The sequence below is a fragment of the Macaca nemestrina genome, chromosome X, assembly GCF_043159975.1.
Source record: "Macaca nemestrina isolate mMacNem1 chromosome X, mMacNem.hap1, whole genome shotgun sequence".
Taxonomy (NCBI): Eukaryota; Metazoa; Chordata; class Mammalia; order Primates; family Cercopithecidae; genus Macaca; species Macaca nemestrina.
In genome coordinates this window covers 111,296,433-111,364,237 of record NC_092145.1, presented here as the reverse complement: position 1 = coordinate 111,364,237, position 67,805 = coordinate 111,296,433, and the positions used below count along the sequence as shown (strand labels likewise).

General features: G+C 52.7%; 4 protein-coding genes and 1 pseudogene across 16 annotated transcripts; 1 reads left to right on the top strand and 4 right to left on the bottom strand.

The window, feature by feature from the left end:
- Positions 1–13,774: 13,774 nt before the first annotated feature.
- LOC105493918 (transcription factor binding to IGHM enhancer 3) lies at positions 13,775–28,667 on the bottom strand. Of its 2 annotated transcripts, none has more exons than XM_011761911.2 (10): positions 28,394–28,667; positions 25,700–25,813; positions 24,353–24,656; positions 23,442–23,687; positions 23,255–23,359; positions 20,360–20,477; positions 19,946–20,002; positions 19,685–19,760; positions 16,435–16,582; positions 13,775–15,650 (listed from the first exon to the last, which is right to left on the bottom strand). In XM_011761911.2, the coding sequence occupies exons 1-10, from the start codon at positions 28,507–28,509 to the stop codon at positions 15,207–15,209; spliced, it is 1,728 nt and encodes a 575-aa protein (XP_011760213.1). In that variant the 5' UTR covers positions 28,510–28,667; the 3' UTR covers positions 13,775–15,206. The 2 variants fall into 2 exon arrangements, with proteins under 2 accessions (XP_011760213.1, XP_011760214.1); XM_011761912.2 differs by having other exon boundaries at positions 24,353–24,591; positions 28,394–28,666.
- A 1,501-nt stretch (positions 28,668–30,168) lies between these two features.
- LOC105493921 (small ribosomal subunit protein uS5 pseudogene) lies at positions 30,169–31,041 on the bottom strand (annotated as a pseudogene).
- A 9,470-nt stretch (positions 31,042–40,511) lies between these two features.
- Positions 40,512–56,978, top strand: LOC105493920 (coiled-coil domain containing 120). Of its 8 annotated transcripts, none has more exons than XM_011761917.3 (11): positions 40,512–40,812; positions 48,848–48,890; positions 49,130–49,220; positions 49,363–49,496; positions 50,786–50,926; positions 51,334–51,628; positions 52,000–52,062; positions 52,425–52,599; positions 52,718–52,816; positions 54,207–55,121; positions 55,573–56,978. In XM_011761917.3, exons 3-11 carry the CDS (start codon positions 49,172–49,174, stop codon positions 55,685–55,687), a joined length of 1,986 nt encoding a protein of 661 aa, XP_011760219.1. In that variant the 5' UTR covers positions 40,512–40,812; positions 48,848–48,890; positions 49,130–49,171; the 3' UTR covers positions 55,688–56,978. The 8 variants fall into 8 exon arrangements, with proteins under 8 accessions (XP_011760219.1, XP_011760223.1, XP_011760218.1 ...); XM_011761916.3 differs by having other exon boundaries at positions 40,674–40,812; positions 48,848–49,012; XM_011761918.3 differs by lacking the exon at positions 40,512–40,812 and adding an exon at positions 44,836–45,994.
- Positions 56,979–58,273: 1,295 nt separating this feature from the next.
- On the bottom strand, positions 58,274–61,647 carry LOC105493922 (PRA1 domain family member 2). The gene is made up of 3 exons (XM_011761923.2): positions 60,960–61,647; positions 59,551–59,768; positions 58,274–59,124 (listed from the first exon to the last, which is right to left on the bottom strand). The coding sequence occupies exons 1-3, from the start codon at positions 61,136–61,138 to the stop codon at positions 58,985–58,987; spliced, it is 537 nt and encodes a 178-aa protein (XP_011760225.1). The 5' UTR covers positions 61,139–61,647; the 3' UTR covers positions 58,274–58,984.
- Positions 61,648–61,788: 141 nt separating this feature from the next.
- LOC105493923 (WD repeat domain 45) lies at positions 61,789–67,411 on the bottom strand. Of its 5 annotated transcripts, none has more exons than XM_011761925.3 (11): positions 67,106–67,411; positions 65,195–65,266; positions 64,991–65,065; positions 64,797–64,901; positions 63,800–63,908; positions 63,585–63,679; positions 63,022–63,101; positions 62,700–62,908; positions 62,519–62,620; positions 62,287–62,432; positions 61,789–62,063 (listed from the first exon to the last, which is right to left on the bottom strand). In XM_011761925.3, the coding sequence occupies exons 2-11, from the start codon at positions 65,247–65,249 to the stop codon at positions 61,954–61,956; spliced, it is 1,086 nt and encodes a 361-aa protein (XP_011760227.1). In that variant the 5' UTR covers positions 65,250–65,266; positions 67,106–67,411; the 3' UTR covers positions 61,789–61,953. The 5 variants fall into 5 exon arrangements, with proteins under 5 accessions (XP_011760227.1, XP_011760231.1, XP_011760226.1 ...); XM_011761929.2 differs by lacking the exon at positions 67,106–67,411 and adding an exon at positions 66,918–67,076 and having other exon boundaries at positions 62,700–62,818; XM_011761924.2 differs by lacking the exon at positions 67,106–67,411 and adding an exon at positions 66,918–67,075.
- Positions 67,412–67,805: the final 394 nt, after the last annotated feature.

The following is a 67,805-nucleotide window of genomic DNA, read 5'->3' as shown; positions in this document are numbered from 1 at the left end:
GCCGGGCGTGGTGGTGCATGCCTGTAATCCCAGCTACTCGGGAGGCTGAGGCAGAAGAATTGCTTGAACCTGGGAGGCAGAGGTTGCGGTGAGTCGAGATCGCACCATTGTACTCCAGCCTGGGCAACAAGAGCGAAACTCTGTCTCAAAAAAAAAAAGAAAAAAGAATCAGGTTGTCAATTCTACAAAAACATCTGCTGGGATTTGACTGGGATTACATTGATTCTATAGACCAGTCTCAGGAGAACTGGTATCTTAATAATATTGAGTCTCCTGCTTCATAAGCATGGTGTATCTCTTCATTCATTTAGGAATTATTTAATTTTTTTCTTTCTTTCTTTTCTTTTCTTTTTTTTTCTTTTATTTTTTGAGACAGAGTCTCACTCTCTCACCCAGGCTGGAGTACAGTGGCACCATCTCGGCTCACTACAGCCTCCGCCTCCCGTATTCAAGGGATTCTCCTGCCTCAGCCTCCTGAGTGGCTGGGACCACAGGCACATGCCCCCACGCCCGGCTAATTTTTGGTTTGTTTGTTTGTTTTTTGAGATGGAGTCTCCCTCTATTGCCCAGGCTGGAGTGCAATGGCATAATCTCGGCTCACTGCAACCTCTGCCTCCCAGGTTCAAGAGATTCTCTCACCTCTGCCTCCTGAGTAGCTGGGACTACAGGCGTACACCACCATACCAGGCTAGTTATTTTTTATTTTTAGTAGAGACAGGGTTTCACCATATTGGCCAGGCTGGTCTCAAACTCCTGATCTCGTGATCCTCCCACCTCAGCCTCCCAAAGTGCTGGGATTACAGGCAGGAGCCGCCGCGCTTGGCCTTTTTTTTTTTTTTTTTTTTTGAGATGGAGTTTTGTTCTGTTGCCCTGGCTGGAGTGCAGTGACGCCATCTTGGCTTACTGCAACCTCTGCCTCCGGGGTTCAAGCGAGATGGGGTTTCACCATGTTGGCCTGGCAGGTCTCTGGTGATCCACCCGCCTTGGCCTCCCAAAGTGTTAGGATTACAGGCGTGAGCCACCGCTCCTGGCCTAATTTTTGCATTTTTAGTGGAGATGGGGGGGTTTCACTATGTTGGCCAGGCTGGTCTCGAACTCCTGACCTCAAGTGATCCATCTGCCTGGGCCTCCCAAAATACTGGGATTACAGACGTGAGCCACCATGCCCAGCCCATAAATGTTATTTTAAGGTTTCAATTTCCTATGGGTCATTGCTAGTTGATAGAAATACAATTAGCCGGGCACAGTGGCTCGCGTCAGTAATCCCAGCACTGTGGGAGGCTGAGGCAGGTGGATCACTTGAGGCCAGGAGTTAGAAACCAGCCTGGGCAACATGGTGAAACCCCATCTCTATAAAATAAACAAAAATTAGCAAGGCATGGTTGCGTGCACCTGTAAGTCCCAGCTACTCAGGATATTTAGGTGGGAGGAATGCTTGAGCCCGGAAGATGGAGGTTGCAGTGAGCCAAGAGCCAGACCCTGTCTCAAAAATAAAAAAAAAAAAGAGCCGGGCACAGTGGCTCATGCCTGTTATCCCAGCACTTTGGGAGGCTGAGATGGGTGGATCACCTGAGGTCAGGAGTTTGAGACCAGCCTGGCCAACATGGTGAAACCTTGTCTCTACTAAAAAAATACAAAAATTAGTCGGGCATGCTGACGGGCGCCTGTAATCCCAGCTATTTGGGAGGCTGAGGCAGGAGAATCACTTGAACCTGGGAGGCAGAGGTTGCAGTGAGCTGTGAGCTGAGATCGCGCCATTGCACTCCAGTCTGGGCCACAGAGTGAGACTCCGTCTCAAAAAAAAAAAGAGGACATGTTGGCCTGTTTGTAATGTTAGGTTAGGAGGAAAGGCAGTCTTTCGCCATTGAGTTTGACGTTACTACAGGTTATTTGTAGCTGCTCTTTATCATATGAAGGAGATATTACCTTCTTTCATTTCTAGTTTTCTGAGAGTTTTTTCTGTTTTTTGTTTTTTTGTTTTTCTGAGACAGAGTTTTGCTCTTCTTGCCCAGGCTGGAGTGCAGTGGTGCAATCTCGGCTTCCTGCAACCTCCGCCTCCCGGGTTCAAGTGATCCTCCTGCCTCAGCCTCCCAAACAGCTGGGATTACAGGTGCACGCCACCACATCCAGCTAATTTTTTGTATTTTTAGTCGAGATGGGGTTTCATCATGTTGGCCAGGCTGGTCTCAAACTCCTAACCTCAGGTGATCCACCCGCCTTGGCCTCCCAAAGTGCAGGGATTACAGGCGTGAGCCACTGCGCCCGGCGGAGTTTTTTTTTTAATCAGGAATGGATGGTGGATATTGTCAAATGCTTTTCTTTGCATCTCTTGAAATGGTTTTTCTTGCATTCTTGGAATAAATTCAAATTCATCTTGATGTATTTTCTTTTGTGTATATATTGTTGGATTTGATTTACTAAAATGGGCAGGGCGCAGTGACTCATGCCTGTAATCCCAGCACTTTGGGAGGTAGAGGTGGGTGGATCACCTGAGGTCAGGAGTTCAAGACCAGCCTGGCCAACATGGTGAAACCCTGTCTCTACTAAAAATACAAAAAATTAGCTGGGCATGGTGGCATGTGCCTGCAATCCCAGCTACTCGGGAGGCTGAGGCAGAATAATCGCTCGAACCCAGGAGGCAGAGGTTGCAGTGAGCCAAATTCGCTCCACTGCACTTCAGCCTGGGCAACAGAGTGAGTCTCTGTCTCCAAAACAAAACAAAACAAAAAAAAGCAAAAAACAAGATTTACTAAAATGTTAAGAACTTTCGCATCTGTGCTGATGAAGGATAGTTACATATAGTTTTATTTTCTTGTAATGACTTTCTGTGCTTTTGTATCAGAGTAATGCTAGTTTCATAGAATGAGTTGGAAAGTATCCCCTCCTCTTAAATTTTCTGGAAGAGTTTGTGCAGAATTCATATTATTTCTGCCATATATATATGGTACAGTTCCCCAAGGAAGCCATCTGGGCCTGGAATTTCCTTCATGGGAATATGTTTTACTACAAGTTCAATTTATTTAATATAAATCAAGTTATCTATTTCTTCCTGAGTGGGCATTGGTGTTTTGTGTCTTGCAAGGAATTTGTTGAGAAGTATTGGCATAAATTTGTTTGTAATATTCTCCTTTACCCTTTTTTAAAAATTGCAGTAAAATGTGCCTGACATAAAATTTACTGTTTTAACCATCTGTAAGTGTACAATTCAGGAGCATTAAGTACATTCACAATGTTGTGTAACCAATGCCACTATTTCCAGAACGTTTTCATCATCCCAAACAGAAACTTTGTACCCATTAAGCAATAACTCCCCCATTTTCCCCATCCCCAAGGCCCTGGTAACCTCTATTCTACTTTCTTTCTCTAGTAATTTGCCTATCCTAAATACCACATATAAGTGGAATCAATATTTGTCCTATGTCTGGCAAATTTCACTTAGCATATTTTCAAGGTTCATCCTGAATTGGCCCTCTCCATCTCCAGGCGGTAAGCTGGGCAACTATCATGCTTACCTTGTTTGTTTCCCATCTCTCAGGGATCACTTTCCTTCATCGTCTAATGTCCAATATCTTTTTTGTTGTTGTTGTTTTGTTTTTGAGACAGGGTCTCACTCTCGCCTAGGCTGGAGTGCAGTGGCGCAATCACAGGTCACTGCAGCCTTGATCTCCTGGGCTTAAACAATCCTACCGCCTCAGCCTTCCAAATAGCTGAGGCCTCCAGATTAACCACCACACCCAGCTAATCTGATGTCCACTATCGTGAGATTTGTTTTTCCATTTTATTTGTCTCAATTTTTATTTGTTTCAGGCAGGAGGGCAAATTCCGTCCCCATTATTCCATCTTGGTTGAAAATTGGGCTGGGCGCAGTGGCTCACTCCTGTAATCCCAGCACTTTGGGAGGCCAAGGCAGGTGGATCACCTGGGGTCAGGAGTTCGAGACCAGCCTGCCCAACATGGTGAAACCCCGTCTCTACAAAAATACAAAAAATTAGCCGGGCATGATGATGGGTGCCTGTAATCTCCACTACTCAGGAGGCTGAGGTGGGAGAATCGCTTGAACCCAGGAGGTGGAGGTTGCAGTGAGCCAAGAACAAGCCATTGCACTCCAGCCTGGGTGACAGAGTAAGACTCTGTCTCAAAAAAAAAAAAAAAAAAAAGAGAAAGAAAGAAAATCAATAATTACAAACAGCAGAAAATCATGCAGCAGGTTTCCAGACAAATTTGGTGAAAGATAAGTAGAACAAAATAGTTTTTTTAATAAAAGATGTAATAACAGTGAACTATTTATCAGTTTTTTGTTTGTTTGTTTGTCTCAAAGAGCTCCCGGCCGGGCGCAGTGGCTCATGCCTGTAATCCCAGCACTTTGGGAGGCCGAGGCGGGCGGATTACCTGAGGTCAGGAGTTCAAGACTACCATGGCGAACATGGTGAAACCCCGTCTCTACTAAAAATACAAAAATTAGCTGGGCATGGTTGCACATGCCTGTAATCCCAGCCACTCGGGAGACTGAGACAGGAGAATTGCTTGAGCACAGGAGATGGAGGTTGCAGTGAGCCAAGATTGTGCCACTGCACTCCAGCCTGGCCAAAAGAGCGAGACTGTCTCAAAACAAAAAAAAAAGAAAAAAGAAAAAAGAAAGAAAGAAAAAGAAAGAAGGAAGGAAAGAAGGAAGGAAGGAAGGAAAGAAAAAAAAAGAAAGAAAGAAAGAAAGAAATAAAGAAAGAGGCCGGGCGCGGTGGCTCAAGCCTGTAATCCCAGCACTTTGGGAGGCCGAGACGGGCGGATCACGAGGTCAGGAGTTCGAGACCATCCTGGCTAACACGGTGAAACCCCGTCTCTACTAAAAAATACAAAAAACTAGCCGGGCGAGGTGGCGGGCGCCTGTAGTCCCGGCTACTCGGGAGGCTGAGGCAGGAGAATGGCGTAAAAACCCGGGAGGCAGAGCTTGCAGTGAGCTGAGATCCGGCCACTGCACTCCAGCCTGGGCGACACAGCGAGACTCCGTCTCAAAAAAAAAAAAAAAAAAAAAAGAAAGAAAGAAAGAAAGAAAGATTGATTCAGTATCAGGCACGGTGGCTCACGCCTGTAATTCTAGCACTTTGGGAGGCTGAGGTGGGTGGATCACCTGAGGTAAGGAGGTCAAGACCAGCCTGGCCAACATGGTGAAAACCCATCTTTACTAAAAACACAAAAATTAGCTGGGCGGCCTGGCGCAATGGCTCAATCCCATAATCCCAGCACTTTGGGAGGCCCAAGCCGGTGGATCACGAAGTCAGGAGATCAAGACCATCCTGGCTCGATTCTCCTGCTTCAGCCTCCCAAGTAGCTGGGACTACAGGCGCACGCCACTACACCCAGCTAATTTTTGTATTTTTCTTAGAGACATGGTTTTACCATGTTGGCCAGGATGGTCTCGATCTCTTGACCTTGTGATCTGCCTGCCTTGGCCTCCCAAAGTGCTGGGATTACAGGTGTGAGCCACTGCACCCAGCCGTTTTTTTTTTTTTTTTTTTTTTAGACAGAGTCTTGCTCTGTCACCAAGGCTAGAGTGCAGTGGTGCGATCTTGGCTCACTGCAACCTCCACCTCCCAGGTTCAAGCAATTCTCCTGTCTCAGCCTCCCAAGTAGATGGGACTACAGGCATGTGCCACCACGCTCAGCTAACTTTTGTGTTTTCAGTAGAGACGGGGTTTCGCCATGTTGGCCAGGCGAAACTGATCTGCCCTCCTCGGCCTCCCAAAGTGCTGGGATTATAAGCGTAAGCCACTGCGCTTGGCCTATACTCTTCATTAGAAGCAAGTCTCTAAGTCCAACTCACATTCAAGAGGAGGAGGGGAATTAGGCTCTACCTCTTGAGGGGATGAGAATAAGATATCTAATACATATTTTGGAGGTGATACTTTTTTTTTTTTTTTTTTGAGACGGAGTCTCGCTCTGTCACCCAGGCTGGAGTGCAGTGGCGCTATATCGACTCACTGAAAGCTCCACCTCCCGGGTTCACACCATTGTTCTGCCTCAGCCTCCTGAGTAGCTGGGACTACAGGCGCCCGCCACCATGCCCGGCTAATTTTTTGTATTTTTTTTTTTAGTAGAGACGGAGTTTCACCATGTTAGCCAGGATGTTCTCGATCCCCTGACCTTGTGATCTGCCCTCCTCGGCCTCCCAAAGTGCTAGGAATACAGGCATGCGCCACCGCGCCTGGCCTATACTTTTTAAAAATAATATATTTTTTGGTTGAGCACAGTGGCTCATGCCTGTAATCCCAGCACTTTGGAAGGCTGAGGCAGGTGGATCACTTGAGGCCAGGAGTTCAAGACCAGCCTGGCCAATATGGTGAAATCCCATGCTGGGTGTGGTGGCGCATGCCTGTAATTCCAGCTACTTGAAGGCTGAGGTAGAATCACTTGAACCCAGGAGGTGGAGGTTGCATTGAGCTGAGATTGCATCACTGCACTCCAGCCTGGGCAACAGAGCAAGACTCTGTCTCAAAATAAAGATAAAAATAAAAATATATATATTTTTTGACATGCGGTTTCACCATGTTGCTTAGGCTGGTCTTTTTTTTTTTTTTTTTTTTTTTTTGAGACGGAGTCTTGCTCTGTGCCCCAGGCTGGAGTGCAGTGGCGCGATCTCAGCTCACTGCAAGCTCCGCCTCCCCGGGTTCACGCCATTCTCCTGCCTCAGCCTCCCGAGTAGCTGGGACTACAGGCGCCCGCCACCTCGCCCAGCTAATTTTCTTGTATTTTTAGTAGAGACGGGGTTTCACCGTGTTAGCCAGGATGGTCTCGATCTCCTGACCTCGTGATCCGCCCGTCTCGGCCTCCCAAAGTGCTGGGATTACAGGCTTGAGCCACCGCGCCCGGCCAACTTAGGCTGGTCTTGAACTCCTGAGCTTAAGTGATTCTCCCACCTCAGCCTTTCAATGTGTTGGGATTACAGGTGTGAGCTGCTGCTCCCAGCCTGAAGGTGATACTTTAAGGATGTGCAACTGTGTTTCACCTTAAAGTTTTGCCCACTAGTTTTAGCATTTAGTGGATTTTGTCTGCAGCGATTATTACTGTGGTATTCTAATGGGAATTTTCTACTTCCCTCATTCCTTCTATATTTATTACTTGGAATTCTTGTATAAGAAAGAGTTGACCCTTCTCCACCATTCATATATTTATTAGAGACAGGATCTCACTGTGTCTTCCAGGCTAGAGTGCAGGGGCTATTCACAGGAGTGATCATGGTGCATTACAGCCTCAAACGCTTGAGCTTAAGCCATTCTCCCACCTCAGCCTCCCAAGTAGCTGGGACTACAGGCACAGCACCTCGCCTCGCTCTCAGCATTTATTTATTCAATCATATCACTTATATAAATAAGTATGGAATCATGGATGTTCATTTTTTGAACTATAATCTAATATTCTCCTTTTTGTTATTCTTGCTCAAATTGTTCCAGCTTTGGCCACTGGGAGTTGCTTTTCTTTTTTTTCTTTTGTTTTGAGACAAGAGTCTCGCTCTGTTGCCAGGCTGGAGTGCAGTGGTGAGATCTCGGCTCACTGCAACCTCTGCCTCCCAGGTTGAAGCGATTCTCCTGCCTCAGCCTCCAGAGTAGCTGGGACTACAGGTGCGTGCCACCACGCCCAACTAATTTGTGTATATTTAGTAGAGACGGGATTTCACCATGTTGGCCAGGATGGTCTCAATCTCTTGACCTCGTGATCCACCCAAAGTGCTGGATTACAGACGTGAGCCACCGTGCCTGGCCAGGAACTCTTTCAGGTTGCCTTCTGTATCTTATGACACGCTGCAATCATGACTTTTTTTTTTTTGAGACAGAGTTTTGCTCTTGTTGCCCAGGCTGGAGTGCAATGGCATGATCTCGGCTCACTGCAACCTCTGCCTCCCAGGTTCAATCGATTCTCCTGCCTTAGCCTCCTGAGTAGCTGGGATTACAGGTGCCCGCCACCACGCCCGGCTAATTTTTTGTATTTTTAGTAGAGACGGGGTTTCACCATGTTGGCCAGGCTGGTCTCAAACTCCTGACCCCAGGTGATCCACCCACCTTGGCCTCCCAAAGTGCTGGGATTACAGGCATGAACCACCGCGCCCAGCCATTGTTTTTAGGCATTTCCTTACTTTCTGTCACTACAAGATGCTCCAGGCTCATCTTGTATTTCTCTCCACCCCAGAATGAAAATCAGCCATTTTTCCAGGAGTCCTGGTTTCTTTTTTCTTTTTTTTTTTTTTTTGAGACGGAGTCTGGCTCTGTCGCCCGGGCTGGAGTGCAGTGGCCGGATCTCAGCTCACTGCAAGCTCCGCCCCCCGGGTTTACGCCATTCTCCTGCCTCAGCCTCCCGAGTAGCTGGGACTACAGGCGCCCGCCGCCTCGCCCGGCTAGTTTTTTGTATTTTTTAGTAGAGACGGGGTTTCACCGTGTTCGCCAGGATGGTCTCGATCTCCTGACCTAGTGATCCGCCCGTCTCGGCCTCCCAAAGTGCTGGGATTACAGGCTTGAGCCACCGCGCCCGGCCAGTCCTGGTTTCTTTTACTGGAGAATGGCATTTAGAAACCAAGGTCAGGCCGGGTGCGGTGGCTCACGCCTGTAATCCCAGCACTTTGGGAGGCGGAGGTGGGCGGATCACGAGGTCAGGAGATCAAGACCATCCTGGTGAACACGGTGAAACCCTGTCTCTACTGAAAATACAAAAAAATTAGCTGGGCGTGGTGGCAGGTGCCTGTAATCCCAGCTTCTAGGGAAGCTGAGGCAGGAGAATCTTGTTAACCTGGGAGGCGGTGGAGCTTGCAGTGAGCGGAGATCACGCCACTGCACTCCAGCCTGGGCGACAGAGCCAGACTCTGTCTCAAAAAAAAAAAAAAAAGAAACCAAGGTCCAGGCTGGGTGCGGTGGCTCAGGTCTGTAATCCCAGCACTTTGGGAGGCCAAGGTGGGCGATCACCTGAGGACAGGAGTTCAAGATCAGCCTGGCCAACACGGCGAAACCTTCTCTCTACTAAAAATACAAAAAGTAGTCAGGCGTGGTGGCCAGCGCCTGCAGTCTCAGCTACTCGGAGGCAGGAGAATCGCTTGAACCCAGGAGGCGGAGGTTGCAGTGAGCCAAGATTGCACCATTGCACTCCAGCCTGAGCGACAAGAGTGAAACTCCGTCTCAACAACAACAACAAAAAAGAAACCAAGATCTGGCCACTAGATGTGCTCATTGTTTCTGGAATAGCACGATTTGTAGGACTTCTCAGTGGACAGACTGAGAAACTGTCTGCAAAAACCAAGAAGATAAGACCACTTAGTACAACATAGTATCTGCGGTAAGTGCCTTCTGAGATACACTCAACCAGTGCTCCCTGCCTGCTATATTCTTGGTCTTGTGTAATCCCCTCCCCGTTCAGTTAACTTGTTTCCAAGCAACAGAATGCCTCAACCTTGAGGGGTATCACTTCCATAATTAGATCACAAGAGATGTGACCTCTGTTTTGCTAGCCAACTCTTTCTCTTGCTGGCTTGGCTGAAGCAAACTACCATGCTGTGAGCCACCGCGTGGAAAGGTGTGGATGGTGGGCACCTCTGGCTGACAGCCAGCAAGGAACTGGGGCCCTCTGTCCAACAAGCTGCAGAGAACCGGATCCTGCCAACAAATACGGGAGCACAGAGCAGATCCTTCCCCAGTCGCATGTTCAGAGAAGTCCTCAATCCTGCCCTACTCTTTCTTTGATTGTGCCTTAGAGAGGCTGAAGCTGAGGACCCAGCTGAGCCCAGCCTGGATTCCTGACTTGCAAAACCTGAGAGATAATTCATGTGTATTGTTTGGAGCCACTAAGATTGTGGCCATTTGTTTCACAGGAATAAGTAGTACGGCATCCTTACTTGGATCCTAGCACAGAAAAAACGTTAGTGGAAAAATTTCACCAGTGAAATCCAAATAAAGTCTGAAGTTGAGTCAATAGCACTCTACCAATGTTTTCTTTTTTTTTTTTTTGAGACAGAGTCTCACTCTGTCGCCAAGGCTGGAGTGCAGTGGCGCGATCTCGGCTCACTGTCAGCCTCCTGGGTTCACGCCATTCTCCCGCCTCAGCCTCCCGAGTAGCTGGGACTACAGGTGCCTGCCACCACGACCGGCTAATTTTTTGTATTTTTAGTAGAGACAGGGTTTCACCGTGTTAGCCAGGATGGTTTCGATCTCCTGACCTCGTGATCTGTCCGTCTCGGCCTCCCAAAGTGCTGGGATTACAGGCGTGAGCCACTGTGCCCGGCCCAATGTTATTTTCTTAGCACTGGTAAATGTGCCATGGTTATGTAGGATGTTAACATTAAGGGGAGGTGGGTGACAGGTATGAAAGCTCACTAATGGTGATGCAACTCTTCTGTAAATCTTTTTTTTTTTTTTTTTTTTTTTTTTTGAGACGGAGTCTCGCTCTGTCGCCCAGGCTGGAGTGCAGTGGCCGGATCTCAGCTCACTGCAAGCTCCGCCTCCTGGGTTCACGCCATTCTCCGGCCTCAGCCTCCCGAGTAGCTGGGACTACAGGCGCCCGCCACCTCGCCCGGCTATTTTTTGTATTTCTTAGTAGAGACGGGGTTTCACCGTGTTAGCCAGGATGGTCTCGATCTCCTGACCTCGTGATCCGCCCATCTCGGCCTCCCAAAGTGCTGGGATTACAGACTTGAGCCACCGCGCCCGGCCAACTCTTCTGTAAATCTAAAATTATTTCAGAAAAACTTTTAAAAAACTCTGGGAGGCCAGGTGCGGTGGCTCACGCCTGTAATCCCAGCACTCTGGGAGGCTGAGGCGGGTGGATCACAAGGTCAGGAGATCAAGACCATCCTGGCTAACACGGTGAAACCCTGTCTCTACTAAAAATACAAAAAATTAGCCAGGCGTGGTGGCGTGCGCCTGTAGTCCCAGCCACCCGGGAGGCTGGGGCAGGAGAATGGCTTGAACCTGGAAGCCAGAGGTTGCAGTGAGCCAAGATCGTACCACTGCACTCCAGCCTGGGCGACAGAGTGAGACTTCATCTAAAAAAAAAAAACAAAAAAACAAACAAACAAACAAACAAACAAAAAACTCTGTAATCCCAGCACTTTGGGAGGCCGAGGCAGTTGGATCATTTGAGGTCAGGAGTTCAAGACCAGCCCGGCCAACATGGTGAAAACCCATCTCTACTAAAAATACAAAAATTAGCCAGGCAGTAGTGGCATGTGTCTGTAATCCCAGCTACTCAGGAGGCTGAGGCAGGAGAATCGCTTGAACCTGGAAGGTGGAGGTTGTGGTGAGCCAAGATCATTCCACTGCACTCCAGTCTGGGTGACAGAATGAGACCCTGTCCCCACCTCCCCCCCAAAAAAACCCTCTGGGCATTACATGTTACGTTTAAAAAATAAAGAAGAGGCCAGGCGTGGTGGCTCACGCCCGTAATCCCAACAATTTGGGAGGCCGAGGTGGGCGAATCATCTGAGGTCAGGAGTGCATGACCAACCTGACAACATGGTGAAACCCAGTCTCTACTAAAAGTTCAAAAAAATTGGGCCAGGGGCTGTGGCTCATGTCTGTAATCCCAGCAATTTGTGAGGCCGAGGCGGGCGGATCATTTGAGGTCAGGAGTTCAAGACCAGCCTGGCCAACATGGTGTAACCCCATCTCTACTAAAAATACAAAAATTAGCCGGGCGGTAGTGGCACGTGTCTGTAATCCCAGCTACTCGAGAGGCTGAGGCAGGAGAATCACTTGAACCTGGGAGGCAGAGGGTGCAGTGAGCCGAGATCGCGCCATTGCACTCCAGTCTGGGCGACAGAACAAGACTCTGTCTTAAAAAAAAAAAAAAAAAGACCAGGCGCAGTGGCTCACCCCTGTACTTTCAGCACTTTGGGAGGCCGAAGCGGGTGGATCACGAGGTCAGGAGTTTGAGACCAGCCTGACCAACATGGTGAAATCTTGTCTGTAATAAAATTACAAAAATTAGCCAGGCGTGGTGGCAGGTGCCTGTAATCCCAGCTACTCAGGAGGCTGAGGCAGGAGAATTGCTTGAGCCTGGGAGGTGGAAGTTGCAGTGAGCTGAGACCGTGCCACTGCACTCCAGCCTGAGCAAAAGAGCGAGACTCCGTATAAAAAAAAAAAAGTACCCAAATTTGCCAGGCGTGGTGGCACATGCCTGTAATCCCAGCTACTCAGGAGCCTGAGGCAGGAGAATCACTTGAACCTGGGAGGCGGAGGTTCCAGTGAGCTGAGATCACGCCACTGCACCCCAGCCTGGGTGACAGGGAAACCCCATCTCAAATAAATAAATTAATTAAATTAAATTAAATTAAGAGGAGAGTATAGAGCCAGGTATGGTGGCTTATGCCTGTAATCCCACTTTGGGGGGCCGTGACAGGTGTATCACTTGAGGCCAGGAGTCTGAGACCAGCCTGGGCAACATGGTGAGACCCTGTCTCTGCTAAAAATACAAAAATTAGCTGGGCGTGGTTGTGCGCCTGTAATCCCAGGTACTTGGGAGGCTGAGGCATGTGAGTCGCTTGAACCTGGGAGGCAGAGGTTGCAGTTAGCAGAGATTGTGCCACTGTACTTCAGCCTGGGCAACAGAGCGAGATTCCACTTCAAAAAAAAAAAAAAAGAGAGAGTATAGCAAAGTTGAGGAGAAAAATAAAGGTTATTAGGGAGCCATCAGTCTGGTTACAGAGATTCAGCAACCAAGCTTGGAGGGGTAGCAATGTGACAGGTTAGAAAGAGCCAGCTTTCTAGGCTGACGCCTGTAATCCTACCACTTTGGGAGGCTAAGGCAGGAGGATCACTTGAGGTCAGGAGTTCGAAACCAGCCTGGCCATCATGGTGAAACCCCATCTCTACTAAAAACACAAAAAATTAGCTGGGTGTGGTGGCAGGTGCCTGTAATCCCAGCTACTTGAGAGGCTGAGACAGGATAATTACCTGAACCTGGGAGGCAGAGGTTGCAGTGAGCCGAGATCATGCCACTGCACTCCAGCCTGGGTGACAGGGTGAGACTGTCTCAAAAAAAAAAAAAAAAGAGAGAGAGAGAGGAGTCACAGTGACCAAGCCCAGTTCCAGCCCTCAGAGGTCACAGTCTGGTGGGGGAAATGGAGGGAACAGGCTTGATGCTTGTTCTAGGAGTCAGTGTCTGGTTGAGAAATTGCGGGAAAAATACTTTTTCCCAGCCTTCAAGAAGATACTTGTGTTCATTTAAATTCTCCCAAAATCTCAACATCTGTTCCAAAATTCATTTGGTTGCCTGTTTCTCTGCCTTTCAGATATTTGTCTTTGCCCTTTCCACCATCTTGAATACCTCTGTTGTCTGCCAGGAAATATCCTCATAGACTTCCTTATCAGTTTCAAAAGTGGATTTGCAAGAAAAGCTTCTTTCCCCCTCTGCCCTCAGCGGCATTTTTCAATCGAGCCCTCACTCACCTGACTTTACTGTTTTACCGCCTCACCCATTTACAGGCTTGCGTATCTTCAGAACAGTTCAATTCTATTCCTCAGCTTCTTCAAAGACCAAATGGAAGTAAGAAGCAGCATGTTCTGACTAACATTCCTTTGGAGAAATAAATTAGATAAAACACTTGCAGCAGTTAAAATTGTGCCTGGTGATTGGTCTTTAAAAGGACTAATGTCTTTTGTTTGCATAGTCTTCCTCCATGCCCTCTTCCTTTCTAAATTATTTTATCCATTCTTCTGGAATCTGTTTCTCCCAAGGACTTTTATCCCTCTTGGCCTGCATGGGCCATGTTCACTGCACAGTGAAAAACAAGGACAGGAGACTCTTTGCCAAAGTTAAAAGCGCATCAAACACGCCTAGCTTTTATTATTTTAATCACAAACCTATAGACCCCTCAGTATACCTTCCCTGGGGCCTGGCCCCAGCAATCCAAAGCTGACAACCTTGGGTGTAGGTATGAAGGGTGGGAATGGAGGGGGGAGTGTCTCTTGATAACTCTGAAATGGGGTGATTCCTCCAAATGAAGAACTGGGTGGGGGACAGAGGTTGGGGTGGCCTAGATTCTCAGTATGTGGAGCAATAAAAAATTCAGATAAACAAATGAGGGGTACAATATGCTTTTACAACCCTCCTCCAAGCCTCTGCCTTGCTGGGGGAAGGCTTCCAGTTTTTCCTGGGCTGGGGAGCTCCCAGGATAGCCCCTTCCTTCATCCTGTTGCTCTACATGTTGAAAAAGAATACTGAGGTACTGGTCCTGGTAACCTGAACCCAGTCCCCCACTAATACCCATCACCTTCCCAAACTGCCCCTCAAGGAAGAAGGCAGGACTCTGCCCAAGGGTGGGGGCCTCTCACTCCAGATATAGGTCTGGAAAATTCACCCATGAAATTTCATCATCTGTCCCCTTCCCCAAGAGCAAGGTTGGCTCAGAGCCCTCCTAGGTTAGGTCAGGTTGGTCCCAGGTTAAGGCAGGGGAGCTTAAGTACCACTCCTCCCTGCAGTGTGGAATGCTTAGATGGGATGTTGCTGAGGGACAAGGGTGGGGCTGTGATCTCCACAAGCATGAGTGGTGGCCTGGTCCTACTGATTCTTCCACACCTGAAATGCCTGTGCTGGGCTGTTCCTATAGGGAAGGGGTGGGGCCTGGCTCCTCCATTCCTAGAAGGCCAGGAGAGTTCCCAGGGGAAGGGGCTGGGTGTCATCCTCGTTTCTGTTCCTTGCCTGGGCAGAGCAGGGCAGGGTTCAGGGGGAAGGGGCAGAGCTTAAACCCCCAGGGCTGGGACCTCCATTACTTGACTCCTCTTCTGTGCCAGGATGGACTAGACTGGTGGTTCCAAGACAAAGGATGGAGCAACATCCTCACATCTCCCTTTCCCAGGAGACCTGGCTAGGACAGTCCCTAGGGTACAGGCGCAAGACCTCATCCTGTCTCCTTCCCTCACCTGGACAAGGATGAGTCCCACGGGGGCAGGGGTGAGGCTGTGATCCCCAGGGGGCAGGCCTTGATCTCAGGTCCTTCTCCGGCCTTCTCCTTCTGAAATACCTGCACTGGGCGGTTCCTTTGGGGAAGGTGCAGGGCCTCATCTGACTCCTCCTCCTTGCCTGATTACAGGGGTGGGGCCTGATCACTTCTCCTCTTCCCCCCAGAATACCTGGGCAGGGCAGTCTCATGGGAGGGTGGGGGAAAAGGCGGGGCCTCATCCTGACTGGTCCTCCTTTCCTGGGTGGGGAAGTCCCAGGGGAGGGGTGAGGACTGATCAGGACTCCTCCTCCATGCTGAAGCTGCTGCGGCGGCTGCTGGCCTTGGAGACAGCAGGGGACACTGAAGAGAGCAGGGGATCGGAGGCAGCCCGCAGTGGGGACAGGGCACCCCCCGACAGTCCTCCCACCACCCCCTCCTCCTCCTCCATCAGAATGTCCTCCAGCCCTAGGTGGAAGGGGTCTCCCAGGTCCCCCAGGTGGTCACTGGGAAAGTGCAGGTCCAGAAGGGCATCTGAGGGCGGTGCAGGGGGCTGCTGATGGGGAGCATTCTGGGCAGGTCCCCCCCCTACATGGAACGTTGCTGCGCCTGGCCTGCCCTCCTCCTCAATGTCCAGCTGCTCTGGCTTGAGGCTGTCAGAAGCCGAAGTCGTGGCCAGGGAGAGCAGCCCTGGGGTGGGAGGTACCGGCAGGCCATGGATCTGGGCCTGCAGTTCTAGCTCCTGTAAAAAATAAGGGTTGGGTGCAGGATAAGTAGGGTTCAGAGTCCCTTAGAGGCAGAGGAGTGTAAAGGTTGAAAAGGGTAGGTTCCCTGGGTTGGAATTCAGCTTCTGCTACTCACTACTTGGAAAACTTTAGGCAAGGTGCTTAACATCTCTGAAGCTTCAGAGTCGCAAACTGTAAAGTGGGTATATAATAATGGCCCCTAGGCCAGGCGTGGTGGCTGACGCCTGTAATCACTTTGGGAGGCTGAGGTAGGTGGATCACCTGAGGTCGGGAGTTTGAGACCAGCCTGACCAACATGGAGAAACCCCATATCTACTAAAAATACAAAAATTAGCTGGGCGTGGTGGTGCATGCCTATAATCGTAGCTACTCAGGAGACTGAGACAGGAGAACTGCTTGAACCCGGGAGGCGGAGGTTGCAGTGAGCCGAGATTGTGCCATTGCACTCCAGCCTGGGCAACAAGAGCAAAACTCCGTGTCAAACAAAACAAAACAAAAAAAGCCCCTATCTCATAGAATTGTGAGGATTGAATAAGTTAGTGAATATAAAGCTCTTGTCACAGTACAGAGCACAAGCTAAAAGTTATGTACGTTAGCAATATTATCCCTGTTAATATTATGATTATTACTTATCATTATCACTATCACCATCATGTGAGTTGGGAAGCCCGGGGATACCCCAAGTATGCCAGGAAGGGAAACCCTGGCCCGCTTTCTCTCTGTCTCCACCTGCAGGAAGCTCTCCCCTACTTCCCCCACCACCATCTCCTCTTTTCAAACCTGAATTCGGAGCTGCAGGCTGCGGTTGGCCTGCTCCAGGGATCGCTGCCGGCTCTCCAGGTCTTTGGAGCGCTGTTGCTCCTTCTGCAGCTTGCGGATATAATCCACAGAGGCCTTCAGGATGGTGCCCTTGTTCCAGCGCATCTCCCTGTGGGGCCCAAGTGGGAGGCAAGTGGGAAATGCCACATGAGGGGTTTCTCAGGAGCTGAGGCGGGGATTGCACCAGGTGGGAACCTCCCACCACATGCCTAGAACTTGAGGCTGGGGTCCTTTAAAGATATGGAGTACCCAGAGGAAAACTTCCCGCCTGGAATCTTCCAACGGTGCCCCATCACACTCCAAACCCTGGAAGCCGTCTCTGACCTGACCCCTTAGGATTCCTCTCTTCCCTATGTCTCTCTGATTGATCTCACTACAGCCACATTGGTATCTCAGTGCTCCTAGAATACGGAAAACCATTCCCATCTCAGGGCATCAATCCCAGCTGTGCCCTCTGCCTTGAATACTCTTACCCCCAGACACCTATGCGGCTCCCTCCCTTGCCTCCTTGGGATCTTTATTCAAACGTTTCCTTGTCAGTTGGGGCCTGCCCTGTCCTCACCTTCCTTACCCCAAACTGTAACCCTCTCCAACATTCTCCCATTTTCCTTCCAGTCTTTATTCTTCTCATAACACTCATCATAATGGATCTCATGGATGTTTACTTATTTACTATTTGTCTGCCCCTACTAAAACATCAGTTTCATGAGGTCTGTTTTGTTCCCTCTGGTATTTTTTTTTTTTTTTTTGAGACAGAGTCTTGCTCTGTCACCCAGGCTGGAGTGCAGTGGTGCGATCTCAGCTCACTGTCAGCTCAGCCTCCCGGGTTCACGCCATTCTCCTGTCCCAGCCTCCCGAGTAGCTGGGACTACAGGCGCCCACCACCACACCTGGCTAATTTCTTGTATTTTTAGTAGAGCTGGGGTTTCACTGTGTTAGCCAGGATGGTCTCGACCTTCTGACCTCGTGATCTGCCCACCTCGGCCTCCCAAAGTGCTGGGATTATACGCGTGAGCCACCATGCCCAGCCTCCCTCTGGTATCTTTAGGGCCTAATATGGTACCTGGCACAAACCAGAGGCTCAATAAATAAATCTTTCTCTTCTCCTTTTTTTTGGGGGAAGGGGGTGGGGGATGGAGTCTCGCTCTGTCACTCAGGCTGGAGTGCAGTGGCACAATCTCGGCTCACTGTAACTTCCACCTCCCGGGTTCAAGCGATTCTCCTGCCTCAATCTTCTGAGTAGCTGGGATTACAGGCCTGTGCCACCATGCCCCGCTAATTTTTTTTGTATTTTTTATAGAGATGGGGTTTCACCATGTTGGCCAGGCTGGTCTCCAACTCTTTTTTTTTTTTTTTTTTTTTTTTTGAGACGGAGTCTCGCTCTGTCGCCCAGGCTGGAGTGCAGTGGCGCGATCTCGGCTCACTGCAAGCTCCGCCTCCCGGGTTCACGCCATTCTCCTGCCTCAGCCTCCCGAGTAGCTGGGACTACAGGCGCCCACAACCGCGCCCGGCTAATTTTTTTTGTATTTTTAGTAGAGACGGGGTTTCACCGTGGTCTCGATCTCCTGACCTTGTGATCCGCCCGCCTCGGCCTCCCAAAGTGCTGGGATTACAGGCGTGAGCCACCGCGCCCGGCCTTGGTCTCCAACTCTTGACCTCAAGTGATCCACCCGTCTCGCCTCCTCAAGTGCTGGGATTACAGGTGCCCACCACCATACCCGGCTAATTTTTGTATTTTTAATAGAGATGGGGTTTCAGCATGCTGGCCAGGATGGTCTCGATCTCCTGACCTCGTGATCCACCTGCCCTCCCACCGCACCGGCCATCTTTTTTTTTTTTTTTTTTTTTTTGAGACGGAGTCTTGCTCTGTGCCCCAGGCTGGAGTGCAGTGGCGCGATCTCGGCTTACTGCAAGCTCCGCCCCCCCGGTTCACGCCATTCTCCTGCCTCAGCCTCCCGAGTAGCTGGGACTACAGGCACCCGCCACCAAGCCCGGCTAATTTTTTGTATTTTTTTTAGTAGAGACGGGGTTTCACGGTGTTAGCCAGGATGGTCTCGATCTCCTGACCTCGTGATCCGCCCGCCTCGGCCTCCCAAAGTGCTGGGATTACAGGCTTGAGCCACCGCGCCCGGCCATCTTTTTTTTTTTTTTTTTTTTTTTTTGGGGACGGAGTCTCACGCTGTTGCCCAGGCTGGAGTGCAGTGGCGCGATCTCGGCTCACTGCAAGCTCCGGCTCCTGGGTTCACGCCATTCTCTTGCCTCAGCCTCCTGAGTAGCTAGGACTACAGGCGCCTGCCACCGCGCCCAGCTAATTTTTTGTATTTTTAGTAGAGACGGGGTTTCACTGTGGTCTCGATCTCCTGACCTTGTGATCCGCCCGCCTCGGCCTCCCAAAGTGCTGGGATTACAGGCTTGAGCCACCGCGCCCGGCCATCTTTTTTTTTTTTTTTGAGACGAAGTCTTGCTCTGTCACCCAGGCTGGAGTGCAGTGGCGCCATATTGGTTCACTGCAACCTCCACCTCCCGGGTTCAAGTGATTCTCCTGCCTCAGCATCCCAAGTAGCTGGGATTACAGGTGCGTGCCACCACGTGCAGCTAAATTTTTTGTATTTTTAGTGGAGACAGGGTTTCACCATGTTGGCCTTCAACTCCTGACCTCGTGATCCGCCTGCCTCGGCCTCCCAAAGTGCCGGGATTACAGGTGTGAGCCACCACACGTGGCTAACTTTTGTATTTTTAGTAGAGAGGGGGTTTCACCATGTTGGCCAGGCTAGTCTGAAACTCCTGACCTTAGGTGATCCACCCGCCTCGGCCTCTCAAAGTGCTGGGATTACAGGCATGAGCCACCACACCCGGCCAATAAACAAATCTTGAATAAATAAAGGAAGTACCATTGCACCACTGCACTCCAGCCTGGGTGACAGAGTGAGACTCCATCTCAAAAAGAAAGAAAAAAAAGGAAGTACTAAGTGAACAGAAAAGTAGGTGCATATATCCTACGGAGACCAGATGGGGCACACAGACCATAACACTATGTCCCTAAAATTTTAGGTGCTGACACAGTGAGGCTCTGCAACCCTGCTCAGGCTGAGAAAGAACCAGAAGAGAAATGCCTGGGCCAAGACTGCCTGGTGATCCCACCAAGACACAATTTTAGTAGCATGGGACGCCTGCCCCACCTCCCACTGGCAGGGTCCCAGCCCAGACTCACGGGTCACTGGACTTAGGGATGAGAGTGCCCAGTTCCTTGATCCTGTCGTTAATGTTGAATCGCCTGCGACGCTCAACTTTGGAGAGGGGAGGAGAGGAAGAAAGAGTGGGAGAAAGAGTTGTCAATTAGCCAAGAATGGAAGAGACAGAAAGTAGGGAGTTGGGAGGCTGTTGCAGGGAAGGAGTTCCCCATGGGGGGCCAGGACTCGGGGTGAGGCAGGCCTGCACAGCACCTGGGCAGTGCACACGCTTTCTGGCTTACTTAGGTTGTGATTGTCTTTCTTCTGTCGTTCCTTCAAAAGGGCCTTTGCCTCGGTCTCTGGAAAAGAGTGGAGTGATCAGGGCCTCTGGGCACAGGAAGGCAAGAAACGCATGCAGATGCTAAGGTAGGGTTTGGTAGCCGAAAGCAGGGGAAATGCCGTTTTTAAAAAGTGCCTTTTTTTTTTCTATTTTAAGCCTTGGTGATAGGCTGGTTGTTAAATCCAAGATGAGAGGAAGTGAGAGGAGGCGGGGTGAAAGCAAGACCACAAGCCACATGGGGAAAGGGGACAAACAGCCCCCATTTCTGTATGTCCAAACCATTTTCCCCAGAATCAGGCCCATCTCTAGACCTGGCAGGCACAGGGCTCACCTGGGGTAAAGTGTAGGGCCATGGGACCAAGACCCTTTCACCTACCAGAGATCTCCCGTTTGATGTTGGGCAGCTCAGCTGGGCAGGAGTTGCTGACAGTGATTGCTGGCGTGGCCACGCCTTGACTACTGTACACATCAAGCAGATTCCCTGACACAGGCAGCTGGGGGCAGAGAGGGCAGAGAACCACCAGTTGGGAACAAACCCCAGGCTTGGCTCCTCCTCAGAACCAGGTTCCTGAGCTTCCACATATCCCTCTAATGCAAAGACTGGCTGACTCAGCACCAGAACCCTTGTTTCTCCTTCAAGGCAAATTCACATGGCGACCCAACAGGGAGGACAGAGCAAACCCGACCTACCTGGCTTCACTGGGAGACTGGAGCCTGCCTGGCCTGCTTATCACTTCCTCCAGTCCCTCATATCCCTCAGTGACCTCTAAAGCCCCTTTCCCAAACCCCGGGGCTGGCTCTGAGAAGAAATGCTGGAAAACCACCCTTCTCAGGTCTTTGTCGGCTCTGATGCGACATTCCAGTCCGTTAGCTCCTCCCAGCACAACATTCCAATCCAGCATTCTTGGAACACTCCAACCCAATCTTCTCTGACCTTGGTAAATTGTCATGACAACATTCTATCCAAAATCTGGCCTTCTGGAGAATTCCAACCTAATCTCCAGTCTTTCACTCTGATCAAGTTGTACCATCTTCCACATCAGAGTCTCCTGCTGCTGTGGACCAAGGTCCTGACTCCAGTATCTTCTTGCACATTCTGTTCTCTCAGGAGATTCTTACCCAACTATTCAATTAGCACTGCTTTATGTCAGCCTAGTTTTTTTTTTTTTTTTTTTTTCTCTCCTTCACACTTTCCTGGATATACTCTGCAGCAGCACGCCAATCTGAAGTATACCCAGGGCCAAGTGTGGTGGCTCACGCCTGTAATCCCAGCACTTTGGGAGGATGAGGCGGGCGGATCACTTGAGGTCAGGAGTTCATGACCAGCCTGGCCAACATGGTGAAACTCCATCTCTACTAAAAATATAAAACAGCCGGGCATGGTGGCTCATGCCTGTAACCCCAGCACTTTGGGAGGCTGAGGCAGGTGGATCACCTGAGGTCGGGAGTTCAAGACCAGCCTGACCAACATGGAGAAACCCCGTCTCTACTAAAAATACAAAATTAGCCGGGGTGGTGGCACATGCCTGTAATCCCAGCTACTTGGGAGGCTGAGGCAGGAGAATTGCTTGAACCCAGGAGGCAGAGGTTGCGGTGAGCCGAGATCACGCCATTGCACTCCAGCCTGGGCAAAAAGAGCGAAACTCTGTCTCAAAACAACAACAACAACAACAAAAATTAGCCAGGCATGGTGGCCTGCACCTGTAGTCCCAGCTACTTGGGAGGCTGAAACAGGAGGTGGAGGTTACATTCAGCCGAGATCACGCCACTGCACTCCAGCCTGGGCAACAGAGTGAGATTCCATCTCAAAATAAATAAATAAGTAAATAAATAAAAATAAAATAAAGTATATCCAAATCCCACCTCTTCATGAGTTTTAATCTCTTGAACCCACTTCCAGTCTGCCACATATAAGGTCCCAATCTCTAGCTGTGTCCAAATCAATAAAAAGTTCTGATAAATTAGTCCCATTTTTATACATGCTTCCATCCTATTGATAAGTTGGAAAAAAGCAAAACTACAGCCACTTGGCATGCTCTAAAGCGAGTTATGAGACCCGGCATGGTGGCTATGTCTGTAATCCCAGCACTTTAGGAGGCCAAGGTGGGTGGATGGCTTGAGCTCAGGAGTTCGAGACCAGCCTGGGCAACATAGTGAGACCCTGTCTCTACTAAAAATACAAAAAATTAGCCAGGCATGGTGACACAAGCCTGTGGTCCCAGGTACTTGGGAGACTGAGGGGGGAGGATCACTTGAGCCCGGAAGGTGGAGGCTGCAGTGAGCCAAGATTACACCACTGCACTCCAGCCTGGGTGACAGAGCAAGACCCTATCTCAAAAATAAATAAATAGGCTGGGCGCGGTGGCTCAAGCCTGTAATCCGAGAACTTTGGGAGGCCGAGGTGGGTGGATCACCTGAGGTCAGGAGTTCGAGACCAGCCTGACCAACATAGTGAAACCCCGTCTCTACTAAAATACAAAAATTAGCCAGGCATGCTGGCAGGCACCGGTAATCTCAGCTACTTGGGAGGCTGAGGCAGGAGAATCGCTTGAACCCAGGAGGCAGAGGGTGCAATGAGCAGAGATCACACCATTGCATTCCAGCCTGGACAAGAAGAGTGAAACTCCATCTCAAAAAAAAAAAAAAAAATTAAATTAAAAATAAATAAATAAATAAAGCAAGTTAGGCTGGGCACAGTGGCTCAGGCCTGTAATCCCAGCACTTTGGGAGGCCAAGGCAGGCAGATCACAAAGTCAGGAGATTGAGACCATCCTGGCTAACACGGTGAAACCCTGTCTCTACTAAAGATATAAAAATCAGCCATGTGTGGTGGCACGTGCCTATAATCCCAGCTACTCAGGAGGCTGAGGCAGGAGAATTGCTTAGACCTGGGGAGGCAGAGATTGCAGTGAGCCAAGATTGCACCACTGCACTCCAGCCTGAGTGACAGAGCGAGACTCTGTCACAAAAAAAAAAAAGAAAAGATTATCATCTCTTGGTACTTCTCACAGCAAAGCCTAAGCACTTTGATATACCCTGCTGTCTCAGTGAACTCCCCACCTGTATCTTTCACAGTCTACATGGCCCACCTCTCAACACAGTCCAACAAGGTCCAAGGGCATTGACATACCCTATTCTTGCCATAAGGCCTCCCTCTCTATCTTAGCACAATCCAGGCAAGGGTCTCATATACACACAGCCAGCTGAGTATGGTCTTGGTGATACAGAAATGCCCTAATTTTCAGACCAACCTCCCATCTCAGGGCCTCACCGTGCTGGGGAGCTGCAGTCCTGTGGTGCCTCCGGGCAGATAGCTGAGCATTTCATCATTGTAACTGGACTCCAGGCTGATGATCTCATCAATGACATCATCAATCTAGGGGAAGAAGTAAGTATCATACAGGGTTAGAAGAATTTGGGAGGGGAATGTGGGAGGAGGTTTGGCTGTAGCCTCTTACCTCTTTCTCTGAGCTGGACCCGATGGTGAGCAGCGCCATGGGGCTGTTGGGCGCACTGCCTGTAGGGCCGGTAGTGTGGGCAGCCTCGGGGGCAGGCAGCGGCTGGGCACTTGTGGGCCCCGGCGGTGGGGTGAGGGCCTGGGAAGCCAGCTTGGGCCCGAGTGTGGTGGACAGGTACTGTTTCACCTGCTGCCGGCGTGCCTGCTGCAGGTGGTAGCGCGTTGGGTTCTCCAGGTGGGTCTGCACCTGTGGAATAAGGTAGACAAGGAAAGGGAGGGGACAAGGCAGAACAGGACTCAAAGGGGTGACTCTGAGCTCCAGCCTGACCCTCCTAACTCATCGGTGCCTAGACTCAGGCAGACAAGCTGGACCCAGAATCTGAGAACACCCCAAAAACATTGGCAAGTCTCCCCCAGGACCCAAACTCTCTTTCTCAGAAATCCTTCACAGCTGCCAAGATCCACCTATGACTGACAGGATCCCTCGTAGTTTCTGGAAAACCCTGTCACAGTCCCCAAGATTCCCCACCCTAGTCTCTGACACCACCTAATAGACCTGGGAACCATACAATGCTTCCCCAAGACCCCCTGATGGCCAAAGAACTAATGTATCCCACACACATGAAGCTCTTCCTACAAAGCCAGGGCCCACTTGGGGCACTCATGAGCCTCCATGGTTCACCAAGACATCCTCATGGCCCCCAAGAACTCCTCGCAATTTCACAAGATCACCTCAGAAACCCGAAACACATGAGACATGAACACAGATCATTTAAACAGTACCAGGGACCTTCCTTAGAGCCCCTAAGACCTAGCCCCCAAATCACCAGCACATTGAGGCCATCCCTAGCTCCTAGGACTACTCCTCAGTCACCAGGAGCCCCCTCCCAGGGCCTCTGGATCTCACCTTACCTTGAGCACCTCCCTGGGCACCTGAGCAGGGGGTGGACGGCCCAATGTGTGGCCCCCAGCAGAGACGCCAACCACAGAGATGGCAGGAGAGGCAGGTGCAGGACTGGGGAAGGGAGCCGCGGCGGCCTGTTCCCGACGCTCACGCCTCTCCTGCTCCTGCGCCTGGGCCCGCATTAGCTGCTGCCGCAGCAAGACCCTCGATGAAGAAGATGACGACATGGCAGGGGTCCTGGAGCCCCCTGCAGAAGACGATGCAGAGAGTGTAGCTGGGGTGGCTGGTGTGGCCTGCAGTGATATTGGGAGGCTGTGGAATGGGAAATATGGGGCCATATTTTAGGTAAGCTAAAAGTCTCGTCCCAAGCCTAAAGGGTCGTAGTGTGATGGAGCAGACACAGGAACTAGGCCTGTTCTCTGCCTTCCGAGGCCACAATGTAGAAGCAGAGACACAGGTACCAGGCTTGGTGGTGGCTCTCAGGGGTCACAGTCTGATGGGGGACACATTGGAGGTCAGTCTGGTGGGGGAGTTTTAGCCTTTGGTCCTTATGGTGAAGCCTAGATTTGAGCCTGTTCACATATTAAGTGGAGATGCTATTGTTCAGCTCTGCAAGGGGGTGTTTGTCCTATTTACAGGAGAGCAGAAGAAGCAGAATTGAGGCTGTGGCAGCAGAATGTGGATACAGAGGGCTCCTAAGCCCAATGTGAGGCTAGAGAAGCTCTCTGAGCTCCTGGGGGTGGGCGTCAGGTGATAGGAGGAGCCCCAGGTTCCTCTTCCTCCCCTGTCTGGGCCTCTGGTCCCAGGAGCTAGTCAGTCTTGAAAACCTCAGAGATTTCACAATACTCTCTTCCTGCCCCTCTTCCACCTCCCCTCCCCTCTCTCAGAGCCCAGGCCGATGACTCAGCACATTTAGACTTCCAAGCTTGGGGAAAGAAGAGACCAGCAGGGGCTCCTCAAGGGCTGAGGGTGGGTGAGTTGGTAGTGTGGGAAGGGGCTGAGTTGGGGCTAGAGGTATGGCCCCGCCCACCCGGGGACTAGAGTTTAAGCAGGCCACGCCTTATCTCTGAGCACTCCAGGCCGGCTGGAACACCAGAAGCTGGAACACTTGCATATGAATGGGTGTGCAGGTGGGCAGGGGGAGGCAGGAGGGGTCTTGACAGAGATACTGGAATCCTAGCTTGGCCACCCACTTTCCTGTGTGACATGCTCTTTCTGGCCCCTAATTTTACCACCTAGAAAACGCAGACTGGTGAAAGAATGGGTTGGGCTGGTACTGAGGGCCTCTGCCCATCAAGAGGGGAGAGGAGCGCTGAGGAATTGGGAAGGGAGTCAGACAGACAAGTCATACATACCTTGAGCGAAGGGGTAAGGGTTGGCTTTTGAGCTCGTAGAAGCTGTCAGGATCAAGGACGTTTTCTAATTCTATGTCAGCAACAATCCCGGATTCCGGAAGCAAAGAGTTCAGGCTGAGGGGGAGGTGGAGTGGTGGTCAGTGATTGAATGAAGGACCTTATTCCCCAGCCCTCCCCTGAGACAGAGAAAGAGAGACAGAGAAGGGGAGAATCAAGAGGAAGGCACAAGCCCCTCATACTTGGCCACCTTGCTGGGTACCACACAACCATGAATTCCCACCTCCTTTCCCCCATCCTCCTTTCTCCTCCCCACTGTGTTACTCATAGTCCCTAAGAGTCAGAATAATAAGAACGCCTGCATCCCAGCCCCCACACTGTAACAACCTAGGTTTGAGGAAAACAGAATTTAGGAATAACAATTCACTTTATAGAAGGATTCCTGACTTCCTATCAGAGTTCTCCCAGCCCCCATACCCACCTACTATTTTTTTTTTTTTTTTTTTTTAGACAAAGTCTTGCTCTGTCGCCAGGCTGGAATACAGTGGTGTGATCTCGGCTCACTGCAACCTCTGCCCCCTGGGTTCAAGTGATTCTCGTGCCTCAGCCTCCTGAGTAGCTGGGATTACAGGCACACATCACCACCTCCAGCTAATTTTTGTATTTTTAGTAGAGACAGGGTTCCACCATGTTGGCCAGGATGGTCTCCATCTCCTGACCTCATGATCCGCCTGCCTCGGCCTCCCAAAGTGCTGGGATTACAGGCGTGAGCCACTGCGCCCGGCCAACCCCCTAATATTTTCTTTACAGCTGAATTTGAGCCCAGGTATATGTGTATGCACACACACACACACACACACACACACACAGAGCAAGTAGGGGCACCCCTCAGCATAACAGTCCCTTGTAACACAGACTGAATGCATCACAAAGAGAACTGGGAATAATTCACTTGACATAAAGTCAAGTGAAATTTGTGAAAACCCATTTCACAAATGAGTTTCTCCCAGCCCCAGTCAGAGTTCATGGGATGCCAACACATGCCCAAATATAAAATAGAAATATCAAAGGCTCCCCTCACTCCAACAGACTGGATTTACAAGAGGGAGAATTTGGGTGGTTGATCCACTTTATACAAGCATTCTTTTCTTAGCCGGAGGAGCTTGCCCAGCCTTCTGTTTTTTTGGATAGATCAAAACACACACACACCTCCAACACCAATACCCACTGGCATACAAAATAAGAAGCCATATACACCCCTCCCTTTAACTATGTCCACTACTGCGATGATCTAGGTTGTTACAGAGGAATTAGAAGATGGTGAATCAATATACAGAAAGGCTCTGCTCAGCCCCAGAGAGCAAGGGACAGTTAACACACACGTGGATGAATATGCATCCTTCAATTTAGCCAAACATTTAGAATGCTGAGAGATTGCTGGTGACTTCACTTGACAAGAATCCTCTCCCCTCCCCAAGGATCTGTCTTCCTTCCTCTCCTCACCCTCAGATGGAGCCCTAAAACCACCCAGGAAGTGGGGAAGAGGAAGCTCGGGGGAGCCACTGAGCTCAGCACAATCCCAGGCACAAAGGAGGCAAAGAGCCCCGTCACCACCAAGGCTCACACACCCATTGCACAGAAGTTGGAAGAGATGGGCACTGGGGTGATCAGGGAGGGCTGGGGCTCCAAAGCCCATTGATAAAAGTAAGGATGAGAAGAGGCCAGAGGGGATTCACCCAGGCAGGGATCGTGCAATCTGTACTCGTTCCAGCTCTATGGACAGATTACCCCCAGAAGCTCAGAGATCGAAAAGAAGATAAAAAGAAAAGGGGTGTGGGGCTAGGTAGTGGGAAGGGCTGAGAGGCTAGAACGAGTAGCAGCATGAACAAGAGCCTCCTCTGGGTTCCCAAACAAGGTCTGAGGCCTTCTCTGAGCTAAGAGGTAACAAACATCATCGCCCTCTGTCTGGCTGTCTGTCTCCCATTCAGGCCCTTAACAGGTGTGGGAAGAGGGCTTTTCCACTATCCTTGGGATCTGCCCCAGCTGGGTGGGCGGGCAGGGGGGAAAGGATTATTCAGGCCAAGTCTTGCTGAATGTTGTTGCTTCTCTTGTTCATTCACACGCACTCACAAGGCTGGTCCCAGGCAGCATATCTGAGATACCTCCAAATCCCTCCAGATTCATGTTATCCCCAAACACAGCAACCAGTCACTGAGAGGCACCAAGCTCCCAGGACAGCACTTGTGTCCCTCAGGACCCCTTCTCCCACACTGAGGGAAAAAGATTCCAGGATTCCCTTAAAACCAGTGCCTCACCTGACAGTGTCCCCTCAAATTCATTCCCCTCATGTCCAACTGAAAACCCCCGAATTCAGCCTCTAATCAGAGTCCCAGTCTGCCAAGTTCAGCTATCTCAGACCAGTTTCTGGATACTCCAGAATAGGCCCCTCTAGACACAGTCAAGGGCTCCCCAAACCTGACCCAGACCCCGTTTAATGCACTCCCACGACTCCTTTAATAAAGCCACGATCCAAGCAGGCCACTGCCGGATTCCTTAGGTGCCCCCCCAAGACAGGCGCCCCGACGTCCTCCAAGGCTAGGCCGAGGGCCTCCAATCCCAGTCCGGGGCCCCCGCTGCCCCCCAGATCAGGCCCCTGGGAGCCCCAGTCGGCACTCCCGGCCCCAGGCGGCACCGCACCTGAGCAGCTGAGCCGAGTCGGCCGGCCTGCGCTCCTCCAACAGCACGAACACGGCTCGAGGGCCCTCCGCGCTGGCCTCTACGCCATCCCGAGGTGGCTCGGCCGCATGAGACATGACGCCCGGCCCCGGGCGAGCCCTGCCAGGCCGGTCGGGCCTCGGCCCGGTCCCCCTAACAAAATAAGAGTCCCCCTCCCCCCAGCTCGCCACCGCCTCCTCCTCCACTAAGCCATGGAGCTAGCACTGCGCGGGCGGGCGGCGTCGGGGAGATGGGATGGGCCGTGAGTCATCCCCCGCCCAGAAGGGACCGACGCCCCCCCCACCCTAACCCCGGACGACCGCCCTCCTCCCCTCGTCTTCTTCCCCCTCCTCCCTCCTCCCTCCTCCCAGGGATGGGGAAACTCCACAGGAAGTGACCGCACTGGGGATGGACTGCCCGTCTGGCCACGACCCATTAGCCAGGCGGCCAATCGCTGAACGGCGATTTGAGGGCCCGCCCTAAGCAACGCCTCCGACGCGAAGGAAAAACGCGATTCGGCCCGCCCTCCTTCCGAGAAGAGGCACCCAGACCACGCCCTCAGGGGCAGCGACAAATAGGCGAGGGGTGATTTGGTTGAGCCACGCCTCTATGTTTGCGTCGGTTTCGGAGCCACGCCCCCTCTTCTCAAATTATCCCTCTGCAAGATAATATTATTAAGCCGCTCCTTGGGTCCTCTGCGCCTGCGCATCGATGGCCAGTCGGCGCACGGAGGGGCTCCTGGCCAACTTTTAGTTGCGGAACTGCGCCCTCTCTCGGCCAATATTCGTAATATCTCAGCCCTAGACCGCGCTCCAACCTCGATCTAGCTGTGCTCTCTCAGCCAAAGCCATAACTATGAGGCAGAGGCAGCTACATTCCCTGGAGATGCGGACCAGAAACCCCGCCCTTTCGGTATCCTCAGTCCAACCGCCCAGCTGGTCTTCCGGGAGTACTCTGCCTGTTCCATGCCATCGAGAGCGGTTGTTGTACTATGTTCGTTGCGCTGCGCAACATGTGCTTAATAAATTCTTGACGGGTGGATGAATCTGGTCCCTTCGGTGAATGACGACTTCTGGAATCACAAAGATCCAGGTTTGAACAGGGAAGGGGACCTTCCCTCTCCCAGCCTCAGCTTTCCTGGCCTGTTAAATGGGAGTCAAAATACCTTTCTGGCAGGGTTGTTCTACGGTATGAAAGGTGCTAGCAGGTTGTTTGGCATACAAGAAGTTTCCCAAAATTAGTTGATTCGCTCATTTGTTCACTTATTCAACATTCACTGAGCGCTTCTGTATGCCAGACGCATGCAATCCGGCTTGCACACGGCGGAGGGTCTCACCCATATCCTCAGGTGCACATAGCTCACAAAACACCCAGACCCACAGCCTTCCCTTCCTCTTTCTTTTTTTTTTTTTTTTCCAGGCTTAATTCACTTTATTTTTCTTTTTTTCTTTCTTTTTTTTTTTTTTGAGAGGGAATCTCGCTCTGTCGCCCAGGCTGGAGTGCAGTGGCCGGATCTCCGCTCACTGCAAGCTCCGCCTCCCGGGTTTACGCCATTCTCCCGCCTCAGCCTCCCGAGTAGCTGGGACTACAGGCGCCCGCCACCTCGCCCGGCTAGTTTTTTTGTACTTCTTTTTAGTAGAGACGGGGTTTCACCGTGTTAGCCAGGATGGTCTCGATCTCCTGACCTCGTGATCCGCCCGTCTCGGCCTCCCAAAGTGCTGGGATTACAGGCGTGAGCCACCGCGCCCGGCCACTTTATTTTTCTTGTATAAAAACCCTATGTTGTAGCCACAGCTGGAGCCTGGGTCCGCTGCACGGAGACTCTGGTGTGGGTCTTGACAAGGTGGTCAGTGAATTCCTGATAGGGAGACTTGGTAAATACAGTCTCCTTCCAGAGGTCAGGGGTCAGGTAGCTGTAGGTCTTAGAGATGGCATCAAAGGTGGCCTTGGCGAAGTTGCCCAGGGAGGCAGTGCAGCCCCGGGCTGAGGTGTAGCAGTCATCGATACCAGCCATCATAAGCAGCTTCTTGGGCACAGGCGCTGAGACGATGCCAGTGCCCCTGGGTGAAGGGATGAGGTGCACCAGTACAGAGCCGCAGCAGCCTGTCACCTTGCAAGGGACGGTGTGGGGCTTGCCGATCTTGTTCCCCCAGTAGCCTCTGCGCATGGGGACAATGGAGAGTTTGGCCAGGATGATGGCCCCACGGATGGTGGTGGCCACCTCCCTGGAGCACTTAACACCCAGGCCAACGTGGCCATTGTAGTCCCCGATAGCAACAAACGCCTTAAACCTGGTGCGCTGGCCAGCACGGGTCTGCTTCTGCACCTGCATAATCTTCAAAACCTCGTCTTTGAGAGAAGCCCCCAAGAAAAAATCAATGATCTCAGATTCCTTAATGGGCAGGGAGAAGAGGTAGATCTCCTCCAGGGACTTGATCTTCATGTCCTTGACCAAGCGGCCCAGCTTGGTGATGGGCATCCACTCCTTACCCTCGGCCTTGCCTCCGCGAGCTCCGCGGCCTCGGCCCCAGCCCCGTCCATGGCCGCGACCCCGGCCCCCGATGCCACTGCCGAAACCTCCGCGGAAGCCACCGCGGTTCCCCATCCCAGGGTCACCAGAGCCTCCGGACCCGCCCCCCCCGCCCCCCACCCCCCGCGCTGCACGGGCGTCATCCGCCATTTGGTGTTTTCTCGGAGAAGAAGCCCTTCCTCTTTCTTGACATCCCAAGACCCTGACCTGAGTTGTGCCTCCAGGAATTTCACCGGGCTCCCATTTACCTCAGATCTTCCTGTATTGGCATCCTTATTTCACAGGTCTGTCAGTTGCTTTCCTAAACTCGCATATCCATACTCACACACAACGATCTTGTACAAGGGGGAAACCTCTACATAATAAAGATGACTTCTGGCCAGGTGCGGTGGCTCACGCCTGTAATCCCAGCACTTTGGGAGGCCAAGGTGGGCGGATCACCTGAGGTCAGGAGTTCCAGACCAGCCTGGCCAACATGGTGAAACCCCGTCTCTACTAAAAATACAAAAAATTAGCGGGCGTGGTGGTGGGTGCCTGTAATCCCAACTACTCGGGAGGCTGAGGCAGGAGAATCCCTTGAATCGGGAGGCAGAGGTTGCAGTGAGCCAAGATGGAGTCACTGCACTCCAGCCTGGGTGACAGAGTGAGACTGTCTTAAAACAAAAACAAAAACAAAAACAAAAAAACTAATACGTTACCAATTGTACCAATCAAAATTCTAAAACGGAACTTGTAGATCCAATGTTAAAATTCCTATGATGCCTTAGACATGTAAGAATGAGCCAGGCACGTGGTGGCTCACACCTGTAATCCCAGCACTTTGGGAGGCCAAGGTGGGTGGGTTGCTTGAGGCCAGTAGTTTGATACCAGCCTCGCCAACATGGCGAAACCTCATCTCTACAAAAATACAAAAATTAGCCAGGCATGGTGGCACGCGCCTGGACTGTAGTCCTAGCTACTCGGGAGGCTGAGGCAGGAGAATCGCTTGAACCCAGGAGGCGGAGGTTGCAGTGAGCCGAGATCACTCCACTGAACTCCAGCCTAGGCAACAGAGTGAGACTCTGTCTCAAAAACAAAAACAATGGCCGGATGCGGTGGCTCATGCCTGTAATCCCAGCATTTTGAGAGGCCGAGGCAGGTGGATCATTTGAGGTCAGAAGTTCAAGACCAGCCTGGCCAACATGGTAAAACCCTGTTTCTACTAAAAATACCAAAAAAAGTTAGCCAGGCATGGTGGCGTGCGCCTGTAATCCCAGGGAGGCTGAGGCACAAGAATCGCTTGAACTCGGGAGGTGGAGGTTGCAGTGAGCCGAGATCATGCCACTGCACTCCAGCCTGGGAGACAGAGCAAGACTCTGTCTCAAAAAAAAAAAAAAAACAAAAAAAAACAAAAAAAAAAAACCATGTAAGAATGGCTACTTTTACAAAAGAAGAAAGAGGAGGGTCCCGGGGAGGTAGCTCCGACCTGTAATCCCAACACTTTGGGAGGCCAAGGTGGGAGAATTGCTTGAGCCCAGGAGTTTGAGACCAGCCAACATAGGGAGCCCCTGTCTCTACCAAAAAAAATTTTTTTAATTAGGCCGGGCGTGGTGGCTCATGCCTGTAATCCCAGCACTTTGGGAGGCCAAGGTGGGAGGATCACGAGGTCAAGGGATTGAGGCTATCCTGGCCAACATGGTGAAACCACATCTCTACTAAAAATACAAAAATGTGCCAGGCATGGTGGCACGCGCCTGGCCAGTAGTCCCAGCTACTTGGGAGGCTGAGGCAGGAGAATCTCTTGAACTTGGGAGGTGGAGGTTGCAGTGAGCCAAGATCGTGCCACTGCACTCCAGCTTCGCGACAGAGCGAGACTCTGTCTCAGGAAAAAAAAAAAAAAAAAAGAAAGAAAAAAAGAAAAAAAAATTAGCCAGGCAGGGCGGTGCACACCTGTGGTCCCAGCTACTTGGGAGGCTGAGGCAGGAGGATTGCTTGAGCCTGGAAAGTCTGAAGTTGCGGTGAGCCATGAGCAGTGTTTGCACCACTACCCTCTAGCCTTGGTGACAGAATGAGACTCTGTATCAATTAATCAATAAATAAAACTACATACTGTGTGGTGAAAGATGCTACAAAGCTAAAAGACTCACAACAGACTGGCAACAAATATTTACAGCAGTAGAGCCACAGAGTAATTATCCTGTCACACATCCCAATCCTACAAACACCAGCTTCACACATGCATCTCAAATGTCTCCATGACAAGTGATACCCCATGACACCCTGCATGATATGCCCACCCTGCATCTTTCTGGGTTTCTCTCTCTCTTTTCTTTTTCTTTTTTCTTTTCTTTTTTTTTTTTTTGAAATGGAGTCTCACTGTGTCACCCAGTCTGGAGTGCAGTGGCACTATCTCGGCTCACTGCAGCCTTTGCCTCCTGGGTTCAGGCAATTCTCCTGCCTCAGCCTCCCGAGTAACTGGGATTACAGGTGTCCACCACAGCGCCCAGCTAACTTTTTTTGTATTTTTAGTAGAGACAGGGTTTCCCCATGTTGACCAGGCTGGTTTCAAACTCCTGACCTCAAGTGATCTGCCTGCCTCGGCCTTCCATAGTGCTGGGATAAAAGGCATGAGCCACTACACCCAGCCCTAGTTTCTCTCTATATCTCATTCTCAACTTTCTCAATACTTGCACCCCTGCCATATAGTTGGAGTTCCTTTTTTTTTCCTTTATTTCTTTTTCTTTTTCTTTTTTTTTTTGGAGACAGGGTTTCGCTCTGTCATCCAGGCTGGAGTGCAGTGGTGCGATCTCAGCTCACTGCAACCTTATCTGGGGTTTCATTGCAAGACAACTTCAAGGTTCTGGACGGGGACATGTGGAGGGAAGTGGGAGGGCAGCTGGATGGTGACGTTGGGGGATATTTAGGGACAGGTATGAGTGGTGATCGAAGGTTGCTTGGGGGTGAGTTTGGGTTCTACAATAGGACAGATTGCAGGCAACTGAAGGATCATTTGAAGGTCTTTGGGAGGAATGGGGCTTCAATAAGACAGTTTAAGAGTGCAGGTAGGAGCCATTGGGAGGGTGGATTGGGAATACGGTTAATGGGGTGGAGGATGGATTGGGGTACAGTTGGAGGCAATACAGGAAGATGGGTTTTTAGAGATAGAGTTCAACCTTCTGTAAGGTGGTTTAAGGAACAGATGTTAACTGTCATAAGATGGTGTGGTAGGCTGAATAATCCCCTCAACCCCTGCATATATATATATATATATATATATATATATTTTTTTTTTTTTTTTTTTTTTTTTTTGAGACAAAGTCTCACTCTGTCACCCAATCTAGAGTGCAGTGGTGCGATCTTGGCTCACTGCAACCTCCGACTCCCGGGTTCAAGCCATTCTCCTGCCTCAGCCTCTCGAGTAGCTGGGACTATAGACACCCGACACCACACCCAGCTAATTTTTTGTGTTTTTAGTAGAGACGGGGTTTCACCGTGTTAGCCAGGATGGTCTCAATCTCCTGACCTCGTGATCCACCCGCCTCAGCCTCCCAAAGTGCTGGTATTACAGGCGTGAGCCACTGCATCTGGCCAAGGAACTTTTTTTTTTTAAGAGTCTTGCTCTGTCACCCAGGCTGGAGTGCAGTGGCGTGATCTCACCTCACTGCAACTTTGTCTCCCTGGTTCAAGCGATTCTCTTGCCTCAGCCTCCCAAGTAGCTGGGATTACAGGCATGCTGCACCATGCCCCATTAATTTTTGTATTTTTAGTAGTGACAGAGTTTCACCACTTTGGGCAGGCTAGTCCTGAACTGCTGACCTCAAGCAATCTGCCTGCCTCTGCCTCCCAAAGTGCTGGGATTACAGGCATGAGGCACGGCGCCTGCCCCCTCACCCATTTTTTTTGTTTGTTTGTTTGTCTTTTGAGTCAAGGTCTCACTCCGTCACCCAGGCTCGAGTGCAGTGGCATGATCACGGCTCACTGCAGCCTCCATCTCCTGGACTCAAGCAGTCCTCCTGCCTCAGCCTCCTGAGTAGCTGGGACTACAGGTGTGTGCCAGCATGCCTGGTTAATTCCCTGGAACCTTTGAGTGCTACTTTATATGACAAAAGGACTTTGCAGGTGTGATTAAGTTAAAGATTTTGAGATGAGGAGATTGTTCTGGATTAGCTGGTAGACCCTAACTGTAATCCTAAATGTTCTTTTTTTTTTTTTGAGGCGGAGTCTCGCTCTGTCGCCCAGGCTGGAGTGCAGTGGCCGGATCTCAGCTCACTGCAAGCTCCGCCTCCCGGGTTTACGCCATTCTCCTGCCTCAGCCTCCGGAGTAGCTGGGACTACAGGCGCCCGCCACCTCGCCCGGCTAGTTTTTTGTATTTCTTAGTAGAGACGGGGTTTCACCGTGTTAGCCAGGATGGTCTCGATCTCCTGACCTCGTGATCCGCCCGTCTCGGCCTCCCAAAGTGCTGGGATTACAGGCTTGAGCCACCGCGCCCGGCCCTAAATGTTCTTATAAGAGGTAGGCAGAAGCAAATTCGACTGACAGAAAAGGAGGAGGCAATTTGACCACGGAGGCAGACTGTAGTGATATGACTGCCAAAAGCCAAGGAATGCCTGAAGAGGCAACAGATAGTCCTTTTTGTTTGTTTGAGATGGAATCTCGCTCTGTCGCCCAGGCTGGAGTGCAATGGTGGAGTCTCGGCTCACCGCAACCTCTGCTTCCTGGTTTCAAGCGGTTTTCCTGCCTCAGACTCCCAAGTAGCTGGGACTACAGGCGCCCACCACCATGCCTGATTAAGTTTTGTAGTTTCAGTAGAGATGGGGTTTTGCCATGTTGGCCAGGCTGGTCTGGAACTCCTGACTTCAGGTGATCCACCCCCCTCGGCCTTCCAAAATGCTGGCATTACAGGTGTGAGCCACCTCACCTGGCCTAAAGACAGTTTTTCCATGGAGTGTGGTGGGGGGATGGTTTCAGAATGAAACTGTTCCACCTCAGATGATCAGGCATTGGTTAGATTCTCAAAAGGAGAATCTCGTAAGCAAGTAATCTGGATCCCTTGCATGCGCAGTTCACAATAGGGTTTGCTCTCCTTATGAGAATCTAATGCCACCGTTGCTGTGACAGAAGCTGAAGCTCAGGTGTTAATGCTTGCTTGCCTGTCACTCAGGCTCCTAACAGGCAACTGACTGGTACTTGTCCTTGGCCCAGGGGTTGGAGACCCCTGCCTTATAGCCTCCAGAGGGAGTACAGCTCTGCTGACACCTTAATTTTGGCCCAGTGCAACTGATTTTAGACTTCTGGCCCTTAGAACTGTGAAAGAATACATTTCTGTGTTTTTTGTTTTTTGTTTTGTTTTGTTTTGTTTTGTTTTTGAGAGGTAGCTATTTCTTTATTTAGAGATGGAGTCTCGCTCTATCACCCAGGCTGGAGTGCAGTGGTGTGATCTTGGCTCACTGCAACCTCTACCTCCCAGGTTCAAGCGATTCTCCCACCTCGGCCTCCCTAGTAGCTGGGACTACACCACGCCTGGCTAATTTTTGTTAAATTTTTTTAGTAGAGACGGGATCTCACCATGTTGTCCAGGCTGGTCTCAAACTTCTGGCCTCAAGTGATCCACCTGCCTGGGCCTCCCAAAGTGGTGGTATTACAGGGTGAGCCACTGCGAATTTCTGTTTTTGTTTCTTTTTGTTTCTTTTTTTTCTGAGACGGAGTCTCGCTCTGTCACCAGGCTGGAGTGCAGTGGCGCGATCTCGGCTCACTGCAACCTCGGCCTCACAGATTCAAGCGATTCTCCTGCCACAGCCTCCTGAGTAGCTGGGACTACAGGTGCATGCCACCACACCCAGCTAATTTTTGTATTTTTAGTAGAGACAGGGTTTCACCATGTTGGCCAGGATGGTCTCCATCTCTTGATCTTGTGATCCGCCTGCCTCAGCCTCCCAAAGTGTTGGGATTACAGGTGTGGGCCATCGTGCCTGGCCCTCTTTGTTTTTTTTTTTTTTTTTTTTTTTTTTTTGAGACGGAGTCTCGCTGTGTCTCCCAGGCTGGAGTGCAGTGGCGTGATCTCGGCTCACTGCAAGCTCTGCCTCCCGGGTTCACGCCATTCTCCCGCCTCAGCCTCCCAAGTAGCTGAGACTACAGGCGCCCGCCACCACGCCCGGCTAGTTTTTTGTATTTTTAGTAGAGACGGGGTTTCACCATGTTAGCCAGGATAGTCTCGATCTCCTGACCTCGTGATCCACCCGCCTCGGCCTCCCAAAGTGCTGGGATTACAGGCTTGAGCCACCGCGCCCGGCCCCCTCTTTGTTTTTTTAAGCCACCAAGTTTGCAGTAATTGGTTACATCAGCCACAGGGAAGAACTACAGATGGCTTTGGGGAAGAGTTGGGGGTCACTGGAAGGACTTAGGGCTACGTTGGGTTGGGTTACCAAGGGCAGTTTGAGAGTATAATTAGAGGCCGTTGGAAAACATTTGGGTGCACTTGGAGACATCAAAGGGAAAATTGAAGTGGGATTTGGGGGGTCATTGGAGGGTGGAAGAGAGGTATAGTTGGGAGACTGTGGGAAGGTAAATGGGAACTGTTTACAGGTAGCATTGGGTGCTATTAGAGGGCAGTTTAGGGTGTAGTTGGAAGTTCTTGGAGGGTGGTTTGGGTGGTACTGTTGGGAAAAATTGGAAGATGTTTCGTGGGTGTAGTTGCTCATAATTTAAGACAAGGTTGGGGCTGGGCGTGGTGGCTCACGCCTGTAATCCCAGCACTTTGGGAGGCCGAGGTGGGCGGATCACCTGAGGTTGGGAGTCAAGACCAGCCTGACCAACATGGAGAAACCCCGTCTCCACTAAAAATACAAGATTAGCCGGACATGGTGGCACATGCCTGTAATCCCAGCTACTCAGGGGGCTGAGGCAGGAGAATCACTTGAACCCAGGAAGCAGAGGTTGCAGCGAGCAGAGATCTCACCATTGCACTCCAGCCTGGGCAATGAGAGCCAAACTACATCTCAAAAAAAAAAAAAAAAAAAAAGACAAGGTTGGGCATGGCGGTTAGTGAAGAGTGGTTTGGGATCACAGTCTGGGTCTATAGTTCTGGGACCAAAGGAAGGTAGTTAGGGGGTAGAGGCATGGTTGGGGCTGTTGGAAGGGGAATTTTAGGGGTGGGGGTTGGAATTGTTGGATAGTAGTTTAGAGTTAGGTTTGGGTATTATTGAAAAGGCATTTTGGGGATATTCTTGGGAGTTGATAAAGGGCAGCTTGAGGATGTAGAGTGACTGCTGGAAGGTGGTTTAGGAGTGAAGGTGAGGCTCGGGAGGTCAGTTTAGTGATATTTGGGGATTATAGAGTGGTCTGGGGTAGAGTTGAGGGCTGGTGGGTATGGTCCAGGGTGCAGTTTGGGGGTCTGTTTTGAAGTCTGGATGTCAGAAGGGTGTTTTGAGTTGTGGTTGAGGAGCTATTGGTGGGTAATTTGGAGAGAAGTTAAAGATCATTGGATAGACTACTGTTCAGCAATAAAAGGAGCAAACCACTGTTACATGCTACCACACGGATGAACCTCAAAAACATCAAGCTAAGTGAAAGATGCCAGACACAAAAAATCCACATTTTTTCATAAAAATATTACATTTTAATGAAATGTCCAAGAAAGGCAAATTTATAGAGACAGAAAGTAGATTTGTGGTTGCCTATAGTTGGGAATGGGAATGGCATTCAGTCATGAGGGATTTTTGTGGGGGTAATGGTAATGCTCTAAAACTGGGCTATAGTGATTGTTACACACTTTGGTAATTTTTTTTTTTTTTTTTTTTTTTTTTTTTTGAGACAGTCTCACTCTGTCGCCCAGGCTGGAGTGCAGTGGCACGATCTCAGCTCACTGCAACCTCCACCTTCCAGGTTCAAGCTATTCTCCTGCCTCAGCCTCCTGAGTAGCTGGGATTACAGGTGCCTGATATATCACGCCTGACTAATTTTTGTATTTTTAGTAGAGATGGGGTTTCACCATGTTGGCCGGGCTCGTCCTGAACTCCTGACCTCAGGTGATCTGCCCATCTTGGCCTCCCAAAGCGCTGGGATTACAGGCGTGAGCCACTGTGCCTCACTTAGGTAAATTTACTATGTTGCACTGCACACTTAATCATGAATGGCTTTTATGGTACATAATTATCAGTATTATTTTTTGAGATGGATTCTCACTGTTGCCCAGGCTGGAGTGCAGTGGCACTATCTTGGCTCACTGCAGCCTCCACCTCCTGGGTTCAAGCGATTCTCCTGCCTCAGCCTCCTGAGTAGCTGAGATTACAGGTGTGAGCCATCACGCCCAGCTAATTTTTTGTATTTTTAGTAGAGTCCGGGTTTCACCATGTTGGCCAGGCTGGTCTTGAGCCCTTGGCCTCAAGTGATCCACCCGCCTTGGCCTCCCAAAGTGCTGGGATTGCAAGTGTGAGCCACTGTGCCTGGCCTGGTACGTAAATTATATCCCAGTTAAGTTGTTTTAAGAAAAAATTTACTGAGAGTTCTTTGTAATTTAGGTCACTTAAGTATGATCCAGGGTGCATGTAAGTCTTTGGAGGGCTTAGGGGACACATTTGGGGCCACTGGAGTATGATTTGGGGGCCCAATTGGGTAACTACAGCAGGATGGTTGGTGGCTATTTGGAGGTACAGTTGAGAACTGTTGGAGAGTGGTTTAAGGTGCAGTTTGGGTCAGTGGAGTGTGGGTTAGAGGTGTAGAGGGTGCTGGAGGGTGGCTTGAAATGCAGTTGAAAGACCACAGAAAGTGTAGTTGGGTTACATGGCACAGTGATAGGGGCTGTTGGAAGGTAATTTTGTGGGGATATGAGGGGAGGTCAATGAAAGGTGGCTGGCTCAGAGGGGTCCATGGAACATGGTTTGGAGGTAATGTGGGTGACTGTTGGAATTATTTTGTGGTGCAGGTGAGGCCCACGTTCAGGGTAATTAGGAATGTTTGGACTGGTGTTGGGGTCTCCTGGAGAGCCATTTTGGGTCAATGGAATATGGCTTGGAGGGTTCATGGAGAGGGGTTTGGGGTCAATGGAGGGTGTTACGGGTGCGCATTGGAAGTAGATAGCAGGTGATTTGGACATGCTGTTTGGAGGGTAATGGTTTCAGGGCTGATTGCAGATGGTTTGGTGGAGCAAACTGGGGGTAGTGTAAGGTAGTTTACTGCTACAGCTTGGGTGTCCATAGAGGGTGGACTGGAGGTACCGCTTGGAATCAACAGACAGTAGTTTGGGGATATAATTTGGAGGATAATGGAGGTTGGTTTGGAGTGCATTTGAGGGACAATAGGGAGGGTAGCTGGGGTTTAGAGGTGTGGGGATAACTTACAGAGAGCAGCTTGGAGTACTGCTTGCGGGTCCCTAGGGGACGACTTGGGGTGAGGGGCGCCAGTAGGCTCCCTGAGGGGGCGTGGCCTCGGCGAGGGAGGGTTCCACCGCCCTCGAGAAAGAGTGTGCGCACGCGCTCCCAGCTTGTTCGCTCCTGGCGCTCCCGGAGCAAGAAAAATCCAAGACCCGAGCCGGCGCCTGCGCACTTCGTCTCCGCCGCTGCTGTGGTCTCGCGCCCCGCCCCCTGGTCCCCCCACCCCCTAGGCTCGGCTGAGCGGCGGAGGTGGCCGTGCCGCTGGAAGCCGACAGACCCGAGTTAGAGGTGGGGGCGGGGGTCCGTCGCCCGCGGCCGGGCCGGCACTCCCCTCCCACCCTCCCCGCGACCCCCGTTTGGTCCCCACGGCTAACGGTCGCGCAGCCAAACACGGCCCACGGGCAGGGCGCGGAAGGGGAGCAGGCGCGCGCCCGGGGACGAGCAGGGCGCAGTGAGGGAGGGGCGCGCCCACTACCCTGGCCGGCCGACACCGACCCCGCCTACCGCTGCGCTGGGACCCTTGGTGAGTAACCAGCCCCGCCTGCGGAGGAAGGGAGGGGACAGGGTGGGGTGAAGGCCTGGAAACGCCGACGGGGCGTACCTGCGCGCGCACCCGCGACCTCTGACCCCGTGGCCTCAGCCCTGACCCCTTTCGACCTGACTACATCTTTTTTAAACCTCAACCCCTGTTGGCCTTGGCCTCAGTACCTTACGTCAGAGCCCTGACCTAACCATATTCTGGCCTGGTATGATCCTCAACCCCTGTTTTGTTCCCCCTAAATCCAGTCCTGACCCTAGACCCCATTCAGTTCTGTCCTGGGGATCTTTGACCTGACCCTGATCTTTGCCCGACCCCGTCTCATCTCTGAAACATCTTGCCCTATCCTAATGCCCAACACTGACCCCGGTTTCTGTCCTGACCCTTGACTTGTCTGTTCCCTAAACTCTTATCCAGTCTCTGAACCTCTACCAGTCATGTCCTGTCCCCCTAACCCCAATCTGATCTAGTTCTGTCCTGATTCCTGCCCTCTAACTTCTGTCCTTTCTCTGCACCCTATATGATATCCTCTCCTATATATTCGTGATCTGCATCCTGGCTCACCACCTTTAAATACCCCCGTCTCCTGCCTTGTCCCTGCCCCTGACTCTGTCGTGTTTTTCCCTCTTTTCTATCACCATACTCATTCCTATCCTCATTGTGTCCTGGTCTTTTCCTGTTCCTGACCTCCATCCTGAACCTGCCCTTTTCCCTGTCCCCTCATTTGACCACTGGCTTAGCCTTTCCTAGTCATGTCTGCCCTGCTGTTTTGTCTCTTTCATGTACTTTTTCTCTGACCCTTGTCCTGAACCCTACCTTATCCCATCCCCTGGCCAGTGTCCTGGCTCATTCCCCATCCTGCCTCTTGACCTCCATCCTGCAATAACTCTGGTTCTATCTTGTCCCCTACGCTCCTTCTTGTTCTGTCCCTTCCCATCCCAGCCCCAGGCTGTTCTCCCCCTTACCATGCCCCTCCACCCTGTTCAGATCTTCTTCTTTCCTAATATCCACTTGCCATCCCTTCTGAGCCCAGGACAGGGGTCCCATTATACTGTGCCCGGAACTTGAAGATTCTGCTGTTACCAGGACCTCTGAAGTACGTCCCAAATGCTTCTCTTAGCAAGAGCAAGCAGCCCTATGCACCCTGCGTGGCTGATGGGGGTTTTTGTGTGTGATCTCCCCTACCCCCACCCTAGTGATCTCACATAGAGCTTACATTTCTCTTCCTGCCCCAGGAGGGCATGCAACTGTTCTACGCTGCTGCCCTCTGCAAGTGTGAAAGAATACCCTAAATTATTCAGTGACTCTCTGGGAGTCTGAGAGGTCTGGGTCATGTTTCCAGCCTTGCTGTGTTGGGGACTGCCTCACGTTGTGGGGAAGAGTTGAGAAAATATGAAGAGATGGGGGATGCTGGGGTATGTATGAATCTTCTAGGCCATGTTACCCCTATTCCCTGGTCTTGATTCTGGGTGCATGATCCCTGTTTTCCTGGCCTGAAAGAGAAGAAGTCTATTCTAGGCCAAGGCTTCAGGACTTGGTATAGAGGAGGGATGGGGTCAAGGATTCATCCTCCTCCTCTCAGCAGTAAGCAATAAAAATCTTGGTGCTAAGTCCACCCCACCTCTGTGGGGCTTGTCTGTGGGAGAGAAGGCCAGGCAGTCACTGGATGTAAGAATCAGGCCTGTCCAGTAGTAACAGTAACAACAATAATGCAGGGTTCCCCTCATTGTCCGAATCTCCTTGATTCTGAGGATGATGGGGAGAACTTGGATGGCTAGAGGGTAATGTGTTACTCAATTAGGTTTCGTTCCTGCATTTCTCACAGAGACTAGTGAGTTTGAATAACAAGATGCCAGACCTATCTTATTTATCCTGAATATCTATCCAAACCTATTGATAACAACACAAGCATTCCTCACTGTCCCAATCTATTTGGTACCTGAATTCTGAGAGGGAGAGCGCCCGAAGTTCAGACAGTGAAACCTACCAAGTTATCTGAAGGTATTTTGTTTTCACATCTTACATAGTGAGTGGGGAAAATTGAGATAATGAAGAATAATGACTTTAACTCAAAAATATATCCAAATCTATGAACTTTCCTGAGCTCCAGGGACAAGAGTTGGGATAGTGAGGGTACCCTGTTATGTAAAGGTTCCTGCATTTTGCCTGGAGAGTAATGAAAGTTCAAGAATGAGGGATACCAGTCGTATCTCAAAAATGTTTCTAAATCCATTCAGTTCTTGCATTTGTATGGTGAGAGTTCAGACAGTTTCTCTGAATGTATTTGGTTCCTGCATTTTTTATGTTGAGAAAGGACAGGTTGAATCATGAGGGAAAACAGCTCTGTTTCAAATATGTCTCATTTGGTGAGCAGGAAGGGTACCGTGTCTAGTTAGCAAGTAGGATTTGGAAGCTGAGGGATACTAGTTCTGTCTCAAAAATGGATCTGAGGCTGGGGGCAGTGGCTCACGCCTGTAATCCCAGTACTTTGGGAGGCTGAGGCTGGTGGATCACAAGGTCAGGAGTTCGAGCCTAGCCTGGCCAAGATGGTGAAACCCCACCTCTACTAAAAATACAAAAATTAGCCGGGTGTGGTGGCAGGCTCCTGTAATCCCAGCTACACGCGAGGCTAAAGCAGGGAACTGCTTGAACCCGGGAGATGGAGGTTGCAGTGAGCCGAGATCATGCCATTACACTCCAGCCTGACAGGGCGAGACTCCGTCTCAAAAAAAAAAAAAAAATTGCGTTTGAATACATTTAGTCTCTGATTTTGGATAGCAAGAGTTCAGACAAGTTATCTGAGGAAAAACAACTGTTTCAAATGTATCAAGTGAGACTGAAGGACACTAGCTCTGTCTGGAAAAAATGTATCTGAATGTATCTACTTGATTCCTGACTTCCTGTGGGGAAGAATACTTGTAAGTGTGACAGCCAACATAAACTGAGCTCTTCCCAGGCACTGTTCTGCAGAAGCTTTAAATGTATTAACTGATTTAATGCTCACAATACCCTCGTGAGGTACATACTGTTATCATCATTCCCAATTGACAGAGAGGCACAGAGAGGTTAAGTGACTTGTTCAAGCAGTCACACAGCCAGTAAGTGGCAGAACTGGGTAGAATCCCAGACTCACCATTTACTAGTGATACCAGGGTCACGTGAGGCCCAGGACCCAGCTGGGATGGGGCTTAGAGGTTGGGTCGTCTTCGAGGCTGTTAAAAGTCATGGACCAGGGCAATGATGTGTGCTAGTGACTCTGCCCCATTTGTCTGCCTGGCCCAGGAGGTCCGGTTACCTGCTCTCCCCCAGTTACCCCCACAACAGCCCACCTCTGTGTGAGTGTATTAATTGTTGTTAGTAACAGTCGTTAATGACATGGTGTGTTTCCTTGCACTTTGAAATGCCTTTCAAAGTTACTTGGCCTCCATTGTCTCTGTAACCACCTTTTACCCATTTTACAGATGAGAAGACCTAAGCTTTAAGACACAATCTACATTGCCAGCCAGATTCTCATCCCTCTTGGCTCTGATTTTATTATTGTCCCGCTTCCCAACATCCTTGGTGGCCCACAAGAGGTGGGAGAGGCTGTGGCCGAGAGGACATTCCCCACAGACACTCAATGCCCACCTTACCACTGCCCGCCTCCACCAGCCCCAGGCAGTGAAGGGGGGAGGGCCATGAAAGGGGCCTTTGTGTTCCATGCTGAAAATCTCACACCCAGGAAGAAAGGTGGGCAGGGATAGCGGGAGGCCTTAATAGTGTGAGTCTGGGGCATTGCTGATTCAGAGTGAGCTCCTCTCTAGGCTTGGCCCATCTGCAGCTTTCCTCACTTCAGGTCATGGTGTGGGCTGCTGCAGGGGGCTGGGTGGGGCTTGGGCCCTGAGGTCACAGAGCAGATGGTCCTGAAGGGAGCAAAGGATGTGTGCTGTGTGCCGAGACTGGCCCAGAGCCCAGGTGGTGGTGGTGGTGGTGGTGGTGGTGGTGGTGGTGGTGGTGGGCGGGGAACAGTACATCGTAGGGACTCAAAGCTCTCATTTCCTTCTCTGGCATGAAGCCTAACTCTCCGAAGAAGAGAGACCCAGCATGGATGTGAAGAAGCATGAGCCCCCTTCCCTACTTCTCTTCCCCACTAGCAGGAGTAGCCTCTGTCTGCCTCCCAGCCAGGACCCAGTCCCTGAAAATTCTGATTTCACCTGCTCTTCTGCCACTGTGATCTGAATTGGGCCTCTTCACCTTTCCAAGCCTCAGCTTCTGCATCTATACAATGGCTGTGAGGAGGCTGGGTCTGTGCCATCCTCCTACATTTGTAGGAACCAAGAAGGGTCAAAACCCATAAGTGTTTTGTAGGGCGTAAGTTGTACTTGATTTATTGAGATTATTTCTTCTGGAGCCACAGAAGGATCTTGAGACCTGGCCTCTCCTTAGAAAGGTTGACTTCCTCTGTTCCCAACTTGGGAAACTATTCCCCAGTGAGGGTGGGAATTGCCCCAAGGCCTTCTACCACTGCCTTGCCCTGGGAGGAAAGGGTAGGGGCCTCAGAATGTGATGCTTATTGCCAAGAGACAAAAACCCAGTTTACACCCGAAGCCTCCCATGTACTTTACACCTCTATGGCCCAGATCCAAGGTGTCCCTTGGGTGGGCAGCGTCTAATCCTCTGGGAATTTGGGCAGTAGGAGAGGCAGCTGCTACTCCCACCACTCTCAGCCCTTCTTCCCAGTTTTCTGCTAAGTGTACGGGGTGAGGAGGCACATGCCTCCATGCCTGGCCAGTTTTTTAAAATTTTTTTGTAGAGATGGGGGGGTCTCACCATGTTGCATAGTCTGGCCTTGAACTCTTGGCTTCAAGCGATCCTCCCAAAGTGCTGAGATTACAGGCACCAGCTACCCTGCCTGGCCCAGGCTGTCTTAGACATGCTGGGCACCCTGAGTGGACCTGGCCCTGAAACTGCCCCCAGGGGTGACCCTAGTCCTGGTGGCAGACAGGCAAGGGTTAAAAGGTGTGGGCCGGCCTAGTTCCTGGCCAGGTAGGCTGGGCCATTACCTAGTGGGAGGTGGCCAAGGCATCTGCCACTGCTGCTCACTGCCACTACCAGCCGGAGCCAGGGCCTGGTCGAGACAACTATTTTTGAGGTATCTGAGGCTACCCCACAGCACTCTCTGGCATTGGTGAGCACCTGGGAGCAGTGGGCCCAGGGTTCGAGGGGGATGAGGGCATTGGGGAGCTGGGGCAGTGTGTACTGAAGTTCCCTTCGGTAGAGAGCCAGGTCTGTGGAAGAGGCACACCAACAATGCAGGGCACGGTGGCGGGGGGCGGGGGGGCGGTGTGTGGGGGCAGTGAGAATGGAGGGCCTGAGGACAGGGGCAAAGCCCAAAACACCAATTTCCTTTCCTGGCACCGAGCTGATTCCTGGCCGGAAATGGATGAGGAGGAATCGGGGAAAAGAGAAGTATGAGTCCCCCCTTCTCCACCCTATCCCTGCTTCCTTTCCTCCCCCAGGAGTAGCCTCTGTCCTCCCCCAACCCAGGGCCCAGCTCCCCAAGAAAGACCAGCCTGGGCTACTAAGAAACCATTACTCGGGCACCTGCCTGCCTACGCCTGATTTGTTCACTACAGTGGAGGAAGCGGGGGCTCTGGGGAGGGGAATGGCCCAGACATTGAGAGTTTGTATTTGCTCTAATAGTGGCAGGATGTGGAAATGCCCCCCCAAGTGTTGGGGTGCCACCCAGGTGAGGTATCTTGGTTGTAAACAGTCATTACAGCCAGGAATTTCTTTCTCAGCTGTGGTGTCAGAATGGCAGACCTGAAAAACCTGCCGGGCCCGCCTCTGGGTGTGGGGGGTGCCTTCTGCTGCTCTCCTGATGCAGCTCATCCCTGGGATAGGATGGGGGCCATGGGGTCACTGGTGCGGGGAGACCTGGGGTTGGTGTGGGGGTGTGCTGGGGAGGGGTTTGCTGGGATCCCTTTCTCACCATCTAGGTGGGGACGAGGCCCCAAGGCAAGTATGCAGAGGGCAGGTGAGCGGAGGCAGAGGCTTAGGAACTGGGTGTGGGGGTGTGGGGCGTTGACTGTGTCTAGCCTGCCCAGTGACCCCATGACTCATGCTCTAACTATGTCCCCCAAGGTCGGGCTGACAGGGAGGAGTTGGGGTTCCTGTATGGACCCTGTCTGGACTTCTAGGACGCTCTGAGAAACTAGAGAAGAAAGGATTGGCTGGGTGCAGTGCCTCACGCCTGTAATCCCAGCACTTTGGGAGGCTGAGGTGGGTGGATCACCTGAGGTCAGGAGTTTGAGACCAGCCTGGCCAACATGGTAAAACCCCGTTTCTACTAAAAATACAAAATTAGCCAGGCATGGTGGCGTACACCTGTAATCCCAGCTACTCTGGAGGCTGAAGTGGGAGAATTGCTTGAACCTGGGAAGTGGAGGCTGCAGTGAGCCAAGATCTTGCCACTGCACTCCAGCCTAAGCAACAGAGCCAGAACCCGTCTCCAAAAAAAAAAAAAAAAAAAAAAAAAAGAGAGAATTGAAGCAGCCCAGCATGGGATTGGGACCAATGCTGGCAAGGGGAACCATGGACAGAGTTGGGTTCCTGTGGGGGTGGAGGAAGATTCCAGAGAACCCTGTGAGAGTTCCTTGGGCCTAAATGGGGGCTGGGAAAGTTGGAGCCCCAGTGAGCTGGGATGTCGAGGAACCCCTGCCATGCTGGGAAATGATGAGTGGGGATGTGAATGCCTCTGCCGGGGCCTGGGTTTGTCAAAAGGCTTTAGGGACTGATCCCCACCCCTGCTGTTGAAGGCAGGGCACCACTGCCTCAAGAGAGGGGTACATGCCCTATGAGGCAGGTAGGAGGACTGCAGAGAAACATGACACTTTATAAGCAGCTTGACCTCACCCCACAATATACAGATGGGGAAGGGGCTTGAACCCATGCCTCCTTGGTTGGCTGGGTCTTCCTCACACATGACTTGGCTAACATGTCATGACAAGCTACCGACTTCAAGGTAGGTGATAATGGGAACTCTGTGGCCCCATAAAGCCCTCTCAGTCACCTGCCACCTAGGTTAGGCCAGGTGGTGGGAGGTGATAAGACTCGGCTGCCCTGCTGGGGACTGAGCATGATGTGGAAGGGAGGGAGCAAACTCCAGAGGAGGGGTGGCCAGCCAAGGCAGGCTCCGTGGTCAGCTGAGCCATCGGGCAGAGAAGGAGGCAGGAGGCAGGTGGTTCGTTATTTGCAGCTGTGGACTTTGCTTCTCACAAATCCCAGCAGGAGGACTTCCCTACGCTAGGCTCAGGACAGGCTGTCATGGGGAGAGGAGTTGGAGGGACTCTGGGTCAAGTGAACATTCTCCTTGCTGCACTAGAGCTAAAGAATGGAGTTGGGACAAGCACAGACCCACAGATCTGCGCTTGAACCCTGGCTCCACTGCCTCCTCATTCGTTTACTCCGTCTGTTACTCATTCAGCTGGCACCCATTCATTGAGCACTTCTGTGTACAGCCGTGTTCAGGGTGCTGGTGATGCTGATGAAAATGGGACAGATAATGTTTCCTGTCCTCGTCGATGTTCCAGGAGGCACAATCTCTTGTTGGACAACCGTTTATGAGAGGATATAACTGTGGAAGTGATATTTAAGCTCTAGAATGATAAGTGTGATGCAGGGGCTGGGGTGGTGAGAGGTTGAAGAAAGCACTTCAGGCAGCAGCCACAGCCTGGGCAAAGACCCTGAGGCCTGAGGGACCAGGGAGCTTATGAGGAAGTTGGTGGAGTTAGAGCGGTTCTCATGAGTGAGAGTGTAGGACCAGAGGGGTGGGCCTGGGTTATGTCTGAGGCTGTGGGCCAGTTATTTCACCTCTGTGCCTGCCTATCCTCATCTCTAAAATGGGAATACGAATCTTTCCGGGTGGCTCTGAAGATTTAGTGTGGCATCATAGGTAACTGTTGCAGGCACCCAGGTGTTGACTGCATGTCCATTGTTGTTATAGTTGGTTGAATCTGTCCCATTAATTCTCCTTCCCCAGGCAAGACTCGTGGCTGTGACCCATGGGCCTCTGAGGAGGCATTGTAAGTCCGCCCAGCTCCCCACTTGCTGTGCTCCCACTCAATGCGAAGGGAACCAGGGCCAAGGTACCAGGGCCAAGTGGGTCCAGACATCCACACGGATTCTGAAAGGGCAGGTCAAGCAGGCACGTGGGGCCCAGGTTACCCCTTATTCCCCGCTGCGGCATGGGAAGCTGGGAAGGGCTGGGGGTTGGGGTATCATGGGACGTGCTTCCTTAATGGCTCCTGTGTGTCACTGCCAGACTTTGTCCAGCTGTCAGCCACGGCCTCTCTACAGCACCAAGATGGAAGTCAAAGGTCAGCTGATCAGCTCTCCTACCTTCAATGCCCCAGGTCGGTGGCTCCTTCCCCTCCTGCTGCCCTCTCCCCTGCTCTGAATCACCACCTGCTTGCTCGGGAAGAGTCAGTCCCTTGCTCCACAGCTGCTCCAGAATGCCCTGGCTGTCCCACTGATCTTTGCTCCCTCTGTGTCCAGCTGCCCTATTCGGAGAGGCTGCCCCCCAGGTGAAGTCAGAGCGTCTGCGGGGGCTGCTTGACCGGCAGCGGACCCTGCAGGAGGCCCTGAACCTGAAACTTCAGGAGCTCCGCAAAGTGTGTCTCCAGGAGGCGGTGAGGGCCTGGCCCTAGGGTTATCAGGCAGGGAGGTTGGGAGGAGGTGAGAAGCTGGGGGCCCTAGGTAGACAGACTTGGGTGGCAATTCCTCAATCACTTGTCTTGGCTGTAGATTCCCTGTCACCCACTTTCTTCTCAAAGCTCAGCTTAGATATGTTAGAATGAATGAAATATGAGGCTGGGTGCTGTGGCTCACACCTGTAATCCCAGCACTTTGGGAGGCTGAGGCAGGTGGATCACCTCAGGTCAGGAGTTCGAGACCAGCCTGACCAATATGGAGAAACCCTGTCTCTACTAAAAATGCAAAATTAGTCTGGGCACAGTGGCTCACGCCTGTAATCCCAGCACTTTGGGAGGCCAAGGCGGGCAGATCACGAAGTCAGGAGATTGAGACCATCTTGGCTAACACGGTGAAGCCCCGTCTCTACTAAAAATACAAAAAATTAGCTGGGTGTGGTAGTGGGCACCTGTAGTCCCAGCTACTTGGGGGGCTGAGGCAGGAGAATGGCTTGAACCTGGGAGGTGGAGCTTGCGGTGAGCTGAGATCACGCCACTGCACTCCAGCCTGGGCGACAGAGCAAGACTGTCTCAAAAAAAAAAAGCAAAATTAGCTGGGCGTAGTGGCTCACGCCTGTGATCCCAGCTACTTGGGAGGCACTGAGGCAGGAGAATTGCTTAAACCCGGGAGGTGGAGGTTGTGATGAGCCGAGATTGCACCATTGCACTCCAGCCAGCCTGGGCAACAAGAGTGAAACTCCACCTCAAAAAAAAAAAAAGAAAAAAAAAAGAAAAAAGAAATATGGTAATACAGGCCCACTGTTGACTATTTCAAATCCAACAAACTTCAGAAAACAGGTTCTGTCCAAAATTTGGCAGCACAGTCTGACCTGAACTGGCACAGGGTGATCTGTAGTTTCAGTTTACCCCTCTTACTGTGAATGCCCACAGTGTGCCAGAAATAATACTATAGCTCAGACCATGCAGCCACAGCCCCTGAAGGGAGTTATGTAATACTTAGGATCTCAATAGTGTCCCCTTTATAAAAACGAAACAATTCTGGATTCCAAAGCAGGTTTCCCTGCCTCCCATGCCCACCACCCCAGGGGTTTGGGCCACTGAAGTTTGGGCACACCTGCCTGGTGGAAATACTGGGAGGGGAGTATCATGCGTGGGTGCTGAGCCGGGCCAGGCTCCTGGTAGGACTTCTGTGGCTTCTGGGATCATTAATGCTTCACCCCATCCTTCCAACTAACCCTTGGTAGTCTCTGACCCCTGCCTCCCACCAGGAGCTGACTGGCCAGCTGCCCCCTGAGTGCCCACTAGAGCCTGGTGAACGGCCCCAGTTGGTCCGCCGGCGGCCCCCCACAGCCCGTGCCTACCCTCCACCACACCCCAACCAAGCACACCACTCCTTGTGCCCTGCTGAGGTGAGCAGATGGGTGTGGAGAGCAAGAGGGTGGGGAGAGGGGACAGGTACAGAGGAGTAGCCAGGAGGAAGGTGTGGGGAGGGGGCTTGTGGCCAGGTGAGGGAGCTTGTGGCCAGGTGAGGGAAAGGCTAAGCTGAGAAGGAAAAGGGCTTCTGGAGGTAGGTTCCTGCAATGAGGGAGGATGCTGGTCCCTAACTGTCAGGACAGGCCTCCCACCCTCAGGAAGATGAATCGACCCAGCCCTTCACCGAGAGGCCCTGACCCGCCCCCTCCCCCAGGTGAATAAGCTCCACCTGTAGGTGAATAGGCCTGAATAGGCTGCAGGAAGTACAGGCCAGCCTCTAGTGGGTTTGGCCCCGCCAGGTCCCTGTTCCTGGCCATTTCCAACATTTGGGTGGGCCTGACAGGAGCTGGCTCTTGAGGCCCTGGAGCGTGAGGTGTCAGTGCAGCAGCAGATCGCGGCAGCTGCCCGTCGCCTGGCCCTGGCCCCTGATCTGAGCACCGAGCAGCGCCGGCGCCGTCGCCAGGTCCAGGCAGACGCACTGAGGAGGCTGCACGAGCTAGAGGAGCAGCTCGGGGATGTCCGGGCCCGCCTTGGCCTCCCAGTGCTCCCGCTGCCCCAGCCACTGCCACTGTCCACAGGGTCAGTGATCACCGCCCAGGGAGTCTGCCTGGGCATGCGCCTCACTCAGCTCAGCCAAGGTGAGCATCCCCTGGTGAGGGTGGGAGAGTGGACACTGGCAAATGAACGTGGTAGGGCTGGGATGGCTGAGTGGCCAGTGAAAACCGGGAGGTAGGCACAACTCAAGTGGCCCAACCCGTGAGAAGAGTTGTGACAAACTGGCTTACCAGAAAGGACAAACTGTGGGAGACTGATGAATATCTGCCGGGACAGTCAGGAACCCAGCTGGGGTGGTCTTGGGGTCTGGTAAAAGCAGATTCTTGGGAAGGGAACAGGATGAGGCGGAAACTGGCCAGAAGGTGGCCCAAGTAGAGGTGCCCACCCAGTGGTGTAAGGGGGCGGGACCCAGGCCTGGGAGTGAGAGGCCCACTTCTCCCCCTCTCACCTATAGAGGACGTAGTTCTGCACTCAGAGAGCAGCTCCCTCTCAGAGTCTGGGGCCAGCCATGACAACGGTGAGGACTCCTGTCCCCCAAACCTGCCCCCGACTCCTATGTCCCCTCAGCCCATCCCCTTTATTCATCCGACCACATCCTGCATGATCAGCCCATCCTTTGATGCCCAGCCCCTCCTGTGCTGCTTCAGCTTCTCCTTAGCCATGCTCCATCTTCCTGTAGGTCCCCCATCTTCTTAGCCTCACCCCACCCCAACCCCCAGCCCCACAGCCCCAGAACCTACTCGTCAGCCTTAGCTCCTCCTCAGTCTGCTTAACCTGTCCCAGCACTTTGCCCCTCCCCATGGCCTTGCCCACGAGCCTGTCCTGCCCCCTCTGGGCCCCCCTCATTGAATTCTATCCCACTTGCTCTCTTCCACTCAGAGGAGCCCCATGGCTGTTTCTCTCTGGCCGAGCGCCCCTCACCACCCAAGGCTTGGGACCAGCTGCGGGCAGTATCCGGGGGGAGCCCTGAGCGGCGAACCCCATGGAAACCACCCCCATCAGATCTTTACGGGGATCTGAAGAGCCGACGGAACTCTGTGGCCAGCCCCACCAGGTGAGAATGAGCCCCTCCTCCCCTCCGCAGGAGCTGGGAATGGGATAGTAAGCCTGGGCTGGCAGAGGGTCTGCTGGTGGGTACAGTCTCTAACCTAGGCCTGCCTGTCACTGTCTAGCCCCACACGCTCGCTGCCCAGGAGTGCCTCCAGTTTTGAGGGGCGAAGTGTGCCTGCCACCCCAGTCCTCACCCGGGGCGCTGGCCCCCAGCTCTGCAAGTAAGGGGAATCTGAGGGTGGCCTGGAGGATCAGAGGGGAGGGAACCATTAGTTCTCACTGGAAGCTTGAGGACGGCATTATCAAAAGGGGTGGGATCGCTGGGCGCGGTGGCTCATGCTTGTAATCCCAGCACTTTGGGAGGCCGAGGTGGGCGGGTTACTTGAGGTCAGGGGTTCAAGACCAGCCTGACCAACATGGTGAAACCCCATCTCTACTAAAAATACAAAAATTAGCTGGGTATGGTGGGGCATACCTGTAATCTCAGCTACTTGGGAGGCTGAGGCAGGAGAATCGCTTGAACCTGGGAGGCAGAGGTTGCAGTGAGCTGAGATCAAGATTGTGCCATTGCACTCCAGCCTGGGCGACAAGAGCAAAACTCCGTCTCAAAACAAAAAAACAAAAGATGTGGGACATGGGAGGCTGGGAGTTAAAAGTGAGCAGGCATCTCGGTGGATAATGGGGTAGAGATTTGGGGCAGAAGCATCAAAGTTTTGAGTATGGGCTTTTCTGTGCATTTTGGACAAGCCATTCTCCTTTTCTGAATCAGTCTCCTCATTTGTGAAATGGAGATGATAGTATCTGCCTTTGAAAAACATGGACATAATAAGTTCTGGTTAACATATACTGAGTGCCTGCCACCTGCTAGGAATTAGTGGCACCAACTCATTCAATCATAATGAGATCCCTGTGAGGTGGGTGCTATTGTTATTCCCATTTTATAGATGAGGCAAATGAGGCACAGAAAGGTTAAGTAACTTGTTAGTAAACTGAAGTCCTGGAGTTTGAGCCCAGGCAAGTTTTACTCTAGAGTCCATGCTTTTAACCATTGTCCTCTTCTGCTTCTGCTTCTTAAACAGAGTGCCTACTTTCCCCAGGCTCTGAACAAAACCAAGTCCCCGGCTTGCATTCTGTGAATGGTGGCTGTTGGGATGGTAGCTTTGGGTGGTTCATACATATGGTTGGATAGAGAATTCAGGCAGGGTTTTACGTGTGGGCCCTAAGGCCTAGGACTCAATCCTGGAGGCCGTGGGAGCCGTGAGAAGGGCCTTAGCATGGGGAGGGGTCAGCTGGATTAGGAAGAGCCCCCTGCCCGGCACCTACTCTGCTAGCCTTTCCTCTGAGTCCCTACACAGATTTACACCTCTCTTGGAGCTAACAGTGCCAGGCCTCCCCCACGCATTTCTACCCCCGACCCCCTAGCCTAGGACAGAACCTCAGCCGCCCTTTACATGTCACTACCTGCCACCTTTATACACACAGCTTCCAACCCTGGGCCCATTTGGAGATGTGAAAGTGAAGGCTCAGAAAGGGGTGGGGTAGGGAGGGCACTGCACGCCTTCTGCCTGATTTTTCTGACCCTATTCCCATGACCCTCGCCTCTCACCTCAGACCTGAAGGCCTTCATTCTCGTCAGTGGTCCGGCAGCCAGGACTCCCAGATGGGCTTCCCCCGGGCGGACCCTGCCTCCGATCGCGCCTCCCTCTTCGTAGCTCGCACCCGCCGCAGCAACAGCTCTGAGGCCCTGCTGGTGGACCGGGCTGCTGGTGGGGGAGCTGGCTCCCCGCCCACCCCTCTGGCTCCCTCTGCCTCTGGCCCCCCAGTCTGCAAGAGCAGTGAGGTGCTGTATGAGCGCCCCCAACCAACCTCTGCCTTCTCCTCCCGCACAGCAGGCCCCCCAGACCCTCCCCGGGCCGCCCGGCCTAGCTCAGCTGCCCCTGCCTCCCGAGGTGCCCCCCGGCTCCCACCTGTGTGTGGGGACTTCCTCTTGGACTATTCCTTGGACCGGGGTCTGCCCCGCAGTGGTGGTGGAGTAGGCTGGGGGGAGCTGCTGCCTGCCGCTGAGGTCCCAGGACCCCTCTCCCGCCGGGATGGGCTCCTCACCATGCTCCCCGGCCCACCACCTGTGTATGCAGCTGACAGCAACAGCCCCCTCCTCCGCACCAAGGACCCCCACACCCGTGCCACCCGCACCAAGCCCTGTGGCCTGCCCCCAGAGGTTGCCGAGGGTCCTGAGGTGCATCCAAACCCTCTGCTGTGGATGCCCCCACCCACCCGTATCCCCTCGGCTGGTGAACGAAGTGGCCACAAGAACCTGGCTCTGGAGGGGCTGCGGGACTGGTACATCCGGAACTCGGGACTGGCCGCGGGGCCCCAGCGCCGGCCTGTGCTCCCTTCCGTGGGCCCGCCACACCCACCCTTCCTCCATGCCCGCTGCTATGAGGTGGGCCAGGCGCTGTACGGGGCCCCCAGCCAAGCGCCACTCCCACACTCGAGGAGTTTCACGGCGCCCCCTGTCTCTGGCAGGTATGGGGGGTGCTTTTACTGATGGGTAGGGGTCTCTTAAGGCAGATGGCGAAGATATCCAGGCCAGGGAGTGGCTAGTCATGATAGCTAATGCATTGGACCATAAGGAAACTAGCTGCCGTGATGGCACAGGGTCACTACTGCACATGACCTGCATTAGTCCATGGGGTCCTGGTGGAGGGGATCTTGGGCACTGGTAGCAGCAATTCTTTATCAAGTTATAGGCTGAAGATGAGCCTTGAAGCCAGGGTGCTGGGAGGAAGGGACATCTCATGCCCCTTGCCGTTTTCTTCCTTGTTTCTCCATGCCCTGGAGCCTGAAAGTGCTGTCCTGTGCCTGCCTCCACCTCTTTAACGAGCCTCTTTTCCTTTCTTTTTATGTGTCTTGTCTGTCTTTTCCTCTTCTTGTCTTCCCCGCCCTGTCCTCCGGATTCCTGCTACCCCTTCTAAAGATACTACGCGGACTTCCTGTATCCCCCGGAGCTGAGCGCTCGTTTAAGTGACCTGACGCTAGAGGGGGAGCAGTCCTCCAGTTCTGACACCCAGACCCCGGGGACACTGGTCTGACCCCTTCTGATATGTCCCTTGTTGGCTTGGGCACGATTCCAATCTGGGGAGCACATAGCTGACCTCGCTGGGCCCTGGGGTGTGGTTGCTCTGTCCTGAGTGCAGTGCGCCAACCTAATCTTCCAAGGCCCCTGGCTCCCCGTAGGCCCAGGAAGGTGTCTGACACCCTGCTGCTTCTCTCACACTGTGCTGGGGACTGGGGGCCCTCAGCCAGCTTAAAAGAGAGAGGATAATGTCATGGGGACCCCAAGCCCCTTCATCCATTTATGTTTACAGTTGTGACTTAGGTATTCACTGTCTTCCTCCAACACTAGACGTTTTATAAAAGGGAAACTTGATCTCATCTGGTTGGGTTCATTCCTGTTCCCATGCCCAACCGGGTTCCATTCAGTAACCCCCTCTATAAAATGGACCATATCGGGTCTCAGGGCCATTTAGGGCAGCCAGGAGACTCCGGTGTGAACAGAAATCCCTGCCATGCATCGCCAGGGCAGTTGTTGGGGCATTGGGCTCTCTGCCCACGCTTGGAAGGACTGCAGTCTGGGTGGGATGCCTGAAGGAGTCCAACCCCGTCTGTGCCCATGGCCTCTGCCCTGACCACCCCCAGTCAGGAGGCCCCACAGGAGGGGCAAAGGGCAGAGCCATCAGGTGTGCCGTGTCCTGGGATCCTATGGGGGTTGAACCTGGCATCTACCAGACCTGGCACCGGTAGATGCCAGTAAAATCCTCAGGTGAGGTCTGGCTACAGGCTGCGGGCCACGGGCCGCTCACCACTCACACCTTCCTTGGCTTTCCTTCCATCCACCCCCCCCCTTTTTTTTTCTTTTCCTCGAGACGGAGTCTTGCTCTGTCGCCAGGCTGGAGTGCAGTGGCACAATCTCAGCTCGCTGCAACCTCCGCCTCCTGGGTTCTCCTGCCTCATCCTCCTGAGTAGCTGGGATTACAGGCACACGCCACCACACCCAGCTAATTTTTGTATTCTTAGTAGAGACAAAGTTTCACCATATTGGCCAGGTTGGTCTTGAACTCTTGACCTCATGATCTGCCCACCTTGGCCTCCCAAAGCACTGGGATTACAGCCGTGAACCACTGCACCCAGCCCCCATCCACCACTTTTTAAGCAAACCCACACAAATTGTGTTTTCTATGATACCTGTCTGTGACTTTCAGAGCTGGGGGTTCCCCTACCCCCTTTTCCTGGTGTTAAACTTTTCTTTTTATACCAGTGGATCTGGGCCCAAGACATTATCCACACTGGAAGGGGATTTGTATAATAAATGTGTAAACTGAACCCATGTGTTGCTGCTGCTCTATCTGCCTCACCTTGAGGGCCCACACCTCTAGTCAAGACCAGATAATATATTTTTACAGGAAAAAAACATACCTTGGGAATAGCCTGTGATAGTGTCATCTGTTTTGACTTTACTTGCTTTGTGATGTGGGGCAACTTCTTTGCCTGTCTGCACTCAGATTTCTAGCCAACCTCAAACAATAACTCTTGGTAATATAAATGATGATAACAAAGACTCTGTCCTTAACCTCCCTATGCATTGTTTTTAATTTTTTTTTTTTTTTGAGACAATGTCTCACTGTGTTGCCCAGGCTGAAATGTAGTGGCGCAATAACGGCTCACTGCAGCCTTGACCTCCCGGACTCAATCTTCCCACCTCAGCTGCCTGAATAGCTGAAACTACAGTTGTGTACCACACCATACCCACTAATTAAAAAAAAAAAGTAGGCTGGGCGCGGTGGCTCACGCCTGTAATCCTAGCACTTTGGGAGGCCAAGGTGGGCAGATCACGAGGTCAGGAGATTGACATCATCCTGGCTAACACAGTGAAACCTCGTCTCTACTAAAAATACAAAAAATTAGCTGGGCGTGGTGGCACATGCCCATAATCCCAGCTACTCGGGAGGTTGAGGCAGGAGAATCACTTGAAGCCAGGAGGCAGAGATTGCAGTGAGCCGAGATCACGCCACTGCACTCCAACCAGGGTGACAGAGCAAGACTCGGTCTCAAAAAAAAAAAAAAAAAAAAAAAATTGTAGCGATGGGGTCTCATTATGTTGCCCAGGTTAGTCTGGGACTCCTCGGCTTGAGCAGTCTTCCTGCCTCAGCCTCCCAAAGTGCTACCATGCCCAGCTTTTTGAGACAGGTTCTCACTGTTGCCCAGGTTGGAGTGCAGTGGCACAATCAGCTCACTGCAGCCTCTACCTCTTAGGCTCCAGCCATCCTCCTGCCACAGCCTCCCAAGTAGCTGGGACTACAAAAGCACACCACCATGCCCAGCTAAATTTTAATTTTTTTGTAGAGAGTCAGTCTTGCTATATTGCCCAGGCTGGTCTCAAACTCCTAGCCTCAAGTGATCCTCTAGTCTCAGCCTCCCAAAGTGTAGGAATTACAGGCATGAGCCACCACACCTGTCCTTCCCTGTGCTTTAATGCTGATCCAGAGGTAAGTTTCAAGGAAGGGCCTCAGAGATCACCTCTTCAGCCTGCATATTCAGGAAAAGTCTAGCAGAATTGAAAAGTAGAAGGCCACTTCTGTCCTTTGAAATGTATAAGAACTTTACCCAGGAGGCTCAAATTGGCGTGAGAGATGCAACAGGCTTTATTGTTGCAGCAACACTAACATATATGCCCCATTCCCTGCTGAGGCCTGTCCCCACCTCACCCCTTGGTCGTCAATGATGTGGAACATTGGGGTGAGGGGCAAAATCCCTAAGCAGAGCTGGAGGGAGGCAAGTGGGACTGGTGAGGGTCGGGATCACCTGGGACCAGGGGTCCAACAGTCAGGATACCCAACTCCATCCACACAGGGGCATGGAACACTTGGGTTTTGAGTTCAAGATTTGGCAATGTCTTGACCTGGGTTGGAAGGTAGGGTAGGGTCTGGAAAAGCTTTGGTCCAGGATTCAAGATTTGAGAGTGCTTTGCCTCAGGCCCCAGTTTGGGGCTGAGCATGGAGAAGGGTGGATGGGAGTGTCTCTGGGTTCACAATTTGAAATTGGCCATGGATGCTGTGGCCTGAAGCCCCAGTGTTGGGGCTGGATGTAGGTGGCTCTTGGTTCTAGGTTCAGGGCTGGGGAAGACTCTTGTCCCTAGGTTATGGGGGCTGGGTGTGAGGGATATCTTAGTTTGGGGCTGGCGTGGGGGTAGGGTGGTCATAGATGTCCTGTTTTGTTTGGGCAGGGGGCTCTAGGCTCCTGTTTTAAGTGCTGGGAAAGGGCTCTGGGTCCCAATTATGGGCTGGGGGTGGGGTGGTATTCTCCAGGTCCTGAGTACAGATCCTAGGGGCCTAGGATCCAGCCTCTTGCTCTTGTCCCAGCGCCTCTAGTAGCAGGCCCATTGGCGTCCGCTTGAGACCAATGCTCTCGATCTTGTTCTCAATCTTGTTCTTAAGGTTGCGCAGGCGCAACGAGGCGTGCACCAGGATCACTGTGGGCGGCACCGAGAGGGGTGGTCAGTGGAAGAGACCTCAGCCTGCACCCAACCGGGGCCCACCGAAGGGAATTGGCGCACAGGCAGGCCAATCGAGTGGTGAGCGGCCAGGACGCCTCAGATACTGAAAGCGTGGCCGAGTAATTGGCTTGGCAACGTGGGCACGGCCAGGGAAGGCGCCCGGTAACGGGGACGTGGCCAGTGGAAGGCACTTAACACCAGGAGTGAGATGGGAAAGGCGATAATAAAAGGGGTGTTCCCAGAAGGGGGAACGAAGTCCGGGAAGGCGCTTTTAGCGGGGGCGTGGTCAGGCCCTCGGGTTTCCCAGCCCCCTCTCAACCCGGGGACCGGGGCAGGGCTGGCCTGGTGCCTTAAGCATGTTCTGGCCGCTTTCCTGGCTATCTCGGGGTAGTGGAGACTCACGAAGCACCGGCCCGGCGATGCTGAGCAGGAAGGTGCAAGCGCCGCCCACGACCCAGAGAACCAGGAGGCCGACGGCAAGCACTGCGGCCAGGCAGGCAGCAGGGTGGCTGCGGCGGCAGCGGCGCACAGCTGCGCGGGTCTCAGCTGCCCACACCAGCATGCCGAGGGCCACCGCCACTACCAGCGCGCTCAGAAGCGTGTGCAGCGGACGCACGTACCTGCGGGTACAAGGGAACTAAGCTAGCCGGCCGGGCGGAGAGACGGCCTCCGGGACCACCACCCACCCTGGGCCCCAAGAGCCAGGGTATCCCGTCTCCGGACACTCCCGCTCGGCACATCCTCCCACCAGCCCTGTCTCCAGCAGGCCTATCTGCCAGGGCTCCCGACTCACCCCCGTAGACCCCTCCTTTCTTCCCTGTCAATTCCACTGTCCTGTCTTCCTCAAGTCCCCACTTCAGGCCCTCCCATCCAGCTAGAGAAGACTCCCCACACCCCCGGGCTCCCAACACTTCTCTGGACTTTCCTTCCGACTCTACCCACACAGGGCCCCTCATCAGCCTGCCCGCAAGCTCCCTCTTTAACCCCAGCCCCTGCAAATCCCTCTTCCAGGCCTGTCTCCACACATTACCCTCTCCCCAAGCCTAGGGTCCTTATAGGAGCCCCCTCCAGGCTTCCTCCCCTCCCAATGCCCCCTCCAGGCTCCCATTTCCCTATAGATTCCTCCCTCCATCATTGCTAGAACCTCTTCTAGGTTGTCAGCCCCACTCTGAACTTCTAGCACTGCTCAAGTCCCTCCTCCAGATTCTCCATCCCTCTCTGGTCTCACGCTTTCCAACCATGGATCGTCCTCCCGGGCCCAAGTTCCCCAACAGGTACCTGCCCCTGGCGCCTTCCAGTCATAGTCAGGCTCCCCTCCAAGACCGGATCCCCAATAAATACATCTTCCAAACCCTCCAACTTTACCGTCTATTTCCCGGTCTCTGCCCTAAGTACTCCAGGGTCGGCCTCAATCTGGCCCCATCATTCACATTACCCCCCCACCACATCCCTCAAGTACTCTCACGTCCCCCTTTCGGGCCCTCCTTTTTTTCCGGTTCACCTTCCAGCCCACTTTCCCCTTCCGTCCCACACTTGTCTCCATCTTCCCCAGATCTTCCCTCTAGACCCCCATCCCCCGCAGGCCCTCCTCATCAGCCAGGCTCCATCTCCCTGAGGCCCTCCTTATAACCAGGCTCCACCTCCTTCAAGGTCTCCCTTCCAAGCCCCTCAGGCCGTCCATCTCTACTGACTTCGCCCTTCCCGGCCTTGCATCCCCACTCAGGTTCCCTGTCCTGGTCCTCAAAGACCTGTGGGTCTACCCCCCCACGCTCTGCAGACGTCCCCGGCCAACCGGCTCCTCCCTCCCTCACCCGGCAAGAGCGAGGCCGATGCCGAAGCAGAGAAGGTAGTTGGTTTGGTAGTAGAGGAGGTTGTTGATGACGCGGTGGCACCATCGCTGCGGGTCGCATGGATCCGGAGCCGCCAGACGCGCCGACCCCAGAACAAAGTCGTCCAGGGCGCGTAGCGGTGGCAGCCGTACCTCCGACATCCTGCCGGTTAATGTGGCTGGACCAGCCAGGAGGGGGCCGGACTACAACAACCGTTACGCCCCTCGCCACCGCGGGGCACACCGGGAAATGGAGTCTGGGCTGGGCAGCTATTTTCCTAACATCCTAGGTGGATTGCGCAGGGGCGGTGATGCACGTGACCGGAAAAACAACTAATACGCCGCTCAGAAAAGCAGCAAAGGCTGCCGGGAAATCAAGCCTTGGTCGCCGGGCTAGACGCTCCCAACCCTTAAAACTGCTATCCACCCCCGCGCGGGGCGCCGCAGGGGCTGCTCCGGGCGGTGCCAGCGGCTCAAGCACAAAGTAGCCAGACAGATAAGAAAGGAGGGACTGTCACAAGGATCCGAGTTGGATTCCACCTCCTTCCTGTCAGCGTCCAAAAGGGTCACATTTCTCCAGGAAACTCCATGCCCCGCTCCTGAGGTCAAGCCGTAAATGCCATTAAGGGCCTTTTATTCGTATTCATCACATCGGAAATCATCTCTTCCTAGGAAGCTTTTAAAAAATCTCCAGGTTGGATTAGGGCACTCCCTCTGGGTCCCTGGCAATTTCCTCCAAGTTAGGGATCCCAAGGGGTCGCTGCCTTCCTGGGTCTCTGGCCTAGCCCTTGGGGCACACAGTCATCAAGAAGTGCTGGGGGGAATTGAGCTCTTTATTTAGACATAGCCCTGCTGAGTAGAAAGTGGGCACCGGCCCCATTAATGCTTGCTGGCTGGTGGCTTCCAAGCACGCCCCACTGCCAAGGCTCAGCTCTGCAGTCTGCCACTGCAGGTCCCTAGCACAGCCCCCAGGGTCCTTAAAAGTCATCATCATCACAGATGTCAAGGTACACGTCGAAAGCCTCTCTGTTGCAGTTTCCATCAGGAGTGAAGACATATTTGTGGAAGGTCCCATCTACGCAGATGGCTGGGGGAGGGGGAGTGGTAAAAGGTCAGAGGCTGCCACAGCCACAGGTTCCAATCCTCTCAGGCATCTCAGGACCTAGGGTCTGCCTCCAGGCCTTTGCCCAGTGCTGTCCCCCTTACTGAAGATGAAGCTGAGCCTCACGTGGCCCTAAAATTCTTTCAGGTCCAACCTACAGGCCTCTGCCCCATGCAGTACCCCCAACCAAGGGGCTGTTACCACTCACCAATGACAGAGTTGACGTTCTTGGAAGTATTGCGACCGAAGGCGCAGATGCAAGCTGACTCAGCAGGCACAGTGAAGCTCGCCAGGCTCCACTGAGAGTCCACGTACTGCCCAATCATAGGCCCCACCTTGCCCACGCGAGCCAGCCTGCAGGCAGCACTGGCTAAGCCCAGGTATGGTAAACGGGCAGGGGGACAGGGAGGGACACGGTAGGGTGGGGAGGGGGTACTCACGCGGAGCGGCGGTTGAGGCGGGTATCCTTGAGAGCAAAGATATGGACGGTGCCCTTATCACTGGAAGCGCAGAGGAAGGAGGAGTCGTGACTGAAGTTAATGCTAGAAGACAGATCAGCAGTGATGCCCACATGTCATGTGGTATGGGGTCACCAGCCCACCATGCATACCCTGTGCTCACCAGTAGAGAGTGGCAGGGTCAGTGCCTCGGCGCAGCTCCACCAGTTTCTCCTTGGATTGTGTGTCAAAGAGGCGGATAAGGGTACCCTTCTGGGAGGCTGAGGCCACTACAGTGCCTGGCTGGTTTAGAGACACACAGGCTATGTCACTCTGATGTGCATTGATGGTGAATGGAGCAGACGAGGTGCCAGGCTTTGTGCTCGCCAGGTCCTGGGGTAGGAGGGAGGAGTCTGAGGTTGAGGTGGTATGGAGGGAAGGGGCCAAGAGTCCACAAGGAAAGCCAGTCCACCAACCTTCCCACCCTTGTCCACTGGACGGCTCACCACAAGTTGCAGACTCCCACACTTGTGTCCCGGGAACACTAACAGTTGCTTCTCCAGGCTGGGGCAGAGGTCACAGAGCCCTAGGGTGTGAAGATGAGGGTGGGTGGGCGGCTGAAGAGGAGGCAGCATCTCAGAATGGACAGAGCTGGATGAGGACCAGACTTCAACCCTTCATGATAAGCTTAACCCAAAGAACCCTGAGGGGGCTCACCTCAGCTGCATGCCCTGCCAGCTAGGCAGATTCCATTCCTTGCTCTGCAGCTGTGGAATCTAGTAAGCTGCTATAACAGCCCCAGGAGGCTCAGGGATCCCTGACACACCCACCCATGTCCTCATGAGGTGTTTCTGCTCTGCCACTGGGGCACCCAGGGGTGGGGCAGGGCCAGAGGTGGGGAGAACTGGCTGAGGGCTGGAAAGATGGAGAGGCTGTGAGTGTGAGCATCTCCCTGCCTCTTTCCCCATTTCTGTGTGTGTGTGTGCCCCTTCCTTTCTTTCCTCATCTCTGCCCCTCTGTCCCATCCACTGTTTCATGTCCTTACACCTGTGTATCTGAGCCCTCTCACCCTTGGGGTTGTCCCGGGTATCAAACTCAAACAGCTTTCGGGGATTGTCAGGGAAGGAGTACACATAGATGCGGTTCTTCAGCACGATCACGATCCTGTGGGTATCACACAACACAGGATGGCCGTGAGGGGGCGGCGGGATGCCCAGGGAGGACTATCCCTCTCACTTGCTGTGGGGACTTCCTACCTCCCACCCCCGTCCTCCTCAGGCTCACTTGTCATGGCGCATGCGCACAGAAAGCACTGGCTTGGTGAAGGTGAACTCCAGCACCAGCTTCTCCTTGGAGTCCTTGCCCTCCCGGGCATCGTCCCAGATCAGCACTGCTGGGCAGGTGGGTGGGTTGTCGGGGCCAAGGTTTAGGGTAACGGGCAGCCCTGGTGACACAGGATCCACCCCTGCTTCCTAGGGACCTCAACCTACTTACTTAGCCTTTCAATAAACACCCAGTGAGATCCTCGCACAGTACGAGCACTTGTGGACATGATCCCTGAGAGGAGTGTTCTAGACTATTACACTCATCTACAGATGAGGAAACTGAGGTTCAAAGTGGTTGAGTGCTGGCCAAGGACCTCAAAGCCCATCAGCAACCAAACAGAGACTCACACTCAGACCTGTAACTTCCCCTGGGTAACTATTTCTGCCTCCAGGGTCCTAGTCCATGCACCCTGGAGATTTCTGTGAGGAATCCTAGGGCTCTGTGACTCACCTAGGGTGACTCCTGCCCTGTCCAGAGGGGATGAGCAAGAAAAATCCTTAAAGCAAGATGGCACTTGAGGCTCAAGCCAAGTGGGTATTGGGAAGACGGCTCCAAGATTTTAAAACCTATTGCTTGTGTGACCTTGGATGAGTCACTTAACTGCACTGGGCCTCAGTTTCCTCATTGGTAAAAATGGGGATAACGATCCTTCCTACCCCATAGAGTTACTGTGAGGATTAAATGAGTTAATATATGTAAAGTGCTTAGGGCAGTACCAGGCTCACAGTAAGTGCTCTAGGGCATGGCACACAGGAGGCACTCAATCAGCATTTTAAAAATGAAAACAAAGCGCCAAGCTTCTCAAGCTATAAGATCCATGACTTCCAAGCTGTAGGCCTCCTCACTGTGTGACTCTGAAGTACTCTGACATCTTCATCTGCCAGTACCTTGGGGTGCCTGTGGGAGGCCAGGAATCCGAGAAATCTGGGCCAAAGGGCAGGATGAGGGCACTTACCTGAGATCTCTGAGAACTTAGGGCTACTACCACCGCCCACCAAGGCCAGAAGGTTGGAGCGGTGCAGCATCTCCACCAAGCCCATGCTGCCCACTTGCTCGTGGTCTGGACAGGGACCAGGGTGTCAGTGGAGGTAGGAACCAATGCCCAGCCCAGCTCTTCTGCCCATTGCCCCTCCCCTGCCAACAGCTCACCCAGATGCCCCTTCTCCATCAAGGGCTCCACGTTGTAGATGCGCACACCTGTCTCCATGGCGCAACAAAAGCAGCCTGGGGGATGGAAGGAATCCAGACTGCCTTAAAGAATGCCCAGGTAGGAAGCTGGGGGCCCATGGCCCACTTCTGACCCCTCTTTCCCTTGCTCCCTCCCACAAGGGTACAGGCCCAAGCCTCTCTCACTTTGGTCTTGGTTGAAACGCAGGCTGGTCACTCCTCGAAGTGGCTGTTGAGTCATGGTCCAGGATTGTTCCCCTGGATACAAATGGGATAAAGATGAGAAGAGTCCTGGAGTCTCCCCTCCAAGTTCTGCCTCACGTGATTTCCTCCTCCTCCCACTCTGCTAACTACTGACTCTGGACTGACTGCAAAAAAGATAAAAACAGGCTGGGTGTGGTGGCTCATGCCTGTAATCCCAGCACTTTGGGAGGCCGAGGCGGGTGGATCACCTGAGGTCAGGAGTTAGATCAGCCTGGCCAACATGGTGAAATCCCGTCTCTAGTAAAAATAAAAAATTACCCAGGTGTAGTGGGGGCACACCTATAATCCCAGCTACTCAGGAGGCTGAGGCAGGAGAATCACTTGAACCCAGGAGGCAGAGGTTGCAGTGAGCCGAAATCGAGTTATTGCATTCCAGCCTGGGTGACAGAGCGAGACTCCGTCTCAGGGGGGAAAAAAAAAGATAAAAACAGAGAGAGTCTCAGGGTCTCTGCTCTAAGCTCCCAAGATCCCAAGCAGCATGGCCAGGAACCCTCCCTCTTTCAGGTTTGGCAAGCTCCAGGCCCACACTGACATGGACCCCACACCTCCTTTTTACATGCTGGCCCTCACTGACTTGTCAGGAAGTAATGTGATAGGGGGTGCCCCCGTGATATCTTCCCCACCCCCAGCCAATCTTGATCCCAATGCCAGACATGGCCTGGAACCACTCCCAACCCATTTCTCATCTTCACACCTGACCTAGCACCAGACTCTGTCAATAAATAGACAAAAGTGGGCTAGGAGATCCACTTGTACCTCCCTGACTTGGCCCTGAGACTGCTATGCTTGGTCTGCCATCCCCAGGAACTCCTCTGCTCCTACCCTTCTAACTCTACCCCAACCCTATTCGACCACCCCAGAGTCTTCTTCACACCTTTCCCCCTCACCAGCTTCCCCAAACCCCTTCAGGATGCCTACCTTGGGATGACCCCTTCACATGCCTTGGTAACTACCCATCAGGGCCAGCCTAGACACTTCCCTAGATTGGCTTATGCCCTGGGGACTCTACCCTAGGATTACCCCTAGCACTCTAAATTTTCCACCCCAGGACATCTCCTTCCTTGTGTTCTGCTGTCCTTGACTACAACATAACCTGGCCTGGACCTAACCCCAGGAACCCCACCCATCCTCCTAAGATTCCCTTCTAGACCCCTATCCAAGACCCTGCCTCAGGGCACCCTTACCCTCTAAGACGCTTGCCCAAAACAAACCACCCAAAACTCCTACCTAGGAGAACCTCAACCCCTAAGATGCCTGCACAGTCCCCTACTAAGATTACTGCCATAGAGCCCCCAACTTCCCTTCAAACCCTCAACTCCCCAAGACCTCTGGCCAGACACGCTCCCTCCCCATCCTCCAAGAGCCCAAATCTTCCTTTCTTTCAGTTACACCCTCCACTGGAATGCCTCATGCTCTTTCTTTGGACAGCTCTGCCTTAGAGTTATTCTCTGGACAGCTCCAACTTTCAAGACCCCTTTTTTGCACCTCCATTCCAAATGCCCGCACCACCCCAAACTCTGTCCGGGATGCCTCGCCCCTCTCCCAAGACCAGCCGCATGCTCCTTCCAACGCCAGCACCCACTCAAGACCTCTGCCTTAGACCCCTACTCGAAAGACTCCCAGCCTCCCCCAGACCCCAACCAACCCTGGGATCGTGCTCCAGCTTCCTGCCGCCTTCACCGGCCTGACCTCCGCGTGTCCCTGACCCGGGCCCCAGCTGTCGGTGCCGCCCGCGGCCCGGTTTTCTGACCTCCCGGGCCTTGGAGCCCGGCTCGGGTGTTTACATCGGGCCCTACTTCCGGGGGAGGGAGCCTGTCGCAGGAAATGACTCACCCCAGCTGGAAAAAGGCAGCCACCGCCTTCCTCGCCCAGTTCCCGGGTCTTCGGAGCATCGCGAGTGACAGCGGGGTCCTCCGGGGAGGGCGTGGGGAGCGGAGGAAGGTCGGCTGCGGGACCGGAGGCGAAGGGTGTTCCTCAAGGCCGAGACTGTCTGAGGGAACCCGGAAGGGTGGGGAGAGAGAGCGTGCCTTGCCCCCAGCAGAGCGAAACCGGCCGAGCCCTCAGTCCCTCGGTCACCCACGATGGGGGAGTAAACCTTCCCTGCGAACAAGATGTGGACCTCCGCGGCGACGGAGAGTATCCGCCCCCGTTCGCAACACACAGCCCTCCCAGGCTTCCAAAGGGGCGGTGCCGGGGGCTACAGGCGGCTGCGGACCTGGAGACCTCGAAAGTGGTGAAACCTTGGCTCCGGGAAGCCAAGGAACAGATTTCGCTTTCTTTCTCCCCACCCCCTGCCCCCGCCCCCGCCAGTCCCGAGTTTTGTCTTTTGTGTTTTGTTTAGTTTTGTTTTCTGAGACAGACTCAGACTCATTCTTGGCTCATTGCAACCTCCGCCTCCCGGGTTCAAACGGTTATCCTGCCTCAGCCTCCGGAGTAGCTGGGATTGCAGGCATGCGCCACCACGCCCAGCTAATTTTTGTATTTTTAGTAGAGACGGGGTTTCACCGTATTGGTCAGGCTGGTCTCGAACTCC

Coding starts and splice junctions, on each gene's coding strand:
- LOC105493918 (XM_011761911.2), bottom strand. CDS start 28,509: ATGTCTCATGCGGCCGAGCCACCTCGGGATGGCGTAGAGGCCAGCGCG. Junction 25,814..28,393: donor GACTCGGCTCAGCTGCTCAG/GTGCGGTGCCGC, acceptor CCTCCCCCTCAG/CCTGAACTCTTTGCTTCCGG. Junction 20,478..23,254: donor GACTGCAGCTCCCCAGCACG/GTGAGGCCCTGA, acceptor CTCTGCCCCCAG/CTGCCTGTGTCAGGGAATCT.
- LOC105493920 (XM_071089059.1), top strand. CDS start 48,931: ATGCGAAGGGAACCAGGGCCAAGGTACCAGGGCCAAGTGGGTCCAGAC. Junction 50,927..51,333: donor ACTCCTTGTGCCCTGCTGAG/GTGAGCAGATGG, acceptor TGGGCCTGACAG/GAGCTGGCTCTTGAGGCCCT. Junction 52,600..52,717: donor TCTGTGGCCAGCCCCACCAG/GTGAGAATGAGC, acceptor GTCACTGTCTAG/CCCCACACGCTCGCTGCCCA.
- LOC105493922 (XM_011761923.2), bottom strand. CDS start 61,138: ATGTCGGAGGTACGGCTGCCACCGCTACGCGCCCTGGACGACTTTGTT. Junction 59,769..60,959: donor ATCGGCCTCGCTCTTGCCGG/GTGAGGGAGGGA, acceptor TTGTACCCGCAG/GTACGTGCGTCCGCTGCACA. Junction 59,125..59,550: donor CATCGCCGGGCCGGTGCTTC/GTGAGTCTCCAC, acceptor TGCCGCCCACAG/TGATCCTGGTGCACGCCTCG.
- LOC105493923 (XM_011761925.3), bottom strand. CDS start 65,249: ATGACTCAACAGCCACTTCGAGGAGTGACCAGCCTGCGTTTCAACCAA. Junction 62,621..62,699: donor GACCCTGCCACTCTCTACTG/GTGAGCACAGGG, acceptor TCTGTCTTCTAG/CATTAACTTCAGTCACGACT. Junction 62,064..62,286: donor GAACGTCAACTCTGTCATTG/GTGAGTGGTAAC, acceptor CCCCTCCCCCAG/CCATCTGCGTAGATGGGACC.